Below are 59551 nucleotides of genomic sequence, written 5' to 3'. Positions count from 1 at the left end.
CAAGAGGAATTATATTAGTTGACTTCGTAATAATTTTGAAGGGGAAATTGCTAAAAATAAGGATATGAATTCGTACAGTATGCATCTAATTATTATCACAAACGAAATTTATTTTATTGATGGATGTTTTATGGGTAAATTGCATTATCTGATTGAAATCTAATTGCATCACCTTTAAGTATTTTTGGGAACCAGGCAGACACACTAGGCGGTTTAGGAGGTATAAAATACACCCCAAAAATATGAACTCCAGGAAATTGTGTGTTTAAAACCTTATAAATAAATGTTACATAATCTATAAGATACTAATGAATGTAATTTTAATGTTCGTCTTTCAAAATTTCGGAGGGGGGAGGTGAGACAGAGTCCCCTCTTTAATACATACCCATAGGTGACAGTACATATAAATTCACACACAGAAATGTGTACAACGAGAAAGCAGTTTAAAAAATACTTTATGGTATATTAATTGATTAAACACATCTAGTTTGTATACTTAAGTGGTGAGATGAGACTAAGAAAATTTATCTCAAGAACTGGTATAAAAAAAAATCACAGCACTTTCTAGTGAATTTTACTTTATATACAAATTCACAATCAAGTCATCATACTTGACAAAACTGAGACAAAAGAATCAGTACACATATTGTGTATGTCTGAGACAGTATGATTTTGGTCTGCTAAGCTTTGAATATTTGCTTAAAATCTGATATCTTACTTAAAACATGTTTAGTTTTCAGAAGAAAATAATAACTACAAAAATGTGCAAACTTTTCATTCTACACCATAACTATTTTTTAAGTAAAGCAAATTGCACTTTACTTTATGAATAAATATAACAAAAAAAATAAATCATTTTAAAACTGATAAATTTGAGCTGTGTTTTAAACTTCTGATTAGCAGATATTTTGTATCAGACATGAGTTTACACAATACTGAATAGCTTTATCTACAACAAGAGTAGAAGTTTAAGTCAAATAACAATGAGCATGGTTGCTATACAGTTGGGTGACAACTCGACGATCATGTCTGCAAGCAGCCTACCTGCCCAAACACTGGTGTTAAAGAGACAGTTGAATGGTAGAGATGACTTCTTGACCCTAAATTTGCCTTTTAATTTTATATCTGCACCTGAAATAATTTATACGCCCCCATTTTATAAATAAGAAAAAAGTAGGTTAGTTATTACTTCAGTTTTTATCCACAGCTTAAAAAGTGTTTCGATATTTCTCACAGAGTAACTTTCTGTGTTAAGTATTCTTTAATGTGAATTTATAGCCAAATTAAATCAGATTCAATGGGGACATTTGTTTGGGAAAAAAATAATTTGTTGTCAAACGACAAAACTAAAGGCTTATAAACTCATCAATTTGTTATTCCATTGTTTACAGAAAAATAAAAAATTAAATTTATAATAATAGAGAAATAAATTTATAATTAAGAATTAGTTCATACAACGAAAACAGCATCTTGCTCTCTAAATGAATTAAATTTCACAGTGAAATTACTTGTTACAAAATTGGCTTTATTTTAGTGTGTATGTGCCTTGTTTCTTTAAGAACTAAGCTGAAGGACCCTGTTTGGTCTATCTTAAATTCTTCCACCTTCATCTCAGAACTAGAGGCCATCATGGGGCAGAACCTCGATTGACTAACACACGACACCATCTTGAAAATTTTAATATATTAAATTCTTAAGTCGAACAAAAATAAAATATGACAATCATTATAAACATGTTGAAAATAAGTAGTAACAAAAATTAAAATTAGCTTTTAACTAATCGTCCTCTGGACACCCACTCGAAGGATCAATGAAATATGCAATATGTGCTTTCAGTAAGCTTTAATTGTAAATCAACTAAAACTGAATCTCTAAGGCATGAGCTTACACTTGGTCTTTGCTCCAGCTGCTTGTTCGTAACAACTTGGGAACTAGCGCACACTACACTAACCGAGGGCCAAGTTGTTAGGAAATAGTACATCTGCATAAATAAAACGTTCACACATTAATGGAAAGCACGATTTCCTTTACTTGATAAATAGATAAGATTACAATTTTAATTTACTTTTTCTGTAAAACTTACAAAAGCCAACCAACCTATGCATGAAGAGTATTTGGCATTTATGAAACTTATATTATATTAGTGTTCATTACATCGAAATGACGATATAAACGCATGAGAAAATAGTTATATATATTTATTCGAGTTGATGTTTTTATGTTAACGCCATACGTAAATTTGAGGACAGAATAAAAGAAATGTCGGTACTTATAAATAAAAATAGGTTTAATATGAAGGAAATGACTGATTACACGAGTAGAGAGAACTTTCTAAGAGCGGACCCTTCCTTCGATATTTGAAAGCAAAATTTTGAGCATCTCTATGTGGTAGGCAGGCGAAAATTTGATTCGATCTAAGGAAGGTGTTTGTCTTGGAAAGTTCCGGAATATGTAGAGCACAACAGCAAAAACCATTCACATTTTGCGTCACGTTTAGACAACACTTGAGTTGGGATCAACACTTCGTATACAACAGGACAGTCCAGATCTCGACTGAGGGGTAAAAAGCGACAAGTCAATTTAGCAAAAGAGTGATGTAACAAATTACAAAAATTCCATACAAATAACATAGTTTATTGTATAATAATAAAAGTATTTATCTAATCTCCCATAGTATAATTCTTGATGAACAAAACTGCATTTTTTGAGTGTAAAGAGTTCACATCTGTAATTTCTTCAATATAACATTGAAACAACTTCGATATCAAGACATACTGTGTGACACTAACCGTTATTTTACGGTCTAGAAAACGGACACAGTACAAATTCACAGAAATGACAAAGAGCCAATTAACAGAACACCCTGATCAAAAGTTCTTTCACAACACATCCACTTAAGAGATAGAAGTGTATGACACGGAAGTGTGACGTGTGCTGCGCGCAAAGTGATTGGTTCATGTATGGTAACGCCAAGCTGCGGGGAGAGCTCCATGTTTCTGTAAGCAAGTATGATCAAAGCTATGCCACGCTTTGCCACCTCTGCCTCGCTTTCTCTCCACTCCTCTACTTTCGTACAACAACACTCAACACTTTCAAATTATTTTATTGTAAATTTTATTGCATTATACATTAGTAGAACAAACAAGCTGTGCACTTCTAGATTTGTAATGTAAAGCCCAACAAGAAAACGTCTGTCAAAATAACATTTTACAGAAACAACAACAATGTTTGACAACAAACGAGGAGTACGAAATTTGTTTTTAAAACAATACGTTTGGAATAATAATAATAAATAAAACAAAAATGATTGGCATAGCTTTGGATATTTGCTAACATTCAGGTGTGTAGAACGGCGTATGCAAGTGAGTACAATGTTTTTACAATTGAGGGAGAAAAGAGGATTTGGGAGACTGGGACGGGGAAGGGGAGGACGGGGTAAGGAAATCAGTTGTCTCCGCCCTCCTGGGGTTCGTCCCCATCGCCTTGCGTGTCGGACGTCCATAACGTCAGGTTGTCTCTCAACAGCTGCATTATCAGGGTTGAGTCCTTGTAGCTGTCCTCGTTTAACGTGTCCAGCTCAGCGATTGCATCGTCAAACGCCTGTACAAACACGCACACAATGATACAGATCAGGTTGTACAATGGCCATCTCAAATAAAATATGAAGACATGTAATTCTCAAATAAAGGCTGTCAATTTATACTGAAATACTGCCAGTTCTTCTTGCTACAGTGCAATTTTTATATACCATTTATGAAGCTACTACAGATGTTTTGACTCAAATCATTTGCTACCAGGTGAATGTTGATTGCAATATCTGCGCAAAGCCTTCTCTTGCCTGTTGTTAAGTGCACACCATGATTAGATTCGATTTTTGGGTGCAAAATTGATCTTCAGTTGCAGAAATAGAAAATTTGTAGATTAATGCCCAGATAAAAAACACAGTGGCAAGCATTTTTCAAGGGGGGAAGGTGTAAATATTATTTTGGTCGGTTTCATGTAAAATGTGAAACCCTTAACAAACTAAGATGTGCGATCCAAACTCTATGATGCAGGAAACTGTAGTCCAGCTTAATCCTCATTTCTAATGTACACCTTGTGACTACTCTACATACTTGCATCCAGTGACTACTTTCTCTTATTTCATATAGCAATGAATTAAACATCACCGAGCAAATTACAAATACATCTAAAGAAACTGGTAAAGCGTTGTAAAGTGTTTATAAATTAATGACAATTGTTTGTAAAAGCAAGTTAGGAATGCAGTAAACTAATGTGTTGAACAAATATTTTCACACAAGTTTAGACTAAACAAGCCTTACTTTAGAAATACACTAAATACTTTACCACTGCAGTGTAATCAGGTAGACAAAACTACTTGTTGAGTTAATATACAGAATTAATTATAAGAAACAACTTCATAATGTTATCCTTTAAGATTAAATAAACAGTATTACACTTGAAAAAGACTAACTTTCAGAATTGTGAATATTACTGAACAATCTGAGATTTATAGGATACCATTACAATCATTCAATCTCATACTCAATGATACTCGAATATACCAAATGGCAGTGATCTTAATCTATTTGGCAGTACATTCAATAATATTGGTCCAACTGGTGTTAAGTTGTTTGACATAATCATATAAAGTAACAGTTTATACAAAACTAAATAAGGGACTGTCATAATATGAAGTTCTTGAAATTATTGTTTAAATGCATCTTTTTAACCAATACCAGAGATATAACGTACTGCTTTTTTAGTATCAATAAAATGTTTATTAATGTTATTTTTAAATGTATTTCCCCATATTTCAATATTATAAACCAATTGAGAGTAAACGTATGCATAACATACTGTACTATTCACCATCATAAATACATTAATTTTGTATGATTAATAAGACATAGCTAGTGTTAAACTTAGACTAAAGATAATAATAACACTACATGCACTAGACTACTTGTTGTTAGTCTGGTTGGTTGGGGGTCGGGAACATTCTAGTCGCTAGGAGTGCCTCTTGTGCCAATTTTATCCTATTATCACACCTTCCAGTGGAACAGTCAACATAGTCAATCATGTGTTTATAAGGGGGGTAGGGGGTAGGTGATGGTTTGTTGTAAAGGACCAACATCATTGTAATCTGTAATGATTCTTAGAGTAACTGTTATTTTGTAGATATTCATTCCTACAGTTAGGATTAATCACAATTGATTAATCAATAATATATGAGGATTTTTAGTAGTATTTATAACACGTATAAAAAAAAGATTAGTTACACAAATCAAATCCAATTTTATTAAAAAGCTTATTATTGGCAATACCCAGACAATATTTAAGGAATATTTCTAGTTTTAACTAAAAGGAATAAAAGAAAGCACAAAATTTAAAGAAAAGATCAAATTAAACCCTAACCTAATTTGTATTTAAGATGCATCCAGTATGTTATTGTTAAGTAACTGAAGATATTATAATGAGGTAAAGAAATTAAGAGTATGATCCAAGAAAATATATAAAATGTAATAAAAACTAAACAATTATAACAGTACTTAGATTCGGGTCTAAATTGTTTAATTTTTACATATAAAATTGGGGTCTCTATCCAAAGGAAACTATGGCAGCTCTCTTTGTCACATCGAAGGAAGTAGTATCGCCATATCTGGTCTGTCGGCTTACAGGCCATATAGCGGATTGACTCTCCCAGATAAGCTCGGTCGGCCACTAATTGTAGCCCACTGTACTACAGTTTTAAACATTTGTTATATGAAAAATCCTTTTTAAGACATGGCTGGAAACATCTGCAACTCAGCTAAATAACAAACTTAATTTATTATTGCAACATATACCACAGTAAGTAAACACTGCTGTTGTGTTCTTTTTATCAAATTTGTTCTTTTTATCAAATTGTCATTGTCTCTCTCAAAAGATCTGCAAATCTCAGTTACTAAATGAAGTTAATTGTGATACTTGCAGCATATACCATAGTAAGGAAACACTTCAGTCGTCTTTTTATCCTATTGTGATTGTCACTCTCAAAAGATCTGCAACTCTCAGCTACATAGAGAATTTAAAACATTTTTTGCAGTTTTTTTTCTTTTAAACTAGTTGTCATTATCACTGGTGAGGCAAAAAATAAAAATATGTCTATAATTTGATTACATTGAGAGGTCTACTACAGACAATTTGTATTTAAATTTTCCAAAAAAACATTTTTTAATTTCCATTTACATGGACAAAACAATAGGGTTTTGGTATTTTTATAGAAAAGAATATGTAGCCATACAAAAATATGTATCTGCTCATAAACATTGTAAGCGTTCAATACAATATGTTACAGTAATTGAAATACTCATAGTTCAGGTAAAAACATTTTAAAAATCAAAATCAGAGTGAAGTACATGGTTTAGAAATCACCCAATAGGAGCTTGGAATGGTAGAGCCTGCTGAGTTGATGGGACAATTTTTATCTGTGATTACAGGTGAGCTAGTGAGGAATTTGTTATGACCACACAGAGGCCTGCCGAGCTTTAAGGGTTAATTATAACAATAAAAGACAAGAATTTGATTTTTTTAAATAAAAATAATCAAAAACATTAAATCTGCTTGGACAGGAATGCTTGATTCATATTTATTTATGAGATGAGAGAAGAGACCAAGTTAGTAAAGTTTTTATATATCCTCTGCATTTCCTATGAAGATATGTATGTATTTAATGTAAAATATGTATTTGTTAAATTAATATTTACTTCTTTTTTCAATGTTTTTTGTTCTATGCAATTAACTGTGAATAGATTTTGATACCTTTAGTTTTGATTTACTTTTTTATCAATAATAGAATCATCTTGGGTTAATAAAACAATTTTTATGTAAAGGCTCACGCTAACAAAATCAGAGAAAAAACCAGGTACAAACATGCACTGAGGTCAATGTTGTATTGGAGGGTTAGTAACCAATGTCAGTCAGTCCTCGTTTTACCTGCTTCGCCAGATGGCAAGCTCTCGCCGGGGAATTTATTATCTCGTAATAGAAGACCGAGAAGTTGAGGGCTAGCCCCAACCGGATGGGATGTGTCGGTTGCATTTTTGACTTGGCAATGTCAAACGCCTCTTGGTATGCTTTTTGTGAGTCCTCCACCACAGCTAAATGCAACAACTCAATAATTCTACTGATAACATAAAAATATAATTGATTTAAGCTGCTTGAAAGTGAATAAGTACAAGACTATGAAAGCTGAAATATTCACTTTCAAGCCAGGGGAACATGTACGACCACCAACCAAACCAGCCCCAACCAGACATCCAGACCTAGAATAAACAGACCTGTTTTGCTAACTGACAAGCTTTGTCAGGTGAATTGAGGATTTCATAGTAGAACACTGAAAAATTGAGTGCAAGCCCCAGCCTGATTGGGTGTGTTGGCTGCATCTTGGCTTTGCTGATTTCGAACGCATCCTGGTAGGCTTTCTGTGAATCTTCTACTACAGCTGTCAACAAAGTTCTCTCATATTATCACACTTTAAGTCAAATACAGTCCATTTCAAAGACTAATATAAACTAAATTATATATTAATTATAATATTTGTACTAAAACAATTAGATCTTTTTTCTTTGTGGATATTTTAAACACCATTAAATTAAAATTCATGTATTAAACTTTTTCATTACGCAATTCAACTAGTTTTTCCTTGTTTATAAAATAAAGAAATTAATTTACCAAATTCCAAATAGAAAATTACAATTCAAAAGGTAATAAAAAAATTAATCCAAGAAACGAAAACAAAATAATAAACCTCTTATTCAAATAATGTTTTATAGTACGTACATAAAAGATCATAGTAAAGTGCATAATATCATGTTACAGTTACAAATTTTCCAAGTAATGATTTATATTAAAAAAAAAACACACACACATTTCAATAAAATGTCATTTCCTTTAGTCCTAATTCATGTAATTTCAGTACTTTGACAAATTCCTATATATATCATGAGCAGTTTTCCTTCCTGGATACAAAATTTCCCATAACTATTACTAAAAAAAAGCCTATAATTATTTGCAGTTTTCTGAGACTTCATAGTTTAAAAAAAAAACCTATTAATTAAAATGGGACAAACAGCTAGTTGCATCTGAGTAGAATTTGTTTCCATAATAGTCAAATCAGTAAAATATGATCTTTTTAGTGCTTATAGCTAAAAAAGTTTAGAAGCAATTGTTAAAAAATAGTTTTTATAAGTAATTTGAAACTTTTACAGTAGTTTATTTATGAAGCAGAATTGTTATTCAAACCGTAATAAAACATCTTATGATTGATTGTTATTATGTGTACAAAATTACGGGATTGATACAATGGAGACTCACCGTTCCTTGTGTCCCCTGTGGCGACCTCTGCCAAGTACCTGTAGTAGTCTCCCTTCATTTTCAGGTAAAATACTTTACTTTCGGCATTGCTTGCCTTTGGAATTAGGTACCTGTCCAACAGACCCTGTAAAACAAGAAAAGGTTTCTTGTTAATAATATTAAATTATTTTAAATTATTATTCTGTTAAATCACACATTATAGAACATTTGTATGTCAGTGCATAAATGTATATTCAGCATTTTCACACATGTTTCTCATAAATGTCATCAGCATACATGAAGATTTGGATTTTTGATGCGAGTACTGGAAGATCATTGCAACAGATCAGGAAGAGAAGTGCTCCCAGACTGGACCCTGAGAAACCCAAGAGAAGTGACTTTACCATATTTTTGATTTTCACATTGTCATCCACTTCTGACATTGTTTAATGGTTTTTCATGGACTTTATCCAGTTTAGACCTACTATGACAATTCCACAGAACTTGTTTTTCCACCATTACGTTGGTAATTGACAAATACCTTACACAGATCGCAAAAAAACACGACAGTAATTCCGTCACCTATCCACAGCACCGGCCACTCTACCAACAAATTGTAAAATGGTATCAGTTGTGTTTTTCACTGTGAAATGGGAGAGGGATAAAATATTATAGGTTATCCAAGTTGAGTGGGAATGGTATTCCCCATTAACTGCACAATGCCTGTGGGGCATAGGACTAATTTCTTCCATTCCACATTTGTTGTATTGTGAGCTCACTGTGCCTCAAGCACTCTTGTCCAGTATATCAAACTTTCACCACTCCTTGGGACGTAAGAGGTATTGAAGTTTGTTAGCATCAAAGTTGGCTTGCATTTAGTTTTTCAGTTTGTGTAAAAAAACTAATTTTAACGTTCTTCTTAAAACCTTGTGTTTCTTGTTTGTGGTTGTCTGAGAATAAATCGCGAGTTTCATTTTGGTTAAAATTATCATTAAATAGATGTATGTAAATCTGACAAAAGATCATACATCTGGGTTTTCCAGAATCTGCATTGCAACTTATCCTATGAGCGCACACATACTACATTACGCTCTAAGCATTCATGTGATAGTCTATTTTTTAAGAGGTATTCAAAACAAATAATTAAAACAATATAATTTACAGACATTTAAGTGTTCATATATTATATGAACACTTAATATTATATTTATTGAATGATGTATTAAGTCAGTAGAGTTAGTCTGTGTAAAATTGCTTTATGGGCGTTATGATTACAGAAACTAACAATGTACTATGAGTGACTGACTGGTATTGTGCTACTGGGGACCAAGTCATGTGAGTAGGCCAGTCAGTAATTGCAAACATCCTGCCTAGTAGTTCTACTGTATTGTACAGATATCACACCTTCTCAACACATCTTTACCAGCAAGCCTCCAAGAGGTTTTAGAGCAACATTGATCTTGGCTTACTTTAGTTTTTTACTCAAAATTGCAATTAGTGACAGTAAAGATATACCCCCCATAAAATTTTAGAAGAGAAAATTTTAAAACAATATCTTGTATAATTAAACTAAGCTCATAACTGGCTGTTAATAATTTTATGAAGCAATTCTTCATATCAAGCCAGAAACATAAATTAGCCGAATTAGGGCTTGCTAACTCAAAATTTAATGCATTTACGATCTAAACTTTAAAAAATGAAACTAGTTTAGTTGAGTGGGATATCAAATGTATGGTCTTTTCTTCCTTGATTTGAAATATTCTACTGGTTTTAAAAACAAAGTTTTAAGTGCTAGAAACATACAATAATATTTTTCAACTCTTTTGTTCAGAAACATGGAGAATGCTCTGGCTAAATATATCTGAAGTGTAATAAAATTTATTAAAGTTTCTTGCTATGACGTAAATAATTTTAGAACTCCATGATAGCATATGTGTATGTTGAGGTAGTCTGTAAAATTGTTGGTTTTAAAACTTATTGTTTAAAAACAGGGAAAATATATACATATAAAAAAACCTTAATAATTTTGGACAGCTAAACATCATGTACATAATAATTTTGCCACGCCCAAGTGAAAATACTTGTTCTGATAACATGAGGTACAACCACTAATGGTGTCAAAATTGTGTAAATATGATCGTACTACAAGATTATTATTACTATGTCACTCATTGACTGACAGGATAAAAGTTACTGTGATGAACATTTTTATTTGTGAAACAATGAGAACAAGACAGATGTTACAGCTGCTGATACTAGACTCTATACATAGATTATATTGGATGGTTAGCTGGTAGTACGAACTAACATCTTGGCATTGTTCCACTTCTTATGAAATAATCCAATAGCAGAATGATGCCATATGTAACATAGAGAACAATACAGATGTTAAAGCTGCTGATACTTGACTATAGGTAGATTATATCAAATGGTTAGCCAGTACAGTACAAGCTATCATTTTGGCATTACTCCACTTTTTATTAAATAATGCAATTAGCCGAATGATGTTAAAATATGTAACAAGCATAATATGGTATCAAAGTTTCAATTAAACATACAACATCACTACACAATACAAAAGTATTTTTCCTTTATGTTGTGTTAGGGGGTTTTAAATTGTATTTCTTGTCAACTAAAAATGCATGCTATGTTAATCCAACCCAAAATGACATTATACACAAGAACATGATGCAACAAAAACAAAGCAAAATTTAATATATCAATAATTAATTTTGTCAAATTTTAGTTGGAGATTAAAGGTGTACAAAGAAGAAATTACACCCTTTTTTGTAGATAAAACAGAATGTAAATCATAAACCAACATGGGCAAAATCTACAACACTAAAAAATTTCTTTCAATATAATATGGATAGATTTAATTTAAATATTCCAGTTGCTTTATTGATGAGTAAGATATGAAATAGACTAGTCTATTTCCTGTGCATTAGAATTAAACTAATAAATTCTAATTTAAGAAAATAATGTTATACCTTTTTTATTTAATGTACTAGCAATTTTTGGGTTCTGGTAGCCTTAATCTTAGATATTTCTTAAATGCTGGTATAAGAATCAATGTAAGGATATATGTATTTAATTTCAGAATCCAATCAAATTTATTTATGCTAGCAATTACCTGCTGTGAATTACAAATCTTTGACAATTTCTATAATTTAGGATCAATAAAAGAAAAAGAATAAGATAATTAAATACAGTATTTCCTTCTTTTAACAATACAATTAATGTTACTGTGAACAATTTGTAATTTTGTCCATAATTTTGTTTATGAACATTTCCTAAAGATTTGACTTCAATATTTAAAAGTTTTCAAAATAGCTGTCCAAACGTGTGCTGAAAGTATCACACCCAGACCCATAAACGTGTTTAAATGCATTTTTACATGTTTGGATTCACCTGGTAAGTTTAATAAGTTTTAATTCCACACTTGAAATCGTAAAATTAATTTGAAGTGCTCAACTTGCCTAGTATGATAAGTACGAGTGACGGAAAACAAGTTCAGTTTTATTTTATGGTAATATAACAATTGTACCTAACACATTTTGGTATATATAACAAATGGAATCGAAGAAGTAAAAATATAAATTACAAGTCTGAGCAATATCTTACTCCGGACAGTCATTAATCTACAAATAATTTACCAAGTAATGCTATAAAAAAAACTTAAATTAGTTCCATACCAAATGACATGACATCAGTTCACAATCTAAAACTGCAAAATTTTTTAAAGTTATTATTTGAATGAGTAACTGCAGTACAACTGTTCTGAATGAACTGACATTTCCAACTCTCGTGTTTTTAATTGCAATTACCTAAATCCGCAGCATGTTAAAAATAAATGTGTGATGAAAAAAATCTGGATTTGAAATTTAGATATGCACGTAAATATTGTAGTTATTATTGCAAATAAAAACTACGTAGTACTAATCAACCAAGGCTTTTAAAAATGGTGTTAATTTTGATTGAGAAAAAACGAGAAATTATTCCATATATAAATATATATATATATATATATAAAAGCCGAGAGAAATATCAGCGAGAAGAGGGGAGAGACGACGTACGAGACGTACGGTCGGTCGCGGTCGATGTAGGAGAGAAGCGCGTGCGGCGTGAGGCGGGCGTGCCCACCATGTGACTCATACGCCGCACTACGTCACTCAGCGCCGACTATCGACTTGCAACACACGACTGCCGGAATTTCTATTGAAGAAAAGTGCATTTTTCGGTAACGTATTTATAAAACTCCTTTTAAAATTCCAATACTTCATACTATAGAAACTTACAAGACGTATAGATCCAGTTTCCTATTTGAATTACTACGTGCTTCTTTCAATGTATATTTACGATCGTACTCCTTACAGATCTGTCTGTCTGAAAAAAAAATCAATTGACGATCACTGACCATGAATGCAAAAGCCAACAACGATATTCACAACAGGATCGAGATGTTACAAATATTAGTTAATAATCGGTAAGGAACTCTCAAACTTACAACAAACCCGTGAGAATTACAACGACTAAATATTATAAATTCTGTGAATGTGATCCAAAATGAAAACTAACAAGTAGGCTAACATATGACGAACAAATAATCTACATTAACGCATTTTATTAAAATGAGGTAAAGATGAAATACGTGTGTATTTTAGGAGAGTAAAATCTGAATGGAGTACTACGAAATCATTTAAAGTCAAATGTAACAAATTATGTAACAATGTGGTCGAGCCCTGCCTGACACGTCACCCGCCGTGCTGGCGGTGTTCTCATACCCATCACCGAGTATACCTTCCGGTACCTTCTGCACGTATTAAACGGATTTCACAATTAATTATAAAATATAACGCAGTTCGATATCGTTACAATAGTCCGAGTTGAGTGGCCGCTGCTAGACAATGGTGGAGTGGGTGGGAGCAACGACACGGCTGCGGCACATTCGCCCAGAGCGTCACACTTCCACACCTCTCTCACATCCTGCTTCTGCGGCTACATACATACGTCATCGCCTGCCTGCTGCCTCATGGCACTAACAGTCAATACTAATTACTTGGGATAGAGTACTGATCTCGGTTAATATCGCGAATTTTATTTAACACTGAAAACTAAGGTACCATAACCCTATCTACGGCGAAAAGTCCGAAAGCTACATACAAAAAACAGATGAAATAAAAAGATAAAGAACAAATCTGAGGAAATAATTTTAAGTTTTGACTACACCAATAACCGCTAACCGCGTGATACAGGACTTGCTCGGCAACCATTAATGGAAGTAGTGGTTGGTCAGCGTAAATTAATAACACAAATGTCTGCCGGAAGGCTTGCTATAGTATGGCGTCACAAGATCACGTTTAGAACCTACCTACTAAATATGTAGAGATATCGCAACGATCTATAACGCACGCAAGATTAGTAGGGTGAGTAGAACATTCACGTATTAGTAGTTAAATCGGGGATGTGGGTGATGGATGTCCTCCTGATCGATCGACAGGCGCGGGCCGCGAGCTGGCCGGGCCGCCTCCCTTTCCTGGCGTATTGTGTCGCTTCCTGCGGTAGGGTGCCCTGGTCTGGCCTGGCCTGCCCTGCCCACTTCCCAATTACCGCACACACCGTACTTTTGTCTGACCTACACTGCTACACCGGACTATCCCACGGCAACTATACACCAACCTGACACCGGTACTTGTACTATATCTGACAAAAAAACTAATTAATTGCGAGACAAATATAAAAAACAGTACACCATCGTGTTGTCATACTACTCCATAATATGCAACCTTAAAAGGTTTCGGCGATTTTAACTACTGAATAAAAATAGCAAGATCTTTTCCTTGATAAAAGCGACAAGCTCGGGCTGAGCTGTATTGTAGATCGAAGTCAAAATGGAAGAAAACGTCACCTCTACCATGGCCCTTTGCCTCCATTATACAAGAAACTCTTATAAACACACTCATCAGGCCCCGGGCACGATACGAGCGGTGAGCGTCGAGCGTCGAGTGTCGAGCGGCACTCGAGCGTCACCAGAGCGGCGAGGGTGATCACGATACAAGCGGCGCGAGTGTGTTGCAATATGCCTTCGAATGAGGACCTAGTACATCTTCTGTTGCTATAGGAAAATTCAATGTTGAAAAGGCGTGTAGTTCGGGGTTGCAAGCGTGGGATAAAACGATGGGGAGTTCATCCAATTAACAGAAGAAGAGGGACTTATGGACAGTACCACCATCTCATCAAACAGTTGAAAAAGATCCAGAACGTTTTTTCCAGTACACTCGGATGAGCGTACCGACGTTTGATTTTATTCTAAATAGACTGAAGGGCAGACTGGAGAAGAAAAGAATCGGTTAATTGAGTATCACTGAGCTTCTTCAACAATGTCTTTTTTCTTAAGTTTTGCCGGAGGCTTACGTGGTTCTTACTCCTCTGCCATCTTGAATAGACTGAAAACCGTGGAAAGAAGCATGACTCATCTGAGCGTCGAGCGTCGTACAAAAAGTAATCGGGCAGGGTTTGGCGGTGCCTTCGACGCTAAGCGGCGCCGCTCACTGTCGCTCACCGCTCAAGTCTATTGTGACACCCCTCTTCACATTTGCACGACAACATATGGGGCCCGATTGCAAAGCGTTGGCAGAGCGGTGCCGCTCTGACGCTCGGCGCTCGACGCTCACCGCTCGTATCGTGCCCGGGGCCTTACTGTTCCGATTTGCTCATCCATTTCAACATTACTTATTACTTTGATGTAGATGAGCATGTGTGTTGAGGGCTCCTAACATATAATTAGCAGTACAGTGTTGCTTGTTTATGACTATTGCTATAATTACCAACATTTAGGACGCCGAAAGTAGAGTAACGGCAGAATATTAGGCAAATGTCGAGAAGACAAGAAAACCGTTATAAATTTTATTATACAATAATTTACACTCACTTATATGAAACAAATATCACCCTGCTCTTTTAATGATGGACATTCTTAACGTACACAAAATAAATACAGGTTTATGTAATCAATAAGGAAGATAAACTTAGGAGTGATTACAGAGTCCTAAATTAACTGGCGTTTTGTCTGCTGGATAAAAATAGCGATAATAGAAAAGCACGGCTATAGGTAGGTAAGTCAGAGTAGGTTTCCAAGTGCATATAAATCAGAAAGTATAGTTCCTAATAAAATAATAAGTACTCATTTAAACGTTTTCGAATTATTCACATTTTGTGAATTGCTGACAACTGCACGTAACTTCCGTGGTATCGAGCAATAGCAAGGTTGGGAGCCCTAGCCCGGTGTATAAACCAACGCTGGGTCTGGAGAAGGGGTCGTAGATTGAGAGCGATTATCAGGCACGGCACGCGCGCCAGCTGTGGCAGTCTAAACAGGGAAAGAATGGAATTCTCCTGGTCTCGCCTGGGCGTGGGTGTTTAGTTATGCTGTAGGCCTACTATTACACAGCACTCTCGCTATCTCTCACTGAGTCAGCACACTCACTGCCTCACTGAGTCAGCATACTCACTGGCTCACCTCAAGTGCGCAACATGTGTCAGCCCACACACCTCAGTCCATTCAACATTCGTTTTATGTTAAATTTTACTTTATTCGCATCTTTGGCAATATATGCGAGGGCTTATCTTTACTAAATACTTTCTTCGATGTTTTTAGTGATGGAAGCCTCCCACTCCATAAACCTTAAAGTTCACACGCTCTTCGTATTAAATTAAATAATAGAACAGACCTTTTATGATTATAATTGATTTTTTTCTCAATCATACCAGAACCTAAAAAGCGCTGGGATCAATAAAATTTCCTTTTCAAATGAAATAACTCCCACAATTCTCTGACTAATCAATATAAGAACATAACAACCTTAATCTATTTTTTTTAACACGTGAATACTGAAAAAGTGTTAACTATTAACGTAAAATGGAAATATTACCGATACACCTAAATAAATATTTTAATAGTACCTTAAAATGAGACAACTCGAATAACTGTACAACCAAAACGATCTTTTAAATCATAATTTTAGACGATAAATTGCATCCACAAATTTTACCATAACCTTACTTCAAGTGTTTTCTTCTAAAAATGTAGAAAACCTCAACAATGCAACAAACAGATTATACATTCCAACAAATTGATATTGTGCGTTTTAGAATCAAACTGCTTTCAAAATTAATAGAAATAAATTCATAAATATATAGATACAAATTTTTAAATTATTTTGTGATATAAAAACGTTACAAGTTTTTAACATGCCCAGTCATTACAGTAAACATATAAGTGCTATAAATTGAAAGAACCCAACATAAAACTAAAAAAAATAAAAACGAGAAATTTATAAAAATCACAGTTTTCATAACGGGTTGATCTGGACTAGTTGTAATTTAAGACAGAACTTGCAAGAAACAATCCATTCACCGAAATTTCCGTTGCGTCAGGCATTCCTCAGTTGTTGGCATTTCGACAGCAGCGCGCGTATATAGTGGTGGACTCGGTGCTTACTGAGAAGCGAGTCTAGCCCGTACACTTGCATAGTCTTGCACAATGTTCAATATAAACTGGAGACAATATTCTTTGACTTTCGTAGTTTTGTACAATGTTCTACATCAACAAGAGATCCTATTGGACCAGCATAGTTGAACACAACGTTCAATATCAATAAGAGAGAATATTTGGGGATTACATAGATTTAGAGGAAAACATTAAATAAACATTTAATGGAACGTAACTTATTGAGAAAATCAAAACAGCACCTTAACTTCCAAGCTATGCTTTTGGATATCACCGCTTATTAACTGTGACTGACGTAAAATTCCGCTTGATGGTACAGTCACATTTAACTGTAAACCGATGTGGAAGAAGACACTTCAGTGATAAAGATAAATAACACGCACACGACGGTACTGTGCAGGATATCTAGGGGTATGACGTAGTCGCAGCTGCAAGGTCGGGTCAGCCAATAGGAAGTCGCCCGCTTGACGAAAACTCATGCACTCATGCGCAGTGACATTCACGCAGCTATGCACCATTGCTTCAGAGATTGGGGCGTATAATTACAAGATATGAAGTTCGGATTAAATAATGTGTTCAATGCCGCGTCCAGTTTTTAACACTAATTTTTAATTTGTTAATTTGAAAATATTATAATTTAGAGTAATAATATTTATAAACCACTTCATTTATATATAAACCCAATATCCTGAAAACAGCCTTTTTGCTGTTGAAAAAAAAACACTCAAATCGTGTGTAATGAAAAATACTCACGTCACTTGTAATACATTACAAATTAGAATTTAAACCTTTAATTACAAGATTTTCAAGAAATGTTAGTTTTTGAGTCAAAAAATCTATAATTTTATCCTATTACAATAGGAAAAATCAATTAAAATGAGTTCTAAACATACCCCAGTTTTTATTTTGTGCACGCTTTTTAGATAATATGCAACAAAAAGACCGTTTTAATTACTTCAAGTAAAATTTGCAGCAAATGTTCACACTAAAAAAGTATAGACAGTGGGTGTATTTATTATGTCATTCGCTTTAGAGGTTGTGACTAATCGGGGAGAACAATCAAAATAAAATCCACGTAACTAATCGGGGGGAACAATACAAATAAATCCACGTAACTAATCGGGGAAAACAATCCAAATAAAATTCACGTAACTAATCGGGGAGAACAATCCAAATAAATCCACGTAACTAATCGGGGAGAACAATCCAAATAAATCCAAGTAACTAATCGGGGAAAACAATAAAAAAAATCCACGTAACTAATCGGGGAGAACAATCCAAATAAATCCACCTAACTAATCGGAGGGAACAATCCAAATAAATCCACGTAACTAATCGGGGAGAACATCCTAATAAAATCCACGTAACTAATCGGGAAGAACAATCCAAATAAAACTCACGTAACTAATCGGGGAGAACAATCCAAATAAATCCACGTAACTAATCGGGAAGAACAATCCAAATAAATCCACGTAACTAATCGGGGAGAGCAATCCAAATAAAATCCACGTAATATGTAAGATACTTGAATATCGGCACGCCGAGTTCCCAAGCAGACACGTCACGGCAGTGGAGGTTGGCGCCTCACTCTCAACTCTCGACGAATCGTCGTTTATTTAGCAACTGTGCATTGTGTGCATCAGCATTTTTGACACTCAATACAATCGCATACCACGAGTAATTTCAAAAAATTGGTAAACATTTCTTGGTCAACACAAATTAGGTAACTGTGTGTACACGTAATTAATTTTGTGATCTGTAGTATGAAACAATGTTACATGAAATCAGTTGTTGAGGGCACTTTTTCTATCAGTACTCTTAAAACTGATGTGATTTTTTTAGCTTTTTACAGCCCAATGTATGATAAGTTGAAGATGACAAGCTTTTGTCTCAGTGACAAGTAAGATTTAATGTACTGCTGTAACAATTCACACACAGTTGTTGACAAAATCTTTAGAAAGTTGTAGGTATCACATGCGGGAAGGATAGATTTATCACTAGGAGAATTGTCAAAATTAAAAGCAAACAATACCAAACTAGACGTATTTTATTATTCCCCTGCACATCAGCAGTAAATATGCACGGGTTAGTTTGGGAACAAACCAAAACTAGAGATGGTCATATGCTAAATTCAGAGTTTTGGCAGCGTTGGAGCCTTGTGTAGCATTCAACAATTTTGCTTATTAGTCCTACAGTTTTAGATTTATTTCAGTTTAAACATCCGTAAAGTCTACTATTTTAAATGGATAATTAAAGCACATTTCAACAACACATTTGCCCAGTTTGGTGACAATTGGTTGCAACGTTTAGATGTGAAAATGCCAAATGGCGATTAACAGTTAAACTTAAGATAACCAGAATTAAACTATTGAACATTTGCTGATCAAAATATACAATCTTAAAAATATTTATCAAATCCAACATTGTAATAGACATTAATTATATGATTGCTAGATAAAACTTAGCAACAAATAACAAAACCACATAATACTTCTTTAATATTAAAACAATTCCTTCAATGATATTTCATCTACTCATACAGATAATTTATTTACATTACTGTAGTAAATACTGTCAAGTTTAACATACAGTCTACAAAGCAGAAACCAATCTTGACAGTGACACGAGATTGCAATATGAAATCCAATTGGAACTATAATCAGTGTCTAATTAATGAAAGATTGAATCGTTCTTACTTAGTTGGTTAAAACTTTAAAATAGAAATTGTGAAATCCCAGAAAAGACCGAACACAGAATTATATAAGCTGTAACAAAGGCTTGAGGTAATATATATATTACATAGACCTTTCTTCGAACAACCGAAAAACCAACAATCATTAATATTTCTCTAAAAATCTAAAATAAGCCGTCAAACATTCAATAAACAATCAGTCCAAAAATATTGGAGGTGATGCAAGTAAAATCCACCAATTAGCCAGGAAACTGAAACCTAATCTACCAAGCACAAACAAAGACGTACGGTACTGATAAAAAAATTAGAAACTTACCAAAACGTCATAACAGATGTCTCTGAGTTCCTTTTCGACCTTTTCTCTGTACTCTCTGGCCATCTGTTGTTTCCGCTCCGAGCCCTCCGTCTTCTGCTCTATGGAGGATATGACACGCCACGATGATCGGCGGGCGCCCACCACGTTCTTGTACGCCACGGACAGCAGGTTCCGTTCCTCGTTGGACAGCTCCACCCCTGTTTCGGTGACGGACTTCATCGCGGCCGCCATATCGTCATAGCGCTCCGCCTGCTCGGCCAGCTTGGCCCGCTGCACCACCTCTTCCTTGTCCACGGACATTTGTGTGTGCGAGTGGTCGATTTAGTCTACAACATGACAGAACACGACATTTAACAATAGCATCATCGTGCAAGTGTAAAGCAGGGTTTAAGCTGGGATTAAAAGTGTCCTAGCAAAAATGCTCGTCTTCTAGCACTCATTCAATAGTCTTGTGCATTAGTATTCCACGAAGATTACAATAATACTTATAGAAAAACAGTCTGCAGTTCTATAATACTAAACAAGTTTTGCTAAGAGGTTTTATTCAAAGCAGTACAGTTAGAAAATATTTTTTTTTCTTTATTGTAAAAATATATAAAAATCGAAGTCTTTTCTCAATTGAAAAGACTAAATCTCACATTTCAAAATAAAATCTGACTATAACAAACCTCAAATCTCTAGTACGAGTTACAAACGCCCAGACAACACGTTTAGAAGTGTACAAGGTGCGTTTTTGTTCGTAAATGTCAGCCACGGCGTTGTAGTATCAGTATTAGAACCGCTGTTATTGCAACAAGTATGGGCGTTTGTTGGATACTATCATGGCTCGCATCAAAAAGTATACAGATAACCTCGCTTAAAATTTGACCACAAACTAACAAGTTGAGCGAAAATCACGGGAGTTAAATCAAAATGTAAATTGTTTATTTCTGCTTCTAGAAATAAATCAATTTGTTTACAAACATTGAATTTAAGTTTTGTGCCAGTAAGAACAAAAATATTATACCTTTTTAGCGCTTTTCAACAGACTACAATTTTGAACATCCATAAGCAGGAAAACTTGTAAATCCTATTATGACCAAGTTTCATACAAGACATGTACAATAGTACTAACTTTGAGATTGTAATTTTAGAATTATATGAATCAAAGTTGTTGTCGAACCAGTTGTTTGTAAACCATTTTAAATTTTATTCTCGGCCGGGTTCGGTTACAAAATCGGCTTTGGTCACATCGCAAAATGCGATCTCAGCTTAAACCCTGGTGTAAACTAAAACAAGATATTAAAGTATGGATTCAACTAAACATCTGTTCATAGTGGAAATGCCGTGCCATCAACTGTTTTATATACATAAAAACCAAATTCATTGCTTGTATACATGATAATAATAATAATTCTTTAATGAAGTAAACATTTAAACTAAATGGTATGGTAGACTTTATTTCATAATATTAATACAAAAATAATAACCTAATCTTTCATAGGCCCAGTCCATTATATTATCAAACCCTCTCATTTTATAAAACATACACACTTATATCCGTATATTACTGTATGTATCTAATAATATATTTGTTTCTTTCGGATATAAAAAAGAGGAAATAAAATACTGAAAAATGGTTGAGTTCCTAATGCATAATAAAAACGTATATGCAAGGTATTAGCATAATATAACTTATATTTTATTATACGATAGTACTATTTAAATACCACAAAAAACACTATTAGGAATTTTAGATAAGCTCTCGATCAACAACTCTCTGGATGTCCTTAACGTTAAATCAAACACAGTAATTTTTCTACTGACAGTGGAAAGTACAAACTAAATATTTTTTTATTCTGCAAAGGGTTGAAAAGTAAGTTCCTAAACCCTCTCATACTCTACAATTAGGTTTTTTGATGGCCCAGTATATGTCTCATAAATGGAGACATGTGTAAGACCGTGGTTATAGTAGTAGTAGTTACGATGTTCCAACAATATTCTGGGTAGATAAAACATAGTAGACAACTTTATCACTGGTATCAAAATGATACATAAAATATAAACCTTTTTTGAGCGATAATAAAACCAACGGTCATGGCCACAACCATTAACGTACTCAACATCATTGACGTGATGAAAAAGGGGAAAAGAAACGTATTGAGGATTCAAGTTTCACAATATCAATGTTACTGACAGTACTGTAGACAGCAGAGCCAGAATGGCTCGAAGCCAGGGATTTGCTGTGTCCTATAATGTAAATAGTTTTACTTTAAATAAGTATATTATGACGTTAACGTTAATACGACGGAAAGAATGAAATTTTCATTTATTACATTAATACGTCAATACTAAACCGGCACAATGATGAATAAGCGCAACAATTTTTGTTCTTGAGAGATTTTACGAGATAAGACTACTTTAGCAGATACATAATATGAAACAATTGTTCGTGATGAAACGTTATCGCGATGAAAGTACGTGCGTATTACTAACTTACAAAAATCTAACAAAACAACGGAGAGTTATAACAAAGAGTCTAATCTCGTATGTAAAGTGGCAAGTTTATCTCGCCTCAATTATCACGGCTATAACCAGTACAGATACATCTGATAAGTACGTTTCAGTGAGTGGTACAACCCATGGAGTGTATGAGCCTCCGTGTACTAGATACAAGCATTATCAATAGGAAATTAAGTTTTATAGGTCGATTAGTTTATGTTGAAATTCCTAAGCATGCACGACTTTAGTTCACAAATTATTATTTTAATTTTTTTAGATCATACTTTTCTTTTTTTATCACGCAGGGCACTTTACGAGTTAGAACATGAAACACGTCTCGAGCCCATCTCTTATTTACTATCTTGTACAAATAGCTTGTATCATATATTATAGACTTAAAAAAAAACGAAAACAAAATGATAAATACGTGTTTAAAAATATTATTTTAAAATCTACATTTTAAAATTTCCAGTAACGCGTGCTGCTACATGTAAATTAAATACATTCGGTTTATTCTAAGACGGTAAATGACTTTTTTAGTACAATATAGGGTGGTAGTCCATTTATTGGACAACTATGCATTCAAGTCTTTTTTTTTTAATTTTGTTGAATTTCGCCTTTCATTCGGTAGAAAAATGCACAACAACGCAACAAGAATTGAGCAGGTTCACGCCTAATGAAAATTAGGAGCGCACGATTGCCTAATCTGTCAGGTGACCATTGTTAGGCTGTGAATGTACAGCGTACACACGAGTCAATTAGGCACGATCGGTTAATGGTACAGTCACTGACTACTCGCACACACCTGGCAGTGACGTGGAGGCGGCGATCTACAGTCGTATCGCCGTTATATTTAACCATATATTGTATTCGGTAGCCATATATAATGGAAAACCACTTTGAAATGAGTACGTTCACCATGAACAAGAAATGCACGTTTGGATATTTTCCCGTGTTTAAACGAAGGCGACACTCGAAAACATCCTAACTTCTAGATTTCCTTCCACTTACATAAAGATCGGATATAAAGAAATGTGTGTATGCCCGACTATTGAAACTTAACCAGAAACTGTAACAGTTGTGGTACAAACATGTGATGGGTATATCATATACATTATATTGGAGCTGGCACTGATTAAAGCAACTGTAACAGTTGTGGTACAAACATGTGATGGGTATATCATATACATTATATTGGAGCTGGCACTGATTAAAGCAACTGTAACGTGAGATTCGCTCCAAATCAGTGTTACAAAACCCTATCTTCAGCGACTGATTGGGTGATGAATAATTGTGTCTCATAACTGGAAATGTTCTTGAGTTTGCAATAAACTGTAGCCACTAGTAGTTTACCAAAGAGGACAGAAGATCAAGAACACAATAAACTATAATTTATTATTGTTTACCTATTTCAATTTCACGTTTTAAAATCAAAGAATGCATGATTAATGGACACTTTTGCCCGAATAGTTTATATTCGATATTTGAAAACTGCAATGGAGATTTTCATTCTAGAGGCACAGTTCAAAAAAGGAGTACTGTATAGTATTATATAAACAGCGCTGTAAATTGTTAATACAATTAAAATATTGAAATATGTCGCTTTGGACTGACATCGTGCCAACAAAATGTGCTGGGCTAAAACTGTTTTACTCCAACATCGATCACGTAAACCAAATAATAGGACTACAGGTTAACACCCAACAGCTCACTCGGTCAGGTTCTGTTATTTCACCCCATGTTTTTAAATCGCTACTATAGCCACGGAATTGATTGTTTTAACTATTAATGATCATAGATGAGTACGGAGGTACTAAACTAGATAGAAACTGTTTGTTTTCCTTGACGACGTCTTATCTTATCAGCATCAGGCATGCCCAGACTGTTCTTGATATCGAAATGAGACGAGTGCCTTCGGCCATCAGCGCGGGCTTCGGCAGCGGTGCTGCCGAAGCCCGCGCTGATGTCAATAAAAGAAGAACATCTCTCGAGATAGTACCTATCAGTAAAATATAAAATTCTAGAGGGGTTGATCAGAAATATAAGTTGAAATGATTAGTTCACCTCAAACAATCAATTCCGTGGCTATAGTTGCGATTTAAAAACATGGGGTGAAATAACGGAACTTGACCGCTCACTCTTGTGCAGTAAAAGTACACAAGTGGCGAACGACACAACCTAACTTCGACCGACAATTTAAAGACACAAAGTTAGAAAAATTCTAACTTATGCGATGAATGTGACTATTAATAATCACAGCTGTGGATTTATATGGAAGAAGTGACTTTACTCTGATCCTATATTTAAACGCATGACAAGAATATGCCTAGTAAGTATAATGTCCTCACCGTAATACTAGTCACTGACGTACTGAGACAAACAATACAACACACTGAGGGGGGTTTAAGAGGAGTCACAAGATAATTGACCACTCCCCAAATATAAATTTGTTAGTTTTCGTTTCGTACAAAGATACATTTTAGATCCGAAAATGCATAAAATTTATTTCAAGATGTGTATTTTTTTTATTTCCGGTAGAGGGCCCATTCCGTGAGGGTAGTCTTAATCCCCAGATCCCCCTCTTGTCACCACCCATGCTAAATCCGCCCCTGACTAACACCAACGCAGGTACAAGAATGTAGCTGAAGCAGGTAAAACTGGGCGAGTTGCCTACTGCAGGAGTGCATCACGAATACTAATACTGTAGCCTACGTTCACCAGACGGATGGTTATTGTGCTGTTCGCTGTATAACCAGCACAGAAAGGAATGATTACGCCACGTATCACATGGTGCGGGTACGGTGTATTTAGTTAGCGCGCGATAACACGAGCTGTGTTAACCTCTGGTACACAAGCCAAGGCCTGCGCTTGACTGCTGCCGGCACTATCATTCTCTTCCTGAGCTCGACCTACCATTTTTGTTCTTCTCAGAGATAAAGAAATAACAATTTCCATTCTTTCACGAGAGTCGTACTTTTACCGCATGATACATACAAATGCTGGATGAATACCAGACGACACCGACTATTGCCAAACGTACATAAATATAACAATTGCAGCGGTAATCTTTAGATCAAATACGTTGCTACTAAAAACGTACAGGATTTCATAAGAACCGTTTAAATTGAGAAAAAAATACTTCCATAGTCACTAGAGCAGATATTTGAGGATCGCGAGTTTTACCGGTGACTGTTGGAAACAACAAGATTAGGCGTATCGACGATACTGAGTGCTAGAGTACTTGACTGTAGTGTCACTTGTCTATATAACACTGGCGATATCGAGCGATAGCAGTATGTACCAGTAAATACAAACACAAATACTAAATATCTCAGAGGAAAATATTGTACGGAAAGTCACGCATGGTTAGTAATACTTCCTGAGTACGCAATTCCGAACACTATTTCATAATATGCATTAATGTTTAAATATGAAAGTAGATACCATTTCATTAAATTTAAATGGGGTGCTGTTCTCTTCTAAAAACATAAATAGTACTGTATCAGCTCCAAGCTTCAAAAGAAAGAAATCATAATAACTTCACAGAGAGTGAGCCGACCAGCTTTTAAAAAATTGCACATGTTGATTCTTCCACGTCTCTACATTTTGGAAGCAGTATCAACAGATTACCAGATTCCATGGAAAATGAACAAACGCCCAAGCAGTTAAAACTCGTCTGAAACGCTTTTTAGCGTCTAAGGTATTTTACAGTGTCGACGAATTTTTGGGTTATAGTTGGGAGACATCCAATCTCGATGACTGACAATGGCGTTGGAGAGAATTGGAAAGTGAGTGGTATGCATGAATGGAAAGATTGTATGTCTGCATGTAGTATTGTGCAGGAATATAAAAATTATAGCTATATTTAGAGGATGTTACTTTTGCCATATAGTTGTTATGTCCACGGCAATAGAGAGTATTAACTGTAAGGTATTTTTAATAAAAGCCAAAACAAATGGCGAGTAGCTATTCGGGTTCTCATGTAATTGGTGTTTAATAATTTCATGTAATATTCGTATCGTAAATCTTTGGTCACAAATAGATTTAAGAAAAAATTGTAAACCTATTTTTTTATATACACAATACATATATCAAATTTATTTATGGGATACATTTAAAATGTGAGTTTGTACACAGTTGTATATGGAGCTGACTTAGGACTACTAATGTGTTGACGAGCACACATTTTGCACATTAAATTCCTGCGCGGACAAAGACAACTGAGAGATGACGTAGTGGTGGTGTCAAGCTCAAAGCCAACAGAAGACACCAACATCAGCCAAGTGGGTAAGGCTAGCGAGAGCGCGACTGGGTACATGCCAAAATCGCGCACCTGGCCATAACACACCACACCTTGGACCTTCCGCAAAACCTCTATTACTCTTCTCTAATGTGTTGCATTGTCAATCGATGTCGTCCTGGGGGAGGGAAAGTCCACATCAAAATTAGATAAAATAATTTCCCTTCTCGGTTAAGTTGAAATAAGGAATAAAAAAACATGATAATCTGTCGTAACTCTCCGAACGTCTGTCTTCGATAACTGTATCATACAGTATTCAACTGCGGTAAGAATGTCCTGAAGCCAAGAACTAGACGCTATTCCTGGAACTATTGACAGCAGCAGTAGTGGTTACGGTGACGGCAGAGCTAATAATACCGGCACCACACATTGCACGCCTTTACGCGTTTAGTAACACACGCACGCTTTCCGTATCTTGTCACTTGTTCTGTATCAATATGACGTTTCTCAGTGAATGCCTTAGATAACTGTATCATACAGTATTCAACTGCGGTAGGAATGTCCTGCAACCAAGAACTACCAGCTCGCTGTATTCCTGGAACTATTGACAGCAGCAGTAGTGGTTACGGTGACGGCAGAGCTAATAATACCGGCACCACACATTGCACGCCTTTACGCGTTTAGTAACACACGCACGCTTTCCGTATCTTGTCACTTGTTCTGTATCAATATGACGTTTCTCAGTGAATGCCTTAGATAACTGTATCATACAGTATTCAACTGCGGTAGGAATGTCCTGCAACCAAGAACTACCAGCTCGCTGTATTCCTGGAACTATTGACAGCAGCAGTAGTGGTTACGGTGACGATGACGGAAGAGCTAATAATACCGGCACCACACATTTAACGCCATTACGCGTTTAGTAACACACGCACGCTTTCCGTATCTTGTCACTTGTTCTGTATCAATATGACGTTTCTCAGTGAATGCCTTAGATAACTGTATCATACAGTATTCAACTGCGGTAGGAATGTCCTGCAACCAAGAACTACCAGCTCGCTGTATTCCTGGAACTATTGACAGCAGCAGTAGTGGTTACGGTGACGGCAGAGCTAATAATACCGGCACCACACATTGCACGCCTTTACGCGTTTAGTAACACACGCACGCTTTCCGTATCTTGTCACTTGTTCTGTATCAATATGACGTTTCTCAGTGAATGCCTTAGATAACTGTATCATACAGTATTCAACTGCGGTAGGAATGTCCTGCAACCAAGAACTACCAGCTCGCTGTATTCCTGGAACTATTGACAGCAGCAGTAGTGGTTACGGTGACGATGACGGAAGAGCTAATAATACCGGCACCACACATTGCACGCCATTACGCGTTTAGTAACACACGCACGCTTTCCGTATCTTGTCACTTGTTCTGTATCAACATGACGTCTCTCACTGATAGTACATATCTCAAATTTAATCATTAATGTTTTATTAAAAAAGATCAATCCATTGACACGATAGCTCTAGTAGAAGGTAACAAGAGTTGGGTGGGGAAGTCACGTGCATACACGTAACACACAGGAACTGGATGTTGCAACACTATTAGGGGAAGGAGCAGATTTCTTCCAAAACAGTATTTTTGAGAAACCGAAATACGCTTTAGGTACGGTTGACAACTATGCTCGGAGCACTACGCATTAACTAACAGTCCAGATGGACGGATCCCGCCTACTACAGGAAGTCCACACTGCAATTGTGGGATGCGAACTGCCGTCACTCCTCACTAATTATACAGAGGACTACGTCCACAAATGCAGTAATGCCGTAAAAGAGAATACTGCAGACAACGTCGTGCCCGTAACACGTAACACTGATCGAGTTACCATATGTAAGCTTCCAATGGGAAGATGAAATTTCTTTGTTACAGGAACATTTAATTATATTAGAAACTGTGTTGTGGTAGAATAATTATTTTAAGGATAAGAAAAACATACTCATTATTTTTTTTTTTTTTGAAACATTGTACTATTTGAATATTAAAAAGCTGAATTACAAAACTGTAAGTTTTTTTTGCAACCTATAACAATATAAAAACAACTACCTAATAAGCTTTTGGATACGTTTAAAATAAGACATAGATTTCAAATAAGGGCGAAAACGGTTCTGAGTTTAATATTGTTCTCCGGGACTGAAAGCAAGATGGCTGCCAGCATAACCAGTTCTTAACCTCATTGTAAAGCTCGGAAATTTTTATCGATTTCAATAATTGAAAAACAAATAACGAATGGAAAATACCCGCCAAGCGTCTAAATCAAACATCCCCCCCACAACCTCTACAAGAACGTAGTCTATGACTGAGGAACGTGTGCGCACCCTGAACTAACAAGTCGTATAATTGGAGCAAGCGGAATAACGGAGCTGGACCGTAGTAGACGGGAACGATTATTGTACACATCCGGGCCGTAGCCGTCTGTCCCCCACTGCATTCCACAGCGTCTACCACACTACTGTTGAGGTCAGCAGCAACTCTGTAATACTTATCATGGGTTCCACACACATGCATTAGAAATCGTTACTCTTAAATGGCACATAACCTTAATATGCTACGAGGGTACTGAAATCGTTGTCTTGTTCAACGTTGCGCGTACACGTAAGAATTAACCTTTCACTAGTCTGGTAAAGTTGCTCCGTATTGTTTCCACATTATAAGATGAATTTTATATACCATAGAATATGAAACAGGTAAACAAGGACTGCCAACTCTTACGCCTTATCTATTTAGAAATTTTCACAATAAAGATGTAATCACAACAGTTTTTCTGTAATATGAGCAGGCAAAACCTTTGATTCGATCAAATAAGAGGCAAGCCGAACCAGTTTACATGTACAATATTTAAACTAGTTTAATACAACTAACCAATCACTCTTCAATCCACCAGTCATACAAAAGCACTGCTTTCGCCGTCTATCTGGATGGGAGAGAATCTAAACTGTGCAACTAAATGATCTCGCCGTCTGTCTGGGTGGAAGAGAATTGAAACTGTGCAACTAAATGATCTCGCCGTCTGTCTGGGTGGAAGAGAATTGAAACTGTGCAACTAAATGATCTCGCCGTCTGTCTGGGTGGAAGAGAATTGAAACTGTGCAACTAAATGATCTCGCCGTCTGTCTGGGTGGAAGAGAATTGAAACTGTGCAACTAAATGATCTCGCCGTCTGTCTGGGTGGAAGAGAATTGAAACTGTGCAACTAAATGATCTCGCCGTCTGTCTGGGTGGAAGAGAATTGAAACTGTGCAACTAAATGATCTCGCCGTCTGTCTGGGTGGAAGAGAATTGAAACTGTGCAACTAAATTATCTCGTCGTCTGCCTGGGTGGGAGAGAATCGAAACTGTGCAACTAAATCATCGCGCCGTATATCTGCTTGGGAAAGAATCGTAACCGTGCAACTAAATGATCTCGCCGTCTATTTGGGTGGGAGAGAATCGAAACTGTGCACCTATGTGCTCTCGCCAGCTATCTGGGTAGGAGTGTCGGAAACTGTGCAACTGTGTGCCGTGCCGATAACTGTGTCTTCAAACCATCTATCTGAGGACCGGAAACTGCGTGCTCACGCCACACATCTGGGGGAGGGTTGTCATACATTACACTTGAGGGAGAATAGACGGAATCTATGTAACAATGTGTTCTAGGCGTTTATCTCAGCGGAAGAGTACAAAATTGAGCAACTATGCTCTCTTCTCTTTTATCTACGAAATAAACGCAGCAACTCACAGTTTTCATCGTCTATCTGTGAAAGATATCAAGAAATTGTACAATTTAATTTTTGCTCTCGCTGACTACCTACGTCGGGGAGAGCCGATAACTCGGAACTGTGCACTCTTTCCACCTATACGGAAGGAGTTTAATAAATACTTCTTTTACAACAAATTTCCTTCAATAAAGTACGATAGTACTCAGAATGCTCCAGTGGGACACCCCTCGTTGCGAAGATCCTTACTGCAGCAATTAGTTACGATTAAGCGGACAGAGTTGAAGTCAAAAAGGTTGTTCGAACAAAATGCGAAGAGTGCGGCACTTAAAGAGTGCTCCAGTAGACACCTCTCGGCGTGAGGGTCCTCACTTACTGCGGTAATTAAGCCAGATTATGCGTGCAGAGTTGAAGTCAAACAGGTTGCTCGAACAAAATGCGAAGAGTGCGGCACTTATAAGAGTGCTCCAGTAGACACCTCTCGGCGCGAGGGTCCTCACATATTGCGGTAATTAAGCCAGATTATGCGTGCAGATTTGAAGTCAAACAGGTTGTTCGAACAAAATGCGAAGAGTGCGGCACTTAAAGAGTGCTCCAGTAGACACCTCTCGGCGTGAGGGTCCTCACTTACTGCGGTAATTAAGCCAGATTATGCGTGCAGAGTTGAAGTCAAACAGGTTGCTCGAACAAAATGCGAAGAGTGCGGCACTTAAAGAGTGCTCCAGTAGACACCTCTCGGCGCGAGGGTCCTCACATATTGCGGTAATTAAGCCAGATTATGCGTGCAGATTTGAAGTCAAACAGGTTGCTCGAACAAAATGCGAAGAGTGCGGCACTTAAAGAGTGCTCCAGTAGACACCTCTCGGCGCGAGGGTCCTCACATATTGCGGTAATTAAGCCAGATTATGCGTGCAGATTTGAAGTCAAACAGGTTGTTCGAACAAAACCTATGCAGAGTTTACCTTCAAACAAATTTCAAATTACTATTAATTATTTATTTTTTACCAGAATTAATTTTAAAACGTGTAGGATAGTTTGGAATGATCTAGGTCAATACCATCGCTGTATGGTTGATATCGATAAAGCGAGTAGCACATCATCCCTTAATACTTAACACATTACGATCAGTCTAAAATGTTTCTTATGATAATGAACTCTACAAAAAGGAAACATGGCCAGTTTTACAGTAGTAACATTTCTCTCGTGCTGTATACCCTAGCTCATGCAAGTACAGGGCTCTAGATTGCGCAATGGCGTGGCGTGGCGAGGCGAGACCTCGGGTACAGGTCAAGGCGGTAGCGGTAGGTAACTGGGCGGCCCGTGGCTGTAATCGGTAGTGTGAAGTGTGTAGTGTATGCGGTGCGGTCAGTACTCACCGTGCCGGGTAGAAGAGTCTAACAACACTACTGGACGTGAGAAGGTCTGCTCTAAGACATGTTACGGAGACGAGGAGAGGCGAGGCGACACTACGAGCTCTGTGGCTGGGTGAGAGCCAAATGCGCGAACTCCGGGGCGGATCGATGCGGGGCCGCGGCCATCGCTTGGCAACAACCCCGCCCGACACCGGCACTTCCCCGGCCCGGCCCGCGATCATTACCAGGAGCCGACGCGACACAAGACATTTCATTATCAGCTACCCCAAATCCAGGTTAAATACCATTGCAAATATATGACATCCTATTTTTTTTTCTCCGCCGAACAGTATATTTTTACTGGTTGTGAATCTAAATCGTACCTGACAGAATACACATAACGTAGTTGTGGAGGGAAGGGTTGAGCTAGCTATGGTGCGCAACTCAATTGTGCACCTGATGACAGAATGAGAGTACCTAATCATCTAGATTGCATTTGACTTTTTAGTCTAGGTATATCTGATGACGAATCGATGTAACGAGTTCGTTTTGAGCTTCTTCACCGCCGAATATTCAGACGCCGTACTAAGCTGAAGGTAAAATGGAGCTGCTCACATTCGGATATGACTGAATGTTACGTACATTAACACTCAGATTATAGAATAATACTCAATTATGGATACATACAGATTTAAATTCGCCATTTGAATTTGCATATCTCAAATATTGCAAAAAAACATTACATATTGACAAATAGTTGCAGAAAGGAAGAAATTCAAATGAAGGATTAAAATATGAACCCGACGAAACCAAAATTGGTCAGTGGCTTGGTACGAACATTGTTACTACTAGGAATTGTAGGGAAACCTTATCATTCGTCTAGAATGTCTTTTTCTATATATACAAAATAATAATGCACCTGAACACATAATAAGTAATGCAGGGTCTTAAAAACGTCATTTCTAAAGAAATTCAAGTTAAAGGCTAGCAAATGTTGTAAAAACTCTGGCAATATTTCTGTTAAATATACAAACTCACATGTTAGTTAACTATTCATTTCATAATAATGGTAATACGTATATATATAAGAGACTTCATAAGCATTTTAAATTTTAGATTGTCGTCAATTAAACCAATACTGTATCTTGTCTCAGTAATACTATTCTACATAATAAGCTTATCATAGTTTTTAATGAAGATCAATTTGTACTAACTGTATTCCCGTTCAATAAGAGCTGGTCACATATAAATTCACTCTGGTATAATTATATTTTCAGATCAGCTGTAGTGATTACCCTACTTTTATTTCAAGCGTACAAATTCCTCCTACACTAACATTATATGAAAGCTTCCACTACCAACAACAATGGGGAAAATCGGATCAAAGCTAATGCTGTATCTGTACATAATCTAACTGGGTTGGAGAAAGATTGGAGACGATGCTGTCTGTGTTGGGAATTATCGCTGTGGAGGATTTTTGCGATCCACTAGTAAGCAGCTATTACGATCTTCATATTAACTCTACTTCGTATTTATATTTAAGTGAGATGTAACATTATTTAAACAATCAGTTATTAAAACTGGATTTTATTTTGATTTAATATTTTGTCATAAATAAAACCCAATCACGTAGGCTACTTAACGTAAAGAACTACAGAAATAAAACATCATCAAAACTAATGACTGGCTTAAGGAATTGAAATTGAATTGCAGCTTGTTCAGACTAACTTTCCAGAAACCCAAAGTTTCACAACCATGCTTGAATTGTGATCCAACCTATTGAGTGATCCGAATGAACTCGAACACAAAACGTGCAAATTATTACCCCAATCTCATCGTTATTTGCTGTTTATGCTCATCTCATGTGTGGCACACACACTTAGTAAAGCTGCCTTTAAACGATGCTTTCAACATTTCCGTTATAAATAAAGCTTTCTATAATTGATAGATATTCCTTTGACTCAAGACGGAGATCGGAAAAAATTATTCTTTTAGTATTAAAATACACGTGATATCAATTTAATTTCGATTAAATGTGGTGGAAAAGTACTGTGTAAATGTAGGATCAATTCTTGACGATAGGGACGATTTGACGGTCACGGATTTAGCTGCACTTATAGGGTTTAACCTTGAATTTGAGGAACGCGAGATAGAAAGAAATGAGAAGACTGTAACCGATTAGACGTTTGATGTTCAGAGCAAATGAAAATATCTTAAAAGTTTTACAAAATCAGGATTTGTAACTTAGGATTTGCAAAAGATATTAAAACCCCTTTCATAACACAACAATATTTTTTGAACAGCACCAGTTTATACTATTTAATTTAGTTAAATAAAAATCATAGCCCATTAATATAATAGGTAGGCTGAAAGAATATAAATTTTTTGAATTAAATACAATTTTGGAAAATGACATATGATGTTTAAATTTTGATAAATAAAATAATGACTGCATTAAGGCTACTTCGACCCCAATGTACTCGATACTTCTTCAAACATTTCTCATCAACTGGAAATAAAGCCGACTGGTTGATTATAAATTTATCACATTATAGGAAGATGTCACCACGGAACCAAACTTCATAAATAATTTGTTAGTACTTCACATAGGTCTAACTGAAGACTAAAGTCTGACCTGAAGAAAAACTGAAGTCCATGCCATATTTCTTTTACTTCAATTACTTACTTATAAATCAAATTTTGAACAAGCAAAGTAATGTAATACGAAGAACTTGCTGTCATTGAAATGATAAAATATTGTCGACTGAATACGACAAAATATTACTGAAGTATTCGAGTATAAGTGGAGGGAAGTGGCGGATTACACAAAACAAAATCGCAATAGGCCTATGTTAAAATTAGGCATGCGCCGGAAGATCCCGACTTTGATTGACCCTCAATGTTATTGTCAAAGCAGTCTTAGCTCCAGTGTTAGCTCCTACTGTACACTCGGCTTGCTTTCGTTGTGTTGTCGATCTGATTATGCTCACACGATATTGAAAATCAGGTAACCGTGCAAAAATACTTGTAAATTTGCCGCAAAAATGCTTTAATTCCATGTCCTAAATTCAACGCTCCAATGTCTTAGGCAAAATTTCAGGAAAACTGTGACGTTCTTAGCTGAAATGGGTTTTATGGGGAATTCGAACTGAACCATAGCGGCACAGCAGGGAGGGCGAGAGTTCGGCGGCCCGTAACGAACGTTACAAAGGCAGGTCGGATGACTATAAATGGCCACTCAAAAAGACCCCCACCACCACCCACGCTATCACTGTGGCAGGGTGGCTGCTACCACCCACCCACTAGGGGTCTGCTGCTGATCACCATTCTATTTCTGTGCGGTGCGGCACGGGGATTATCCTATCATTGCACATTCCATTTCCAGGGATTTACAAGCCTCATCTTATCATCCTTTATCAGCCCAAATTATGGCGAATAGTGCTTTTACTTTGCGATAGCAGCACTACTCATCTGTTTCCGTTGTAAATTCTTCTTGTTATAGTAAACATCCAGTAAGTCTGCTTCATAAAACGAGGGAAGCAGATACCAGTATTATTAGTCTCCTTGGGTAATTACTGAATATTGTAAAACGGTCACAGAATAAGAGGTTGGATAGCCTACAATAATTCAGATATTTAATATGATTAACTGTTCTTCGAACAAAATTGTTACCGAATATCTACCGATTTGCGATTCAATAAGGGGTTTATAGTAAAATACAGTAAGTACATAATCTACATGTACTTATATTAATAGTCACATGTAAGCAGTGATAAGTCAATAACATTTATTACGTCGAACTGACATAATTGAACTGACGGAAATTTTAATTTAATCCGGTTTTCGATGAATAATATTCCCATAAAAAAGTTTAGAAACAAACGTACAGCGGAATATCGAAGAATCAAGACCGTAACACAGATGAACATTTCGACCCAAAAATCATTAGAATTCCTTTGGACTAAGAGAAACTATAAAGCAAGTATCGAGTCTCTACGAACCTTTCAACCAGAGGTAACGCACAGAAGGACAACGGCACGATTCCAAGAAGGTTGATTCCAAGAAGGTTCAATCGGGTCTCTAATTGGCTGCTAATGATACAAAATCTTTAAGCAGGTTTCACAACGAAATTCACAGTCAGACAAGCGAAAAGTACCTCTGCGTACCATTTGGAATGAAATGCGTAAGTAGAGTAGAGGAGAGGGAGGGGTGAGGAGGGGAGGGTGACACAGACAGTCGTGTGGGTGGAAAGGCCGTCAGAAGAGGTTCAAGGAGTTCCGGTGGTGAATGGGAGGTTCGGCCCCACCTTATATAGCGATACTGGAGCTGCACCAGACTGCCGATTCATGCAAATCCCCAGTTGACGGTGTTGCAGCACCACTCAAGCAGTCCAATACAACACACCGGGCTTTACTTTCTCTCCCCAACTAAATGTATTTTTAAAAATGGCTATGACTGAAAAACAACGTACATTATTATACAAAACAAAAAGATACCGATCCGAGATGATACAATACGCATTTTTAAGTTAGCGAGCGGACAATAAAATATTAGCAAATATAAAAGCGACAGACACAGACGTTCTGTTGTCGTAAAATAGGCAACGAATACGTATAACCACGAGCTCAGCGCAGGCCAAATAAACATAAATGGGAACTGAAAATCGATGTAGTTTCACGAGGAACAATGGTCTGTGGATCACGCAATAGGGCCTGTTCCATCCCGGCAATGGTTAGGTATTGTTTACCTTTTCTCGATAATACGTGGAAATAGAATACATTCTTGTAAATTACCTATAGAATGATCAATTATGTTTTATGCGTTATGTTTATTTAGACGAAAGAAGATAAACGAATTATGATAGACACAGAAAATTACAACTATAACGTCGCAAATCTTTCATAAAACTGAATTGCGGTATCATGACTTATTAAAAGTGATGAGTCTATCTCTTTAGGGATTAATTTGCGTTAGCGCTTTCCTTCCGACTTCTGAATTATAAACCTTCCCTCAACGTACAACCAAATTACACCTTGTGTTCTTCATGTCGACCTTTGTCCTGAACATTGCCTTCGTTACAATATCCGACGAATGGGAAAAATGTAGGTGTTATTGATAAAGAAACATGTAAAATAAACTAAATCTAATTTATTTTAATTGAAGTATGGGAGTGGCTTCAGCGTAATATTCAACGCCGAAGTCAGAGCGGGCAATCGGAATGCAAGAATATGAAAGGAAGTAGCAAACTGTATAAAACGTACACAATGACTGGGAGTGCTGAAAATGCCATAACATACACGATATATAAAATACTAGTTAATACACAACAAGATGAACAGGTGGTCGTGGCTGAAACAACGCAAAATTAAGGCCGGCGATAAAATCGGGTCAACCGTGAAGCATTGATGCAATCAGCGCACGCTCCACCACCTCCATGACAAGATATCGGAAACCAGGATCTACGCATGGTCAGAATGCGCAACGAACATATTTCAATACGAGCACAGCACGCTATCGCTCGACAACAGCGCAGCGAACTCGAACTCGTCTTTATACAATGGTAAATGCCTATGAACAACTTCGTAGACACTTCTTCCCCAGAACGCGTATTCTACTTCGGCAACTACCGTCGCAGGATACTTCCAGACCTACAATACTTCCGCGGTTAACAGGATGGCGCGACAGTTTTCTTTTATTCATCAAGAATTAAGATTAGCATTTTAATTGGTATTATTCGTCTATTGTACAGACCGGCTACAGAGAAAGAGCATCAACGTGTAGCAGTGACACGGTTCGCTGAATCCATGTACAGCAACACGATTAACTAGACTGTTTTCCGGTAATTTACAACAACTATGTCTGAACCCACTTTCGTGTTTTGTTCCAATTTTACATTACAACATACAACTACAACAACCAACCAGTGAACCAGGCTTCAGTTTACCTAATACCTGTGGGAGTGGGAGGGGGTTTACACGAACTTGTCACCTAAAAATATGATAATTACAAAAATATAGATTCATATAAGTGTCAAAATCCGTTTTCCACCATTTTACACAGAAATATTTAAATCACGCGTTAACTGTAGTACAAACATATAACTAAGCAGCCAACCACCTCTTCTCATTGTAACTGCCCCATACACTGCCCATTATGGTTTGTGTTACTGACTTACTAGTGGTTCAAGCATTATGACCGCGAAAAGTTTCACCACAGAAGAATTTAGGATTCCAATATCTTACTACAACAGTAACTAATAAATCTGTACACAAAACGGAGCACATCGGACCGTCATTGCCTTAATCGCAGTAATAACGATAAATAAAGAGAGGCTAGAAACATGCGCGATGGCTTCGGTCTTAGTGCATGTTAAAAATAAATTAACAAACAAACTAATCAATAAAATAAAATATTCTTCATCCACTTTTCGAGATCCAATTATAATAATAGTGACTTATCTGCTACTACTCAGTCGGAGAAGACGTGTACAGCGGAACGTCGAAAATGTGACAGAAACGAGAATAAAGTATTGAGGTTGAGGAAAACAAAAGAGCAATATCGCTTAGTCAGCGGGATAAGCGGGCAAGAATGACCCCGCCGCCACCCCTCGCCCACACCCTTACACAGTTGGCTCGAGTGCTTTGACAGTTGACTCGAGTTTGCCCCAACGTGGCCAAACTTTCTTAGTGTAGATTACAATTCAACTTTTGACAAAATAATTGTAACAGCTGGTCGGGGATTGGGTCTGTTTCTAAACACAGAGCAGCGAGTAACAGAGCAGGCAGAAGCGGCTCAAGCGGTCCACCATGTTAGCCGGGCAAATTCTGTCGACGTCGCGGCGCACTGAATTTGAGCTCAAATACAAAAAAAAGGTATTCCTTACACCAAGAATTAAACAAGCTGGGAGTCAATATAAAAATGTATTTCTAAGACTGTAAAACCATTCCAAATGTGGAACTCATTGCCAACTATGTCTTGATTCTACAAATAACATATTTTTAGGTTTTAACCCTTAAAGGAAACACCCCTACACACTACGAATCCGAGATTATTTTAAAGCAGTTCCGTGAGAATTATAATTTGAGAACAGCAAGTAATGTTCTGTAGATTATATTTTTTAAATAGATTGTAAAATGGACCTGCTGGACGGCTGTAGTTTACTTTTTTTGTATTGCATTATAATATATTTATATCGAAACCCGATGTCTTATTAACAAATTTCAAACCACATCTACCAACATAACAAATTGTAAAATAAACCATATGTTCTGATAATAGAAGATATGTATATACAAATACGTAAAAAGCACCCGACATCCGCGAAAATTTCAGTTATCGTGGTTTTTTTAATAATATTTAATATTGAAAAAACCACGATGTTTCGTTACTTTTTCAGGTTCTTACAAAAAATTGCGGCGAGACACGTTTTCTCTCATTATCTGTTTGTTTATAGCCGAGGCAGCTGACGTCACAGCCACACTAACAAGACTCGCTTGCCCTTTGAGACTGCTACACGACGTTTACACGAGAGACCCAATATTGATTGGTCTTGTAGCCGCCGGCTCCATGTAACAGTCGTCGTGCCTACCACGTCATCTTGTACTGGTGTGCGGAAACAATGATACTTAACAACAAATACCTACACAGTGAACAAAAAATGAACGCCTAACCGTGCAATGATGTAGAAGGGCAGAAGGAATGGCGTGTGCTCACATTATAAGCTCTATCGCTTGTCATTTGGCTGTTGGCATGATTGCCATTTGACCACACTATCGCACGCCACCATCAACCCTGGCCCACTCGAGCTACCAGCCCCTCATTACCAATAACCGAGGTTTCATCTGTGTGCTACGCGTTGCATTTTAAATCACGCAATAATGTTTTCGTAATTCTAAAAATTTTCAAATTAACTGTGGAAGCTGTACGGAGTTTTTAATAATACAATAGTTTTAAAACTTTAAAACTGTGTTAGCTTGTAAGGGTATGGTCATACAGACTCTCGCACTCATCCAACCCTGAAGGTCAGACTGTCCTACTTACGACTATTTCCGAATTACACCACTGTTATTACTCAAGTGAATCTTATTACATGTTATCATCGTGACTAAATAAAGGAAATAAGTGACAAACAGTATAGATTTAAAAAAATACATGACCGTATCAAAATCATCATTCCACTTCTCACATACAGTAATTTCGCCTACTTTCCCCATTCTTTGTGGGAAGGTAATGTGACACGAGCGACCACATAGAAACGTTGTGTCGGCCACCTGCGTAAGTGAGCGTAATTTGCAAGGTAATTAATTATGTATTTGTATTAAATTAAATAAATTATCATGACGCAGCGGTAAAGTATATAAAACTGTATAAAAAGGCAGCATTGACTGACTCTTTGTGTCTGGCATGTATTCTGCACATCACTAATCGAGTTAAAACATTACAATTGTATCTCAAATATTAATAACCACAATAATTACCTTTATAACAGAGGTAAAATGGATCACAATCACAATAAACCAGCACTGGCACTGTCACGCTCACTCGGCAAACACAACGGACATGCTCACTCGACACCAATACGCGACACACTCCGGGCACACAGCGCAATGTCGCAGTGTGACTCACCGCTCACCAGTGACTCACGAGCCACCGTTGCGGACCCTGACTCAATGGTCGCGTCGCTTTCCCAATCTCACACCGCGGAACGCGCCGCAACTGCGCTGTATCTTATCCACAGGAAATGCTGAGCGAGACGTGCACACGTGGTTCTTATCGCAGGATGTTATTCCTATGGAATGTTCTGCTACGGGAAATGGACAAGGTACTTTGTTTGCATTGCGCACCAGCATGGAATTGTTTGTTTTTTTTTTTTTACTAAAAAGTTAGCAAATATGCAATTTTCATTACGAAAAACGTTTTCTACGTTTATTTACGGACAGAGGAACTAAAGCCAAATTTTAACAATCCACAACTTTTGTTTAAAACCTTAATACATATAAAACAGTTGTATTGGTAAAATTGTGTTAACCCCAAGAGCTCACTTGAGTAAGAATGAGAGTTTAAAAATTAAGCTGCCAGCCCAGCCAACGTCTGGCAGCGGCAGATTACGCAGGAACGACTTCAGTAATTAATTATTGAAGTAGTAATCGCTATCGACTGTGCTGGAGTAAACTAACGAAGATGAAGATTAACAGGAAATCGTTAAAATAGATGTAAATAAATGCCTCGCCAATTCGGTCGTCAACGTTACAAAGTAGAAACTACAGTATTTCCATTACTGTTATTGATTTATTACCGAAGTAAAACGGGAAGTGCTCCTCAACACATGACCTAATACCAGCGATCATTACTCTTTGTGCAATATCAGAAGAAAGACAGAAGCTGGATCTTCAATTCAGTCGCGGGAGAGTATATGGCTTATGTGAACGTACTGATAAAAGAACCACAGTCATTCAGTTTCTTGGCAGTAATTATCACATTAATTTAAAACATTTCCTGTGACTTTTGCAATTAGGATTTTGCGAAATACAAAGACAGTTCATTAAGAAATAGGAAATAATATAAAAAGTTCTGACATTTGAAAATTATTAAATCATTCTTAATTTAGAAATTCTTGAGGGTTATTTAGATATATTATTGGAGTCATATTGTTAACACTAACAAGAGAAAAACTCTCCTGAGATATAAAACAATGATTTGAGTGAGACCTGTATTGGTAAATTACAAAAGAAAATGTTCATTAAATGAATCCATACACACTGATGAAACTGGCTTGTTTTGGGACATTTTGTCAAACTATTTGTACATACTGCTAAATCTCATTTTGGCTACAGACAGGACTGCTAGTGGCACAAACAAGTTGCACATGCCTGTCATTGTAACCCCAGTGCTGTGGCCATGCAAACTAACTACCTTAATTGGTGTGCCCATTTCAGGCAGTTTGCAGACCTTCATGTTAATTAAATAGTAAAATTAAACAAGTGTTTTTTTAAACATAACTGTTTTTAATATAAGTTGTATTACAAGTGGTAATTATCAATGAGATATTTATATTTTTGTGTTAAGTATGAAAAGCAAAAGCACTGTAAAATTTGTGGTATATAACGTTAACTTTGAACATTTAAAAGGAGTAAATGTGTCGAATTTACCCGGAATAAGTATATAATCTAATGAAAGTAAAGAAATTCATGGCCTTTTTTTATAAAATTTGCAATAATGAGTTAATTCACACACACACACACACGCACACGCATATATGTGTATATATATATATATATATATATATATATATATACACATTTGTAGCAGTGGTTATAAAAAACAAATGAAACTGGTTTTGTATACTCAACAAAATAATATTTTTCCCCACAAATAAGTTTTTTTGAAAAAAATAATCGAATCAAGCTAAAACTTATTTTATACTTTGATGTTATTTTTGAATAATTATTCCCCATCTACAACACTCGGGCTAAATGAAATGCAAAACATTGTACATAGTATTTATATGAATTATACTGTAATTATAAATTGTAAATCATGAATTATAGTTATTGCTCTGAAGGTAAATGAATGGTGCTCTTTCAGACAAACTTATTAATGAGTTATTAATTGTTTAAACAGAATAATGGTTTTCCAGACAAATGTATTTATAACAAATAGTTTTATTTGTATACTATTTACACAAACTACAAACATTATCATAACACTTTATAACATATACTTCCACCTGAATATTATACACAAGTCACACAACACTTATCAAAACTTTGTACAAACTCGGCCAAGCTACACAAAGCGAAAATGGCTAGAGTAAATCTGCAATAGTATGTGAGATAGCTGATAGAAAGTTACTTCTGCTATAACAACATGGTTTTTTTTCTATTTTTGCAATAAATAACTGCTAAAATAAATTTGATACAAAGACGTCTTAGATGTCTTCATACCACTAAACATAGGTCGAGATGTATTTAGTTTAGCAGCCATTTGGTATCTTTTATAAAAGAACTACAGTAAGGCTACAGATACCCAACTGCAGATGGATAGAGATTAATAGGACGAGAATTTAAACAATATTAGTGTGATTTACTTCCATATTAACAAAATGGAAGCAACAAATATTTTGCTAGATAGAATGCATTAGTATGTTTGCTGCTCCTGGCTTGTGCAAGCAACCCTTTAAAGTGGTCCTGCTCGCCTAATGTGTTGACGGATTTGGTAGAAAAAAAGTACCACAGGAATTGTAATAAAAATTATAAAATAGTTGGTATCTTGTAATTTTTTAAAATAACAATACTACCTTGTTTTTTGTCATTTGGCCTTAAAAATGTTCAACAGATGCAGTTTTTAATATCCAAGCAGTAACAATGAACTAGTAATCTCATATAATAAATCCAGCAATCTACTGATTGTTATTCAACAGGTAAACAGCATTAATAACTCGAATAGTGTATTTAAGTGAGGCACGGCGCTTAGTAAAACCTTTACTATTCTTTCATTCTTTGTTGTAGTGAAAATAATACATTTGGTATCAAAATGTTCACCTGAAAGTAACCCATGTTTCACTATTCTTATAAACTTTTCATTACAGCTGTTTTGTTATCACAGTTTGAAAATATGTTGCATGGCCACCATCTAGAACCCTGATATGATTTTTTTCTGAAACTTTTTTTAAAACAGGTCTTACATTTAGACTACATAATTTAGAGTTTGAACTGTTATATCTTTAATCAATTTAAATAATTATCCCCCCCCCCCAACAGACAGACATACGGTCAACTATACTTAATAACAATTCTTAGTTTTATATTGGCCTGACGAATCAAATGGTGAAGTTTGATAGAGTAATTAATGGACACCCTGTAGAGGATTGGTTATCTCAGAAGGTCAAGGGGATTAGTTAAGAACTTATCAAATCCGGGTCATTTCCCTTGATATATATCTTTAATTTGTATTTCTAGATTGTCTTAATTCTGCTTTGTGTCATTGAATTACATGTTTAATATCTAAAAATTATGCACAATGTTAAGCCTATGACATGCCATTAAATATATAAATTAACTGGGCTAATACATTTAAATTCAAAGCTACCCATCAGTGATTTTCTGTCAAATACAAAATTAATTACGCATGTAAATTTACACGGTTTGTTGTTGTTCTTCATTATAGTGCACATATGAGTGAACAACTGTATGATTACACTACAAGAAATGTGACAAAGAGCTAAATAACATAATGCCTTTATTAGATCTGTTATGACAGATGCTGAAAACCAGTGTCAATCAATAAGATAGTCTGCGTGTTATGGTTAACTGGTTCATTTCTGCAAAGCTCAGTCTTGTTTACTGAGTTTTATGAGGTATACAAGGGTATAACAGACCATGTGGGTCCCAAAAAAAATTCTTGGGAGATAGATGTAGGTTTTGGGAAATTGTTTAATGTAGGTACTGTACAGGTTGTTTATACCTCATCGAAACGATTTAATATATATTTTCTTCGATAATGGTTAACCATAATTACAGGATAAACAAAAATGTTTTAAAAAGTTTTTTTACATTTTTTATGAAATTTTAACTTAAACAGGTTTTTTTAGAAATTCAACTATTACAAAAATTGGAGGTAATTTTTATTAGAGAATTCATGACATATTCCCACTCTGAAAACCATAAAACTAAGGGCATGTTCTTTTCCCTTAAAAAAAAGTTAAAAATTCATGAACGTTTGGATAATTAAAATGTTTAGGTCAAAATTTAAATAGTATGCAATGTTGCATAACAAATTATGTTAATGTTAATCAAAAAGAAAAAATTGTGTATTTGAAATTTTGCTGTATCTACCATGTTTTCAAGATGGTGAAAGAAAACGCGATTTTTAGGGAATTATTAATTATTGGTAATTACTTAGCATTTAGAAACGATTTTAAAATACATACATTTTTCTATATATTAACATAGCATTGGGTACACAAAATGGTTGTTGTAACATAGGTCTCCAACACTTTTTAGATGGAGAGGAGAGGATGAGGTTTGCAACAGAAGAGTAAACCATCATAATATTTGATATTGGTCTTTTAGAGAATCCACACTGAATAGTACAGGTTGATAACAATACACACTGTACATTGTATATAGAACAGGTGATGTGGTGTAAGTTATTCAACAACAGTTTTAGTACACCATATAGAATACAGTGAACCATAATATAACATTTTGATAAAACAACTAGGATCAAGAGACCTATAAAATGAAATACAACAAAAACTGTGTTTACAATTAAAAATATTTTAAAACCAACCCCTCTCCTTTGAAGTGTTAATTAGTGTCATATAATATTGCTGAATACAATAAAATATGTGGTTAAAGTTTGAACAAGGATATTATTTCATCTCGTTTGACCGATACAAGATAGTGAGTGGTCCAGTTGGTCTGAAACATCCTGTACGTATCGTGTTCAGTGATTTATCTTCATTGATAAAAGTTATAATAAGTTCTCAAGAGTATGTTTGATAACATGTGATGTGTTATATAATATAATTGTAAAATTGCTATAATTTATCTCCATGATAGCAAATTACGTTTTACACAATATTTCCAGTTGATTTTCTACCAATCACATTTTTTGTAAAAAAGATTGTTTAAACATTATACTCAAAACTATACATTTCTACACATGTTATAAATTTACTACCTTGGAATACTTTTATTTAACTACACAACTGTGTCTACACCCCACTCACCACCTTTTTATTTTTATAATATGTAGTACAGAATATGTAAGTGATTTGGTCTATTTATAAATTGCAGAGCATTATACATCAAAGGATTTTCTAGTTAACTGTGAACAATGATGAATATCAGTAAGTTCAAGATGAACAAATGTATCTTACATATTTTAATTTTATAAATCTGCAAATAGCCAAAAACAGCCTGCAGTCCGAGGGTTTAGAAATTGCATTAACAAAATTAAAAGATGACAAAATACTGAGGAACACCAAGTAACTATGATATTGTAAGCTACAAAACAGAAAGAAAACAATTACAGGGTGACCACTCAAAACCTCTTTTTAAATTCCCGGTTTTTTCTCAATTTTCCCAGTTAAAAATTTCTAATTCTCTAGTCTATTTTCAAACCAAATAAATAACTGTAATACTGTATTTAACCCTTACACAGAATACAACAGTGACGGTATATCGTCACCAGCTGTATTTGCAAGAAATGCCACAAAGCTGTGGATACTTCAGTAAACTTCGTTCCTTGCAATATGCAAAACATTTATTGCAGATTTATCGCCATCACCTATTTCAAGCTCCTTAGTTTTTATCTCTGTTTTCCAATGTGTCAACATAATATCGTGCATAATAACCTTCCTTTCTGCGATGTTTAGAAAATACATGTATTCAATATGGAAAAAATAACAAATAAATACCAACACAGCGCTACCATGGAACAGACTGCAGTCCAGCATTGCGGGTCAGAGGTCTGCAGTTGAAGAATTTTGGATATGAGACTATGATTCCACCCTTAGACAAGGTCGGTCCATCTTATATACTTCATCAAATACTTTCATCTGAACTCTACTTAATTAATTTATCCTTTGGAGCGAACGAGGAGCAAGCCTAAGAGTATCACGCTACTTCAAAGTAATTTGCAGAGATTAGGGAAATGAATACATTTAAAATTACAAGTCATAACTTCTACCTTCTTTCAAATAATTGACATACAGAGAAAATAAAAACTAGCGACCACATGTTTTCCGCTAAGCAGCTAACCGGGGCTCAGCATCAATTATGATGGGTGCTCCCGCACTGAACATGAGAGAAGGTGGAGGTTGCATCTGGGTATGAAAATGAGCAGAATGTTACTACAGTCGCTTTCCTAAAGAGTGGCGTCTGGACCTTCTCTCACTAAGTAGATTGATGTATTCTCGGGTTATGGGTCTGATCATGGTACATAAGTCACCTGAGGAAGCATCTTCATATAGTCGGCATTCTTCAGGAGGATCTGCTCTGTGGAATGTATGATAAGCAGGATGAAACTTCCGAACACTTGCTCTTTGATTGTCCTGCAATAACAAGGGAGAGGTATGCCATCTTTGGCATTTTGGACAAGGGCGGTGAATTTCACCAGGAGGACCTGATAGGTTGTTTTCGGCAGTTTGTGGAACTGCTGAAATCATAGACTGGTAGGCCTCATGGTGTGCTTCTGGGGTGCGCAAAAGGCCCTTGAGGCTTAAGTGCATTGGAATAGGCTGCCCTATAGAAGAAGAAGCAGCTAACCAGCAGACAAGATGGTGTTGATAAATATAACCATAGAAATATGAACATCCATTTAAATATTATTTATAAATCACTGTATTTTGATACTATTGGTTCTGAATAGTTTTTACACACAAAGAACTACAAAAACACGTTACACCTCGTAATTAGCATGATCAGTTTTATCCACAAATAGACGGTGCAGACTCTCCATGCTGATTCAAAATGCATATTTAAAAAATAATTATTACAGCTGAAATATTATTTGTTAAACTAGAGAAGTTTGTTATTTTGTTGTATTTATCTACATTTTTTCATATGGAAAGTACAAAAAAACTTTTTATCAATTGATAATTTGCGTACTGCCTAATCAGTAGTTGTCCACAAATATAATTAATTTTGGATTTGAGGTTCAGCCTCCCCATCTTAGTAGTATATTGTGTAATCCTGATTTTTCAAGTGTATTAGCACTTCTGTTAATATAGGAATCATGTACAAAGAGCCGGTATCAAGTTCGGATATGATCCATCCCTAGTAAAAATTCCGGGGACATTATAAAAATTGACATGTGACTCTCAAATATATATCTCACTGACGGCCAATATACGAAAAATGCATCACAAAGTTATCTATTACAGAAGTTGCCGAACTGCGGTTAGTTCACAATCTGTAAAACAAGTACATAGACATCAGTACAGAACCGTACCTTCTACAGTTGCACCCAGAATACGAGCACAAACATGTTATAAATTATTGGCTCCTAAATATTTTGAGTTAGTCTTTAGGACAATGGAAGAATAGAATTAACCCATCACATTGTGTTCATTAGATTATAGACTACGAAACAACATGACAAAGGACTCCTTATACACATTGGACTATTTGGTTTGAACAGTTTGAATTGTCCGACCGATTGTCACATGTGTGGGGAAGTCGTTCAGGTCAATAGTTGATCGGAGAACTGAAGTGCGTCATTGATTCGGTCGACTGGCCATCTGTAGGCAGGCGACAACATAAGCTGCATTTACACTGGCAAGTAAAGTTGCGACAGAATTTGTACAACTACTGTTGCATAATGTGAAAAAGATAAGTAATTTTACTCACGAGAAGTGTCGCAAGTACTTGCTACAATTGTATCGCTGGATGTTAAGGGAGTTTAACGAAGTCTGTACACTATGGCAGTGTTTATAATTGAAATTTTAATAGCCACAATGATATCCAGTTCTTGCAAACAACTGTCCGACAGTGGTTGCAGTGGCGCTCGCGAGAGCTCTTGCACCAGTTTAGACACTTTTTGCCAGTGTAAACGCAGTTCAGTCGAGGTTAAGATGTGACCGTGATATCAAAACATAACATAACTTTCTTATGGTGAACACTCCACATTAACCACAACAGACTTAATTTTAAACATTTCCTATTTGCTTACATGCGTATCCACTGCGAAACTTTCAGTAAACCATATATTGCACAAATTCGCACAGGTAATTTTTTGAAATTTGGATTTGCCCCAAACAGTCCATCAGTAAGGCGTCAGGGGAATATCAAACTAAGGAGAGGTAGGCATAAAGAGAAGGGATATAACAGGGTTATCAACTTTTAAATGATAACATTTATTTAATTATCCTCTCAGATAACCTGGCCACAAAGGTGGCCATGGCTGTTCTCTGCATCAGGTCTTTCATTTATGACTACGTCCTGTCCTCCGCTTGGCGGGCAACACCTAGTGACCCTCGAAATTTTGTTGTTCAGCTCATAAGGCTATTACATGTGTCCCCACTGAATTAAATTGTGTGGTGCAGTTATAATATTTAATCCTTATCTAGTTGTGGTTGGAAAGTACTGCAATATCCCTACAAAATAAGTAACTAAATTAATATTTCTCTATTTGCTGCACATGCCATAGCAAACATCGTTCAGAATGATTTTTATCAGAGTGTCTGTGTTACTGTAGCTGCTAGTTTATCGTATCCTATCAATGTACTGAAATACTAGTGCAAACGAAGCTCAAAATATAAAACTAGTTCATATTCTGTTGATACTAGAAAACCTGTTTGAGATTGATTGTATTTTTATTCTGCAAATAGTACTATTAAAATAGATAGCGAATAACCAGATACATTTTTAACCTTGGAGCTAATAAAACTTTGTAAATTATTTGAGAATTTCATTTAAATCTCAGTTATTTAATGAACTGAAGATCAAATAGTGCCATTTTAATCCGAGTAAAAGTGTTGCACATTGTTACAAAAACGCCACTTACTGACTCAAACCAAAATCAGCAACTATATGTGGCTCAACAACCACTTGAGACTCCATCCGAACTGAGCAAAAGATACATTAGGCCTCACAATCGCAAAGAGTTAACACTCTCAGTCCTATGTGAACATTTACTGTAGAGTAATATAGACGTCTAGGACTGAAAGTAATGCATTATTAAAAAAATCAATAAACTAAACTATAAAGTAAAATCGCACCTAACATACTTGTGACTGGTTAAATGAAATGAGACTGACCATTAATATCAGAGCAGTGCAGACAGCTTTTGTCCTGATAAGAACAAACCCGTACTTTAGACTAAATATTTCAGGTTCAAAAAAACAGTTTTGTGATAAATTATTTTTACAATACTTAAGCTATAGCCTTTTGATATAACCATAGATGTTGAGCTTAAACTATTAGCTTTCATATTTTAAATGTAAAGAAGCTATTTTTTATAAATTTCGCTAAACCTATTTATGTTACTAATGTTATTTAAAAAATAAGATACACATTTTTTTAATAAGGGTCTATGTGAGTTTAGTTAGTTTAACAACTTTTAATATTACGACATAACATTAAATATCTGAGATTAAAAGATTACACATCCAGAGAGTATCATATACCACTACCCCATTAAGGATATAATATATTAATTTAATTAATATAATATTTGTAGGACATTTCTCTAACTACAAAATTTGAGCCATTTAAAAAATATTATTTTCCTACCCAACAAAACATGTACCTGGAAACTTTTATTTAGAATATTGAAACTTTTGAAAATTAAAAGTTATTTTTAAATCTATTAAGTCTACAGCATGAAACTTTGAAAATTTTGAGCACCCACCCAATCCTATCAAATCAAAAATAAACAAAGTCACTTGCCTCCTTAAAAAAAAGATTTGAAAATCCATTTATTGTAACACTATTTATTGGAACTTTGAGGGAGTTAAAACAATTAAACCAATATAGTCTACTTAGTTTTAAGTACATAGTTATAAGGACTTGAGTAGAAAAGAAGAGGCATCTTTGTTTTAATACACACAGTTCTAAAATAGCTGAAATTGGGTATTATTCGAATAACAACTAAAAGGTTGCCAATAGCAAAATAAATGTCTAAAAATTAAAATAGTTTTATTTTGTATACTTCCAATGTATTTTACCTTCTACAATAAAAATTAAAAAAATGTTGAACCTACCATCTCTAAACTACTCTTAAATAATTTAGATAAAAATGATAAATATCAATCCAAAGACAGATTAAACACAGGCTAATTATGATAAGTAGAAATCAAAAGAATTACAAACTTAACAAAATACAAAATAATAAACTTATAATGGGCCAATTAAAAATAAACTTGATTATGACATCAAAAATTAAAGTTCTTAGTTACAAATTCTATTTAAATTCCTGTGTTATTTGTTACCAAGAAATAAGAATATAGGCACCTTAAAAAAAGTTTAATCACCATATATGGTACTTATTATCTGGAGGTAAATTTTTAACAGTTTTTCTTACCTGGAACTTAAAAAACCTATGTTATCAGAAAGAACCGACTATTAAACTTTGTGATAATTACATGTCATTATAACAACTGGTTCTTTTTTTCCTGCCTCCTCCCGTCGCACCAAAAGGAAGCGATATCGGCTAGAAGGAAGCCACTCTGTCCCTATCCAGTATTTGTTATTAGGATATACATACAAATGTATTATAAGTAAAATATGTTAAAGCCAACATTTACGAGCGCTTATGATTTGAGCTGGAATTCAGGAACTATCTCGAGAGATTTTATTTCTTTTATCACCAAAAGTACGCCCAAGCTCACACTGATGGCCAGAGGCATCTCATTCAGTACTGCCCGACCTCAGATCACGTGCCAGATTGTACAACATAAAACTCATTGGCGCCCTTGGTGAAAAAATAAAATCATCCCTACCTCAGATAGTACCTAAATTCAAACTCAGATCACGTAAGTACTTATAAACGTTATCTTCAACTTTGGTACTATTAGTAACATATTTATGATAACCTAATCTAAACCAACTTATATCACATGATAACAAGAAGTAGATAAGTACAGAATGGCCTACTTCTCGCCAACACTGCTTTCTTTGGGGAGGCAGAAAACAAGAACTGACCATCATAATGAAATGTAATTTTCACAGCAAGTCAAATAAAGTATGTTTTAATAACATAATTTTATTAGGTCCTTGACAAAAAAAAAAAAATCAAAAATAGTAGCCTACGAATATATTAGGAGTACCCCATATTGATTAGGAATGGGCCGATTAAATTATTCTGTTCCAATAATTAATGCCAAAATTTGGTCTCATCTGTCAATTCTGAATTCAGTACAGATTCCTGTATAAAGAATAACGTAATAACAATAAATATTATAAATGTAACTAATAACTAAATAGTAACTATTTAGAATGTAGATAGGAGAGGAACTGCGGACATACCTTTCCAGACTGGAAGGACAGCCTATTTCTTCTTAAATATTAACATAAAAAAAACTTTATGAAGATAGAGAGAAGTTTGTTTTAAATTTCCATGGTAAAGTCAAACATACTCTTCCTCTCCTATCTTAATTCTTACATGTAGAATATGATATGATATGATGCTAAATATTCCTTTTTTCTTACAAAGAAAATCTGGCCAGTAGGAGCGGCCTGGCAAAAATTCACCCTCGGCCATGAAAAAGTATTTTAAGATATAAACATACATATATTTTACTACAATACAATATTTATATAAGTACAAAAATTATGGAAAAAAAGAATTAGGAAAATAAATCTGGAAGAAAACAAATCAGATACAGAAAATACAAACTGTACGTAAAATTATACGTATAAAATCACAGTAATTTGTTAATTCGGTTCATTCTATTTATCAGCCATTCCATGGCAGAAAAATAAAACTAGAAAAACTATTTTTACAGTAAATTGTAAACACATTTATTTGATAATATACAAGTTATCTAAAAGGCAGTTCCTGTGGTACTAGCCGTGCTCAAGACATCGACTACCTGCACAACGCTCCGTAAACTCTTTGAATTATGTACGTTATTTCAGTCATACTAAATTTCTGTCAGTCTTAAACTTATTTCTTAAATTTAAAGAACAAATATTTCAAGAAACAGGTCTTACTCCAGATGTACTTACATGTTAAAATTAACATTACTTAACAGGTAAATGAAATTACTGTGATAAATTGTAAGTATTAGTACAGTTATTACTGACAAATATTAATATTTAATTAAAAATGTATTTATTTATGAAGGTTGATAATGGAAGTTTAAAGGTTACCTATACATTATATGTAGAGATTAAATAAATTTTGCAATTATGTAAATTTTAATTTTTAAAATAGTTATTAATACAAAAATAATAATAATAAAATACCAAAGAACGCCAATTTGTCTTAATACATCATTGCGTACTGTTGCTATCTTCGAATTAAGCGTGAAACCTCTTCACAAAGAAATGTCTCTTTTCAGATGGTACCTAGCAAACGTTGGCAAAGAGACGATTTGCCATCATCGTGGGAATTAAAATAATTTTTAAGACTATTTTAGTATTGTTATATAATGGACGCTTTAATTTTTATGTCCATACTTCCTTCTTATGTTTTTTTTTTTATTACATTTGAGGAAGCTTTTACTTTAATTAATCGATTATTCATAGCAATGGATAAAAAACTGGTGAAAATACATTAGGATATATGGCAAAATTTATTTTCATGGTAACCTACATACACCTTAAATTAATTAAGAATAGTTGATGCAAAACAATAAATCTGTTAAAAAACAAATATATTTATCTTTAATATTTCATAACAAACAGATTCCCTGTCGTTTAGACGTGAACTTTGGTTTTGCCCTTTGTATTGGTTTCTTCCGCCAAGTTAAAAAGTAAACTGAACTTTCAATACAGTACTATTATGCCCTCAGAATTAATGAAACTGAATAAATTTAATTCCTTTATCAATGAATAGATATGATTGTATAGTTTCAGTTTATAATAGGTAAAACGAAACAAAAATATGCTGTACAAAAATAAAGAAGGGAACAATAACTGAAAATACAAGGGAAATATGTTAGAAAAAAAAACTTCCAAGGGAGAGAATGATACTATCGATTAAAACAAGATAAGATCAAGTTAGTTGCTGAAATGAATAGAGTTCATGGAACGGCAATCAAAATATTAGAACAAATGCTCATATAGTGATTTTTAATATTTTAACTGTAAAATGATTGGCATAGTACCATAACCATAACTAAGCCAGGGATTAGTTAGGTCTATGTATCAGTGTATAAAAAGATTTTGAGGCTGTGCAATCATTCAGTGTCCAGCCAATAATGAAATTCTTGTACGATTCCCACATTTTTCAAGTACACATATTTAAAAGCCCAGGATGATCAAACAAAATTTTTTGTTTTTACCATGATTGATAATCATTAGCCTATGTGAGTCTTTGCCCAAGGCTAGATAATTTTTTTATTACTGCCATAAAATAATATCTGGTATATTAAAATGTTTTTAAATTATATTTTACATAATTTTGATTAAAAAAATAACATTTAAAATTTTTGTCACAGTGGCCTTATTAGCGTAAATTTAAATTTATTTTGAATAAGTAACGGATTTGAAGAAATAAATTAATTTCCTGTTTTTGCACTGTTAATGACTTTTATCAGCACACATACAAAATAGTATTACAAATACAAATGTATTACACTCTATAAATTAAAATAGAAGAGCATTTTATTTATAGTAGTAAAAGAAACACATGACTATGATATTTCTTTCAAAACCAAAAACAAATTATGGCAACTACCAACTACAATACATCACCTCACAGACAACTAAACTGATCGCTGGGCTGGCGCACTTAGACACTTTCACTGGTGGTGAGAGGCCTAGAACTGTCAACTCATCTCACGAACCCTCTACCCTTTCTTTCACAAAGACGGTTAACCAAAATCCTTGAACTTGATTAAAAGAAAATCAGCATTAGACGTGGTTCCTTTTATTTTTAACTTATTTCGCATTTTGTTTAAAATTCCTTTACATATCCCTGCATTCTCCAGCACATAGTAAATTTAAGTACAATTCCAACATTTCTCACACACTAGTCACCCTGTCATTATGTAAAATTAGTTCTTTCATTAATATTGCAAATTTTTCAGATGTATGATAATATGGCTTATTATGATAACTTTAACAATATTACTTAATAAATTAATTTTTATACATCAACTTGTCTTTTCATTGAGGGGTTAACTTTCTGTCCCATACGTAAAGTACTTAGATATTTTTTCAACTAATATGAATATTGGAAACAGTTTAATATGTGGTGTCCAAAATTGTCCAATCTATAATAAAAATGTAATCCTAGAAATACTTTAAAAAATTCCTAATACATAAATAGATTTTGATAATGATGAAGAACAAAATAAAAAATTAATTTTATACATCTACATTTCAAATCTATTAAACTAACACGGTGTCACATAAAAATATTTTAAATAATATAAATTTCTCAATATCCCGTTTGTAACAATGAAATGGCTAATATATTAATTAATCCAGAATATACTAGTTTGTATATCCAGAATATCTGTAATTTGTACAATGTCAATCAGCTGTCGTCTACTAATAGATTTAATTGAAGATTCAGTAGATTTGAGATTAGGTATTGACACACTACTAATGGTGATATAGTGACTCCCCAAGCATATTTTGACCACTTCTGTTGATTTGATTTCATTATTATATAAACAAATAAGTTATTTTGAAAGTAATTCTATTGTAATTAAGTGGAAAGAGCCAAAGTATCGAGAATAGTCGATACTAGGATACAGCTAAGAAACGAGGTAGCTTATCAAGTAGGTATTAGAACCAATCTATCACTAATAAAAATTGTTTTATGAGACACCGATCATGTACGATCTGGCAACTGAGGTTGGGAAGTACCGAATTTCCGATTCGGGGCTAAATCAAATCTGGAATATTGTTCTACCTTACCTTATTCAGATAACTTCTAAGGAGTGCTTTAAAATACCTTTATATTGTTATTATTCAATAATCACAGTGCTTGTAGTAATTAGTTGAACGGGTAACCAGTAATGCGCCTGGTAATCAGAGTGAACAAATATATTCGTTCTGTAATGGTGTTATTTGGTTCATCTACAGTAGATCATAACAAAACATGACTTTAATTTAGAATTTATTTCCAAACATGTTTTTACTTTGAATAAATTTTGAATGATGATGTGAAGTTAAATTAAGTTTTAGGCTTTAAAAATGTTAATATAAAGAAGCTATATCTTAATATGTAAAACAAATGAATTTGTTTTTAAAAATTGTAAAAAATAACTAAAATAGGGTTAGGTATGATAGGTAAGCGGACCCGGTTTTTTTAATATCGAAGAATGTAGTCTTCGATACCTAATATTCGCATCTCAAATCCTAGACTATCAATCGATAAAAGTATCTATATATTCCTCAATAACAATCATATGTTTTAAATTAAAATATGAATTTAATATTTACAGTGATCAAACAAATTATTATAACAAAAATTAGGAAAACTTAAGACGACCATATTTGCTCCTCTCACAGTTACAGTTGTTTCTTTCCCACAAATGAGTCCAACATGTTGAAGCCACAAAAACAATATATTTTATTTATGTCTTATCATCTTTCAAAGCAATGTCTTGTAATTTTCTAAAATTTACTACCATTTTTAATAATTAAAATTACTTATGTAAAATTGAAATATTACCCTACGTGTATTATTTTAAATTGTTTACAGCTGTTGATATAGACTATTTAAGTTAATAATTCAAAATAATTAATCAGTATCGATTGATTATATCGATGGTTATGATTAAGTAATATCGTTTGCCAATTTCAATATAAAAAACCGGGTCCGTTTATCGTACCCTACCCCTAAATTGTATTAAAAGACTCGTGAACCACATAGTACAACATATTACTTCACAGGATTGACATTTTGATAGAATTTAAAAAATACTCGAATGCATCATTACCAATAACCGGATCTAATTTCCCGCTGACACATATATTTTGAAGAATCTGCTCAATCCACTCACTCCCACGACCAATTTTTGAAAGATATTTTTGTTTATAAAAACATTATGAGCCAATATTTGTATATTCATCGCCATTGTTACAAACTTCCTCCTGCATTTATAAACAAAATAACAGCTGGTAATGACCCCTCTCTAGCAACAGATAGGAACGATGTCACTACTCTAAATAAAGAAAGCTAGCCATGATTAATTATGAATATCTAAATGTCAAATGTCATATTCGATAGTATAGATAATTAAAATCAATAATAATCATTCGATTGTGTTGGTGGCTGCTTATTATACTGTAGCCTTTGATTCTGGTGATGTCCTAAGCAACAAATTTAAAAAATAGTAATGTTCAGTAAGAATTCAAGAGCGTATGATAACTGAAGCATTCTTAATTAAAAGACTGTTTATTTAATATAAAGAATATTTAACGTAAAATTACAAAATTATTAATTTTTGTGCAATAAATGGTTAATGTGCGCCTACTAAAATTGTGTAGTATGGAGGCATTAGTACGTGACATTGTAGAAAGTGATTTTAAATCATTTTTAGGTCGAACACAGATAAGGAAATAATGTAAAATTATCATTTTGTCATGGTAATAACAGTACATTGTCCTAGGGCTTAATACCCAACTGGATTAACTTCACTGCTACACTTCACAAAAACTGAAAAATCAGACAGAGAACTACCTACATTCTGAAACATTCTGGCTGGATTAAGCTTAACTACTTGGCACACACTCTGTATGTCTTTTACATACCAACCTAAATGATCTAGCTTAGGCTTAGCAGTCCAAAATATTGGATTGATTCAGGCCAATGTAAATAATTCTTTCATTTCAATAGTAACGGTTATTGAGGCTTTATATAAACAGATAATATCTAAATTATCTCTGCAGCCACATATACAGTGGCTATCTCACACATACAATCATAATAATACTAAATAGGCTATCAAGGATAGCAAGCAGGTAAGACACTACATACATTTGTTTGGTGTTCATAGTTAATTGAACGAAATATAAGCAATGGCCATTAACTAATATAAAGAGTAGTTCTATTAGATGATAAAAATCTTTCAAGTCCTAGTGTACTAATAAAGTTGGCCGATATATTGTTGAATAGGGTCTATATCCAGAACCATGCAGTTCTCCCTCAGCAAGAAAAAATGGGAGTGGCTACACAGAATTCCCAGGCACTACGAATCAATGACTATACATTATCAAGCACATATCATTAAAGGTACAAGTTATGTCAAAAATAGTAATGTCACATTGAAATTAGGACAAATCCTACCTCAAAAGCTAGCCGGTTACTAGACTAGCAAACCCAAAATGGCGATGAAACCCACAAGGACACTCCTATGATGCGTCACACGATAGGTAACACGCAATTCCACTAATGAGCAAAACTTTTTACTTAAGAATAGGTAGTAATTAAATTACACTATATATGCTTACACTTTGAATGGATTTCCCGAAGGCGTCTGAACTTAAACCTAATATCTCACTCGCACTGCAAATAATTTTTATTTCAATTCAGTTTCTAAGCTCGGCTCCAAAGCACGGAAGAGGGTTCACAAAAGCGGAACTAAAGGTTTTGCTTACAGAGAAAGTAATAAGATGAACGTATTTATTCTTACAACACACTGTATGATGTATATATAGTACAACATGTTTTATTTAAGAATAAATAAACAAAATTTCAAGTTATTTACCATGCATCTTATTTATTTAAGCATTTACAACACTTTTATGACTATTCATTTAAAGTAACACATGAGTATTGAAAAATATTTTGTGTTATAGTACATATTTAAAAAATATCAAGACAGAGTTCTAGTTCCTGATATCTACAGAGGTAGATATCAGGGATAGTATGGTTTTTCAAAGCAACTAACTGCTCTTGAACTTGAATTGCTGCTGCTTAGAATAGCATTCATGGATCGAAGGAAGTCTTGAAATCATAAAATGCATTGAAATCCAAGGTAAACCTGAAATCAGAGCTTGCTCAATGGATTAAGAGGATATAATTACTGAATTTACTGATTGTCAATTTCGGGCATGCAACGTGATAGGTTTCAAGTTACCTGAATCTTTAAGCACAGGTCAAGATAACAAGATATTGAACGATGAAGACAAAATTCGTAGCATCATGAATGCAGCTGGTCTTCCAGAGATGAAGTTCACACTTTTTGTCATTCAGACAAGAGACCTGATCCTCACCCCGGCCTCTAAATTTGGTTCTGTCTTCTCATGAGAACGTCAAACTTATCAAGAATCTGAATAGGGAGGAATTAGCTGACGATGACTCGTCACTTAATGAAATTTCAATGTGGAGCAATCGCCACCCCCCCCCCTCTAAAACAACAACCACAAACCACAAGTTCCTTTAAAACCATTTCAGGAAATATATAACTGCTCAAAAGCTGTAGAAACTAATTTATGTATTAAATACATTAATGGTAAAGCTACCATTGTTCAAAAGACAAAAACTAATAAACCTCAACGGAAAACCTTTTAGTTTATATTACCAGAATGTTAATCGCATGAAAACCAAGCTTCTTAATCTTAAAATGGCATTGAAATATTGGACTCATGATTTAGATTTACTTGCTGAAACCTATCTTTACATCAAAATGTATGCCAAAAAACTTGGATCACTTTAATATTTACTGGTTGACACAACTTCTAATACTATAATCAAGTAGAGTGATGGAGAAGTGCCTCTTGCAGCCAACACTAATTTAACCTCAACTCTTATTTTTACTAGTCCTTCTAACATTTAATGCATATTCATTCTCCTCAACCATTATTAAACCTGTTTAAATCTCTTGACAGGATGCGTTTATATTCCACCAGGCATGTCTTCAGAGGTGTATTCAAATTTACAACTTATAGTTGAAGATTAGTTCTGATATTGCCTTGTTATTGTTTTGGAGAATTTAATATGCCGGATATTGATTGGAGCTCCAAGGATTCACCTACATCCACAACCTGTCTTAATACAATAATGTTTCGAATCGCTGGGGACACCTTATATTCATCTATTAATCTGCATGATCAGGAAGACACTCTGCTTTTGATCCCAATCGATTACCATCATCCGGCCTTGGCTGTCATCATCCCATCCACTGTCCTGCTATAAGTCATGCTCGATAACATCTACTCCAGACTTTTGAAGATTTAGTTTGGATATAATCCTGCATGAACGTGCAGATCTTCTTTCATCAAATTCTTTAAACAGCGGTG

General features: G+C 34.9%; 1 protein-coding gene across 5 annotated transcripts; it reads right to left on the bottom strand.

The window, feature by feature from the left end:
- Positions 1-1825: 1825 nt before the first annotated feature.
- LOC124362126 (14-3-3 protein zeta) lies at positions 1826-57908 on the bottom strand. 5 transcript variants are annotated; one of them, XM_046816343.1, is made up of 5 exons: positions 57761-57908; positions 19855-20180; positions 8359-8482; positions 6979-7142; positions 1826-3600 (listed from the first exon to the last, which is right to left on the bottom strand). In XM_046816343.1, the coding sequence occupies exons 2-5, from the start codon at positions 20152-20154 to the stop codon at positions 3445-3447; spliced, it is 744 nt and encodes a 247-aa protein (XP_046672299.1). In that variant the 5' UTR covers positions 20155-20180; positions 57761-57908; the 3' UTR covers positions 1826-3444. The 5 variants fall into 5 exon arrangements, with proteins under 5 accessions (XP_046672299.1, XP_046672296.1, XP_046672298.1 ...); XM_046816340.1 differs by lacking the exon at positions 6979-7142 and adding an exon at positions 7323-7486 and having other exon boundaries at positions 57761-57907; XM_046816342.1 differs by lacking the exons at positions 6979-7142; positions 57761-57908 and adding exons at positions 7323-7486; positions 57597-57752.
- Between the last annotated feature and the right edge of the window lie 1643 nt (positions 57909-59551).

The sequence above is a fragment of the Homalodisca vitripennis genome, chromosome 5, assembly GCF_021130785.1.
Source record: "Homalodisca vitripennis isolate AUS2020 chromosome 5, UT_GWSS_2.1, whole genome shotgun sequence".
NCBI classification, from domain to species: Eukaryota; Metazoa; Arthropoda; class Insecta; order Hemiptera; family Cicadellidae; genus Homalodisca; species Homalodisca vitripennis.
Note: the sequence above shows the minus strand (reverse complement) of the source record. Positions and strands in the feature narration are given on the sequence as shown.

What these genes read in the sequence shown, in the direction of transcription:
- LOC124362126 (XM_046816343.1), bottom strand. Translation starts at nt 20,154, where the DNA reads ATGTCCGTGGACAAGGAAGAGGTGGTGCAGCGGGCCAAGCTGGCCGAG. An exon ending in ACATCTGTTATGACGTTTTG is followed by an intron (nt 8,483 to 19,854) that starts GTAAGTTTCTAA and finishes CTTGTTTTACAG; the next exon opens with GGTCTGTTGGACAGGTACCT. An exon ending in CACAGGGGACACAAGGAACG is followed by an intron (nt 7,143 to 8,358) that starts GTGAGTCTCCAT and finishes TGTTGCATTTAG; the next exon opens with CTGTGGTGGAGGACTCACAA.